Below are 72,089 nucleotides of genomic sequence, written 5' to 3'. Positions count from 1 at the left end.
AGCCAAAATTCTCATCACCCTTGAATATAAGTGAGATTGCTTTGCAAAAGTGCACTGAGAGTATGATGAATATAATAATGCTAATAATAATGGAAATTACACCATAATGTTATTGCATTAAAATGATTTTAAATATCTCACATAAACCCTGCCAATTGGAAAAATGAGGCATGGAAAAACATGAGAACAGCCAGAGGAGAACCTTGTATATCTTTTCATGGAAAATGGTGCGAAATGTAGGAAAACTGTCAAGGTACTTAGGATGAGGAATGTTTTTAATTTGTATAGAAGCAAAAGAGAGATAGTTCAATTGTTTATGTGTACAGCCTAGTTTGAGCGCAACAGTTTAAACAAGCCTTACACATACTTTTAGGTATGCATTTGTCTTAATATTGGCTGCTCCCATAGTTGGACAAGCTCTCAAGTAAAACTATTTTTCTCACATGAACCAAGTTTGAGCAACTGGATGGACACCTGCACACTGAAAAATTATAGGAGGTTCAGACAGTAGATGCTGACTTGTAACAAACGCTTCTACATAAAACATTTCCAAATAAAACCACGAGACACCAGGGGAAACATTTTTGTAGGAGTTTTAAGTCAGAAAGGGAGGTGTTAGTAAGAAGAATACATTCCTTTCTTCATTGCTTGCTTTGGCATTAGATTTTATAATCACTTCATGCAAAAGAGTTCTGTCCAAAATTCCAGTAATCATATCCCACTGCTCTTTACGTTTAAGTTCTCTCTCTCTCTCTGCACTCTGTCCACACCAGTCAGTATTTTCCAGATAAATAGTTCTTGTTTTTAAAAGCCAGCCTTTTTCCATGAACTTTTTCCAACTTTTTTTCCAACATACACAGCACAGGGGTTTGCCAGTCCATCCTAAAGGGACAAAGGTCTTCTTTTTATTTCAAAGTCAACCTTTCCAACATAATGATTGAATGTATAGGGATGCAAGGGTCTCTGACAAGTTGCATAAAAACAATAATAAGGCAAAGAAATTACTTGCATTTTACACTCTTGATATACATGTTAATCTTTTCATCACTTTCTAGTCCATAAACATCCATAACAATTGGCGTAATGAATACACCTGAGCTTACAATGGCAGCCTTACCCTCTGTAACATACAGACGCCTCAATCAACTGGGTTGTGTTCAGTGGGCACTAAACAGGAGGAATGAATGTCCAATAAGAACATGCATTTTTCCCATTTCCGTGCCTACTGAACACAACCATGATCCTGCCCAACACGAGTCCATTGTTGATAGAGAAACCATAACATCAAGGTTTGTTACAAGAAAAATAAATAAAGATATGTTTGGCTTAAAACCGTTAAGAGTTTAATGTTTTATTTTCAAATGTTATGAACCGGTGTGGTTTAACCTGAAATGACATGCATCCAAGGCCTACTGTCAGATTTCACAATTTTCTAAAACATGCCAATTTCCAAACTGATGAGATGAGAAGGCTACTTTGACAGCAAATATTGGGTTAAGGTTTGTTTCCTAGTCTTACTTAATACTCCACCAGCAGCTTTTCTTTAAAACTGGATGGAAAATTCTCCTGCTCACTCAGATCTCAGCCCAGTACTCACAGCCCTACCCCTCTGTCCTTAGTACGGTTCTGCTCCCATCCCAGCTGTTAGACACAATGATAGACCTGAGGACTTTGTTTTTCACCATTATTCTGGTACCGTGGATGCTCTCTTCTGCAGCAAGAAATGGATACATGGAAGCAAGGAAACCTAAGGTAATCTTTTGTAAATGTTTTTGGGCAAATTCATGATTATTTGATTTTGTTTAGAGTTTATGAGAATGCGTTTTTGAGGCAGGATCCATACCTCTAAAAATGTAGCAGAATCTATAATACAACTATAAAGCTTAAAGTTTGCATATGAGAGTTGTAAAAGTCCCACACCCTATCCCTGCCTAAATTATGACTCAACATACATTAGTCTGTGAAGACTATACATTGGTGTCTGAGATTATAAATACTTGCTTAGCAGATAATCAGACTGTTAGGAAAACTCAGTTGGTGTGAAATAAAATAGCCAGCTTATGTCTTCTCTTGTGAGGTGATCTGGAGACATTTCTTCTAAACAATTCCACAGAAAGAGGTTGTGACCATCCCAGACTATGACACCACTGGAGACTCAGATACAAGCCCAGCAGCAGCTCCGAAAGATGAGGGTGGTGAGTTTATTCTCTCGAGACACACTGGAGAAAAGGCATTCACAATCACTTATTTATTAAGGCCATGTGCTAGGTCTAAAGAGCTGTTTTCTCCTTTGTGAATGCATTAAACAAGCACACATTACAGCAGGAATGTTACATGTAGTGCCCCGGTGACTACTATGGCACACGTTTATGTTAGGTTTCTATAAAGAATGAAGAGAGATGAATACAGGGAGAGATTACTTGGCTGATCGATAGGAAAACGTGGAAGTCATTGCTGAAGGAGAATGCATTTAAAAGGACATGGCTATGGATTTCAGAGCTGCCCACGTGCCTACTGTGTGTGTGTCTGACTGGGTCAGTATACTGTGAGGAGGTCTCCCCTGAGATGACAGCAGTTCCATCCCTGCCCAAGGAAACTGCCTATCTCTACGCACGCTACAACAAAATCACAAAAATCACCAACAAAGACTTTGCAGACATTGGTTAGTGATTAGAGTAGCTTTGTAACACCGTGGACTTAAAAATAAAATAAAAATTAAACATTAAGATGTTATTCACTTATCACTCAAACTTTTTTAGTGAACATCTCTAAAGTTTATGGTCTTTAACATTTTATAGCAACTTTGAGAAGAATCGATCTGACTGGGAACCTCATCTCTGAGATAGAAGACGGAGCTTTCTCAAAGCTTGCCCTCCTTGAAGAGCTCAATCTCTCAGAGAACAAGCTGGCCAAACTACCCATGTTACCTGCCAAACTCATATCCTTCAATGCCAATTACAACCAGCTTAAAACCAAGGGTATAAAGTCAACTGCTTTTAAGGTAAGCCAGAAAGTCAGTCCAAGATTCTGGAGCAAACACTATATATATTTTTTTTACATACAGTAACATTTTACAGTCTGAGTAATGGTTGCATTGAATGTCAATAGAATTTCAACAACAATTTCTATGCCAAACATGAATCTTACCTGAAATACCCTGTAGTATGTCAACAAAACATCAAATCTCTTTTCTCAGAAACTCACCAAGATGGCGTACCTCTACCTTGGCAATAACGAGCTGGAGGCAATCCCACAACTTCCAGAGAGTCTCCACATTGTGCACCTATATGTCTGTTTACAACTTTGGCTCACACAGCAATAATGTTTAGACAAATATGTATCTTTCACCTAACAACACATTTTAGAGTATAAATGCAGGTGCAGGCAAATGCATATTGTAAAAAACGAAACAAAAAAAGTTTTTACCAACCAACATCTGTCTTCTAATCTACTCCCCCTGCAGAACAATAAGATCACCACGCTATCGGATGAGACCTTCTGCCAAGGCAACAACACTCAGTACATCAGAGCCAACATGGAGGAGGTGAGACTGGATGGCAACCCTCTGATGCTGGCCAAGCATCCCAACAGCTTTGTTTGCCTCAGGGCCCTGCCCATTGGACTGTACCACTGAACCAGTGGGATACAGTCTAGTGAGGACCACAATACTAGTGAGGGGTTCCCTTGTGAAAAGGGCCAACTAATGTAATACACAAGTCAATAGACCATAGCGCAGCAGTGGCATGTAATATGAGAAGTGTGTACTGGTATGTTACGATATATAGAGCAGCGCTATGTAATATGAGAAGTGTGTACTGGTATGTTACGATATATAGAGCAGCGCTATGTAATATGAGAAGTGTGTACTGGTATGTTACGATATATAGAGCAGCGCTATGTAATATGAGAAGTGTGTACTGGTATGTTACGATATATAGAGCAGCGCTATGTAATATGAGAAGTGTGTACTGGTATGTTACGATATATAGAGCAGCGCTATGTAATATGAGAAATGTGTTTGTTTTGTAAGTTACAATTGAATGTCTCTTAGGTCATCTTACCAGCCATGATTGGTTAAATTGGTTTCCTCTTAAGTAGGACAGGAGTTCTTACACAACATAACTATATGCACAATACTCTTTTGACCATTTTTTATCAATGTTTTATATTTCCAATAACACATCTGGAAATTGCATCCGTTGCATTCATCTACTTTAAATAATAATGGCTAATAAATGTACATAAAGTAACTACAATTTGCCAACATTTGAAACTGTTTACCTATATTTTAAATGGGTATAACATGTCATTTGACGTAAATGTTTTTAATATAAAATGATTAAAACGACACTGCGATGCCTCCACTGAGTAATGTAACCTTTATTAGACAAATATCACGTTGTCACATTTGGCTCTAAAAAATGTTTCATCCAAGCTCAGAATCATAAAGAGTACATACATAAACATGTTTTCATTAATAAATATATTAAATATCAGTCTTTTCAACCATCCAGAAATGTTTGCCTCAAGTCCATTGCAATGCAAACACCAGTGTTTGTGTCCTGATCACATCTCAAGTGTTCTACTTCCATTATAGTGGCTACTGGTTCAGTAATTCACTTGGCTACTGGTTTAGTAAGTACAATCAATCCATCCTCGATCTTCTGCTGGTATTCCCTCTCTGACTTCTTTCTTCTGTAGACATCATCTGAGGGAGAAATGGAGATGAATGAAACAGAAGAATGGTTAACTGATTCTATAATTAAAAATATATTAAACTCTTTACAGTAGCTCAACCATTGACTTAATTGCACAATCTTAGCTTTTTGAAGAGGACCAACAGACTTGTATTGACTGTAACCTCAGCAGTAGCCCAAGTTGTCTGAATCCAATTTATACTACAGTGTCGATTTCAGAGGAACAACTGGAGCAGGGTTTGAATTAGTGACCCTTTGGTTTCAGGACAAGCACCATACAAGCCTGGGCTCTTGTGGCAGAGGCAGTACTCACATTGGGAGGCCACAGGCACACTCCCTTCTATGCATCCACACACAATGTATCTCCATTAAAAGGCCTGAGATATCAAGGACTATCCCACTGTTGACACCACTGTAGTGAACAACCTGAATGTGGGTTAAAACAGAAACGTACAGGGCCAGTGCACTAACGTTAACCACCACCCCATGTTACAACAGTAGAAGTCTGGGCTCTTGGCAAAGCAGCAGTTCTACTGTACGTACATCCACATACAGTGATGGTTCAATCGTGTGCGCTAGTTTGACAGTGCAGATAAAATCAGCCAGAGGTTTGAATACTTACAGAATGTCTCCCTTCCTATCCTCACGTTGATCATGACCCATTCCATCACACCTCCAATACAGAAGAAGACGGGCAGAAATCTGTACACTCCAAAGCGACGTTTCCCTGGCACAAGACTCAGGAAGTACTTGATATTTTGACTCTTCCTCTGAAACATTATCTCTTCTGTTCCTCGTGTTTTAACACTCACAGTATTTTCAATTACCTAAGTAGCAAGCAAGGTAGCATACAGACTAAGTCAAATGCAGTTAATGATCTCTTATGTTACTTACTTTATTGCATACCATGCATGGCGACTTTGTCCTTTACCACTGTCGTTTTCACGATGCTGCATAAGAGAAGATGGCGTTGCAGACGTCAAATATTTAAGCGTTTTCATTGGTTCACGTGACGTCACGCTCTTACCAAAGATATTCAACTACCAACAAGATATCCAACTTCCTACTCCCCGTACCAAAGATTATCAACCACCATCAAGATGGCTTGATGTATGAGATGAGGGGTTATACATGCTTATGACAAGTCTTACAATGTATTATAACCACATCATAATACAATTATGGATGAATATCCTATATATAGTTTTTTAAATGTTCAAATAGTTTTCCTTCATCCTGAGTGTAATAGGTATTTATGTCATAAGGTGTTCACAGGGGGACACCAGGTGCAGGCAGGGTATAATTTCCTCTTTAATTCAGCAATTATTGAGCATATCTGATACCACCTGTTCAGGTGGGTTGGTTTGCCAATGGAGACTGTGCATCCCTCAGAGGATGCAAATTACTGGCCTTTGTGTGCAGTGTACCTCAAAGAGCATATTTGGTTAAAGCAGTTGTCAACCAGACCAACAAATGTATTTTTGTCTGAGAAAAATAAATCCTTGCAAGCTTTCAAAAATGTATGAATTATAATAACACTGAAAACACAGGTCAGTGCACAAGTTAAAAAGAAGCTTGTAGTGCAATACAAAGGCAATAAATCTGCGCTGATATCAAGCTTCTGCACTACCTTCATATTATTAAAGCATCCAGGTTAAAATGTGGAACAAATAATGCACACCTGGTGACTTGGCTCATTGTCTCTAATTAGATGGCACTACTAAAACAGTATTTAGCCAAATGTCAGAATATTTAATATTCTCAAAATACCTTGTTACTCATCTTTGTGTTATATATCAAATTAATATATTTGATGTAGCTTTAGAACCTCTGATAAACCCAGAATATTTTTGAAGCATAATGAGCCTCTGTCTCTCTGGGGTACACTGGCACAGACAGGTTTATCTTCCTCATATCCCCAATCTGTACCTCAGGGGTATGCTGACACAAGCAGGTTGTCTTCCTCAGATCCCTAATCTGTATTTTAGGGGTATGCTGAAATAGAAAGGTTGCCTTCCTCATTTCCCAGAGGAAGATCTATAATCACCAACCTCAACACCTTAGAGAGGGATGTGCAAAAAATGTGAAAGGGTTGATATAGCCTCCTAGTGTCATAACTCCTTCGTGACAACTGCCCACCATGCGAAAATTAACAGCCTGGTCTCGTAGACTAGACGTAACATAGTAAATGTAAATATAGGACACTCAAAATAATATGCTATTTTACGTTTGATATGGTTACATATGACAGATGGTTACTTAAAAAACACTAAAGCAGGGTGGCTGGTCGGTGTGGATGAGTAGGGGTTGTCGTGTCTTTGTCTATGCCGGATTAAGTGATATGACATGCTATTCTATAAAATCATTTCTCTGTAATTAATATTACTTGATTAAGCTAATCAGATAAAAAATTAACTAGAAAGTCAGGGCACCACGAAATAATGTTTATAGAGCTGTTATCTTCCGAATAAACTCTTAAAGACCTGGTAATCTTTTACCTCAATAGCAGTCAATATTTAAGCGTCACTTTATTTAGTCTCATCTGAAAGTTGTAAATTCTTGGTTATCTTCACGAACCCTGGCTAATAAGTCAAATCAGCAATACAACATTAGGTTTAATTATTTATTTACTAAATACCTAAATAATCCCACAGAATTACATCACACAGAATGGATCATACATTGATTACAAATGTCATAAAGGAAAACATCCCTAGCGGACGGAACATATATGACGGCTGGTTACACAAAGAAAGGGGGTTGGGTTTGAATGAAAGAGCAGGAAGACTGAAGAACAAAAAGGGTTTTGTGTCTATCAAGCCGTAGGCAGCTATGCTATCGTAAATACAGTATTTTATGCATTCTAAATAACTGCCTATTTGGAAAAAGAAAACAATAAATATTTACTCTGAGCTGCACTTCGATCGGTTGGTCGTAGATGGAAGACCGGGTTGTCCTTTGAAGAATAGAACGGCTACTTGGTAGTACCGTCATCGTGTGGTAGAATGGATACTCTGTCCGTCCTCTCCTAGCCCACGTTTAGAGGGCGGAGTGGGTATCACTCCTGGAGTGAATAAGAGTTCAAAGTTCATACCAGGTTGCCATACTTTCAAGCTCGTGCAATATTCTGGCTGGTATAGTCGAAATTCGTCCTTTCGGCGTGTCGATCGTCACCTTCACATTGAAATTCAATACTAATTTCATTAGGTTCTTGCTGAGGTTGGCTTAGTTCTGTAGGTGGTCTTTGTCCTTTCAACACGGTACAGAAAGTCCTCACGTCCTTGGAACAGGAAGTTGAATTTTCATCAAAGGGTTTATACAGTGGTGAAAGAAGGGCGTGTTTCATAGTTTACAACCAAAATCTGTTCACTTGGGCGGGGCCTCTGACTGAGCAGAGTTTACTCTATGACAACCAACTCTCTCCTTTATAAGCTAAAATTACATTTAGTCTTTTCACAAATAGTTTCATATTTAAATATTTAAACTGCACAACAATTCCATGTGAATCTGATAACTAGAATGTGTAGAATTTACAAGATACAGTTTATGTCGTCCTATCATCAGTAATAATGTCTCGGACGCCAACTGATCTGACATCATATTCATTAAGTACCAATGCATATTTTCAACTGGTTGGATTACCGAAATATGGTTTAGTTTCCCACCTTTTGATATTACCAGACTCTCCATGTTAACAAAGGGATTTTCAATAGTCACATCGGTAGAGTAGAGAGAGGAAAAAGGGGAAAGGTATTTATGGGGGTCATAAACCTCCCGAACAGGCTAACGTCATGGCAGGGTATAACAAGAAGATCTAGCAACCCAAAGGTTGCTACTACTTAGCATGTTTGCTAACCCTTAACCTTAACTCTTTTAGCTAATCTCTCTCTCTAACCCTTTAACCTAACTCCTAAACTTAACCCTAACTTAGCTTGCAACAGTATGCCTACACAGCTGAGCAAGTGACAATAGGCAGAAGCGTCCAAGTATCTTAAAGGAAAACTCCACAGAAAAATATATTTTTCTATTCGTTTCATTAGCCTAGACCATTGTTGATACAGTACCAATATATTTTGCAAGTCAGCAATAAACATTAAGATAGAACTTTCAAAATACATAAATACAGCCAGTATGATGCATTTTGGCATCATAAAATGACTGACCATCTATGATATCAAAATGATAATTTCAACCATGTTAAGGCTATATAGTGTTTGTTTACATTTACTTTGTTTACAAACATTGGAGTAAAACAAGCTTATATATTGGTTTCTGATGGGGTAAGCCAGTTGAAAAAACAAGTTATGTTCTTCAAGAATCAATGGGTAGATATGAATTTATATGTCCAAAAATGGATGAAGCAACTGCTGATTGCCCGGTTTCAACTGTTCTGCCTTATTATTATTCGACCATGCTGGTCATTTATGAACATTTGAACATCTTGGCCATGTTCTGTTATAATCTCCACCCGGCACAGCGAGAAGAGGACTGGCCACCCCACATAGCCTGGTTCCTCTAGGTTTCTTCCTAGGTTTTGGCCTTTCTAGGGAGTTTTTCCTAGCCACCGTGCTTCTACACCTGCATTGCTTGCTGTTTGGGGTTTTAGGCTGGGTTTCTGTACAGCACTTTGAGATATCAGCTGATGTACGAAGGGCTATATAAATACATTTGATTTGCCCCTTTAAAACTTCTTAAGGCTAGGGGGCACTATTTTCACGTCCGGATGAAAAGTGTGCCCAAAGTAATCTACCTGCTACTCAGGCCCAGAAGCTAGGATATGCATATTATTAGTAGATTTGGATAGAAAACACTGACGTTTCTAAACCTGTTTGAATGATGTCTGCGAGTATAACAGAACTTATTTGGCAGGTGAAACCCCGAGGACAAACCATCCAGGAATTCTTTTTTTAGGTCACTTTTCAATGGGTTTTCATGGGGAATCTAGAATTCTAAGGCAGTTGCTTGCCCTTCCTATCACTTCCATGGGACGTCAACAGTCTTTAGAAATTGGTTGAGGTTTTTCCTTTAAGAAATGAAGAAGTAGCCCTGTTAAGAACGAGGTTTGAGTGAAGTGTACTGTTGTGGTTGAGGCGCATGACCTGAAAGCTCCCTCCACTTTGTTTTCCTATGGTATTTAACACAGTTTATTCCGTCTTAAATTGTATCAATTATTTACATTTAAAATACCTAAAGTTGGATTAGGAAAGTTGTTTGAAATGTTTGGATCAAGTTTGCAGGTAACTAATTAGATAATGTGTAGTCATGTTGCGTGAGTTGGAACCGGTGTATTTTTCTGAATCATACGCGCCAAATAAATTGACATTTTGCATATATAACGACAGAATTTATCGAACAAAAGGACTATTTGTGATGTTTAATGGACATATTGGAGTGCCAACAGAAGATCTTCAAAGGTAAAGCATGCATTATATGTTATATCTGACTTTTGTGTTGTGCCTGGCAGGTTGAATTATGATTTTCATGTGTATGTTTGCTGGGGTGCTGTCCTCAGATAATAGCATGGTTTGCTTTCGCCATAAAGTATTTTTTAAATCTGACACTGTGGCTGGATTAAGAAGTTCAACTTTAAACCCATGTTTAACACTTGTATTATTTCTGAATTATTATTATGAGTATTTCTGTTTTTGAATTTGGCGCGCTGCTATTTCACTGGGTGTTAAATCAATCCCGTCAACGGGATTGGCGCGCGAAGGGATCACTAAGTTAACAGTCACAATATATATCCTTATAGTGACAGCTCTTGAACGACACTAGGTAAATCATTGTTAGTTATTGCTGCTGTCGTGGAAATTACCACCAGGGACACCTGCAGTCAATCTTAAATGAATCATTATTAACAGCAAGCTGGAGAGGTTCCAACAAACTCAATGCACCATAGTACACCTCAGTCAGGAGCTCCATCAGGGCAGTCCTGTGAGTTCTTATATACTGCTTACACAGACAAGTTATATTTGCATGAATGACATTATTCCAGGTTTCCTCCAGACGTGACGCTTCGCATTTAGACTAGAGAGTTTATTATTGGTTTCACCAGGCCAGAGAATCTTTTTTCTCATTGTCTGAGTCTTGAGGTGCCTTTTGGCAAACTCCAAGCAGGCTGTCATGTGCCTTTTACTGAGGAGTGGTCTTCTGTCTGGCCACTCTACCAAAGGCCTGATTGGTAGAGTGCTGCAGAGATGGTTCTCCTTCTGGAAGGTTCTCCCAACTCCACAGAGGAACTCTGGAGCTCCGTCAGAGTGACCATCAGGTTCTCGTTCACCTGCCTGACCAAGGCCCTTCTCCTCCGATTGCTCAGGTTGGCCGAGCAGCCAGCTCTGGGAAGAATCTTTTGGGCTCAAAACGTGAAAAGGCCACTGTGATCTTGGGGACCTTCAATTCTGCAGAATACTTTTGGTACCCTTCTCCAGATCTGTGCCTCGACCCAATCCGGTCTTGGAGCTCATCGGACAATTCCTTCGACCTCATGTCTTGACAGTGCATGTCAGAGCAAAAACCAACTGTGGGACCTTATATAGACAGGTGTGTGCCTTTCCAAATCATGTCCAATCAATTTAATTTACCACAGGTGGACTCCAATCAAGCTGTAGAAACATTTCAAGGATGATCAATGGAAACAATGCACCTGAGCAATATTCTGAGTCTCATAACAAGGGGTTTGAATAGTTATTTAAATAAGGTATCTTTTTTATATAAATTTGCAAAAATGTCTATAAACCTGTTTTTGCTTTGTCATTATGTTGTATTGTGTGTAGATTGATGAGGATTTAAAAAAACATATATATTTTTTTAGAATAAGGCTGTAATGTAACAAAATGGGGAAAAGTGAAGGTGTCGGATTACTTTCCGAATGCACTTTATGCTTCATTACACTATTTAATTTATGGATTTTGGCAATGACATTACAGCTGGAGCTTTTGACACGAGTTGTATGTTAATGACAGATCGGTATCTCAATGCATTTTTTGTCTAAATTACTATGCAGTTTGCAGACCTCCACAATTGACCTGATACTCCAAATGAACAATTTTGGACAAGCCTAAATCAATTACAAGCATGGTTAACCCCTCCCCCAGCACTCATTCTTCTGGCGTTTCTTCATTTTCTTCTTTAGATATTATTTCAGTTTGTCCTCCCAATGGCACATGTTCAAATTGGATAGCCCTTGATAATGATCTGATTTTCCCAAGCAGACAAATCACCCACCTGAGCCGCCACTGTCCTTTATGGTCCATTATGTCTTGTACATTTTTCTACCAAGTAGACAAGCAGCATGAGAGAAGTTTGGACAGGTTCTCTCTCCATGCTCACTCCACGTGGACTCATGTCACACTCCTGAGAGAAAAGGCATGAGAGAAAAGGCATGAGAGAAATGGCATGAGAGAAAGGCCAGTTGATAGCTTCAACTGAATGCTGTGTACAGGTTGCTAGCTTGGACTCAGGAAGAAGAGGTGAACGCCATTGTTGCTATTGCTTCAGATGGTTAGAGGTGGTGAGGCTCACTTTCTTGGTTGAATTATCCCTTCCGTGCATCGAGATACCATCTGTGGTCATCTTCTCCATAACCTTGAGAGAGGACAGACCAGAACAGTTTAGTTTAGGACATTTCTGATTCAGGAAATCCAGACAAACTATTTACTGTATGACAAATTATTACTGCTAGCAATATTCTTAATACAAATGTCTAAGACAAATGTTAACCTTTGTAGCGCACTCGACAACATTTCGCTGAAAAGGCAGCGCGCAAAATTCTAAAATATTTTTTAGAAATATGTAACTTTCACAAATTACCATGTCCAATACAGCAAATGAAATATAAACATCTTGTTAATCTACCCATCGTGTCCGATTTCAAAAATTATTTACAGCTAAAGCACAACATATGATTATGCTAGATCACCGCCAAGTCAAAAAAACACAGCCTTTTTTCCAGCCAAAGATAGGTGTCACAAAAAGCAGAAATATAGATCAAATTTATCACTAAGCTTTGATGATCTTCATCAGATGACACTCATAGGACATCATGTTACACAATACATGTATGTTTTGTTCGATGAGCATATTTATATCCAAAAATCTCAGTTTTACATTGGCGCCTTATGCGCAGTAATGTTTTGATTCCAAAACATCCGGTGATTTTGAAGAAATAGTCATAATAAACATTAATAAAAGATACTAGTGTTATTCACAAAATTAAAGCTATACTTCTCCTTAATGAAACCGCTGTGACAGATTTTTTTTAAACTTCACGGAAAAAGCATAATCTGAGAACAGCGCTCAGAACCCAAAACAGCCAGAGGAATATCCGCCATTTTGGAATCAACAAACTTAGGAACAACCCCATAAATATTCACTTACCTTTGATGATCATCAGAAGATTCCTAGGCACTCCTAGGAATCCCAGTTCGACAATAAATGACTGATTTGTTCCATAAAGTTCCATCATTTATGTCCAAATAGACACTTGTTGTTAGCGTCTTCAGCCCAGTAATCCATCTTCATGAGGCGCAGGCACTTCCTTTAGAAACATGTCAAACGATGTATGGAATCAATCGTTCGGATGTTTTTAACATAAAACATCAATAATGTTCCAACCAGAGAATTCCTTGGTCTTCAGAAAAGCAATGGAACGAGAAGTAACTCTGTCGGGAGCGCGCGTCATGAGACCAAGGCTCTCTGCCTTTACAGTAGAATCCTCAAACCAGTTTCTAAAGATGGTTGACATCTAGTGGAAGCCCTAGGAAGTGCAACATCATCCATATCTCAATGTGTATTCGGTAGGCCAAGCTTGGAAAAACTACAAACCTCAGATGTCCCACTTCCTGGTTGGATTTTTCTCAGGTTTTCGCCTGCCATATGAGTTCTGTTATACTCAAAGACATCATTCAAACCGTTTTAGAAACTTCAGAGTGTTTTCTATCCAATACTAATATGCATTTATTAGCATCTGGGACAGTTTTAAAAATCTCCCCAGTCAACCCACTCTTCCAAAACTCCCATATCTTCCACATCTCCCCTGTCTCACAAATTTCCCCAGTCTTCCAAATCTCAGTTTCTCCAAATCTCCCCAGTATTCCCAAATAACAGTCTTTCCAAATCTCCCCAGTCTCCCAGGCTTCCAAATCTTCCCAGTCTCCCCAGTATTTCAAATCTGCCCAGTCTCCCAAATCTCCCCAGTCTACCCAGTCATCCAGTGACACCAGTCTTCCAAATCTCCCCAGTGTACAAAAATCTAAAATATTCTCCTGTTTTCCAAAATCTAGCCAATCGTCCCCATTCTTCCCAATATCCCCAGTCTCCACAAATATCCCCAGCATTCCAAATTCTTCCCAATTCTCTATTATTCCAAAATCTCTCCAAATCTCCCAGGTCTTCCAGTTTCCCCAGTCTTCGAAATCTCCAAAGTCTTTCCAAATCTCCCCAGTCCAGTCTTTCCAAATCTCCCCAGTCTTTCCAAATCTCCCCAGTCTTTCCAAATCTCCCCAGTCTTTCCAAATCTCCATAACATCCCAAGTCTCACCAGTCTTCCCAAATCTCCCAAATCTCCAGTCTCCCAAATCTCACCAAATCTCACCAGTCTCCCAAATCTGCCCAGTCTTCCCAGTCTTCCAAATCTTCCCAGTCCCCCAAATCTCCCAAGTCTCCCAAGTCCAAATCTCAGCAGTCTTCAGAATCTCACAGTCTCCCCAAATCTCCCCAGTCATGCCAAATAACCACAGTCCTCCCAAATCTCCCTAGTCAATCCACTCATCCAAATCTCCCCAGTCTTCCAAATCAGCCAGTCTCCCCAGTCTCCCAAATCAGCCAGTCTCCCCAGTCTCCCAAATCAGCCAGTCTCCCCAGTCTTCCAAATCAGCCAGTCTCCCAAATCAGCCAGTCTTCCCAGTCTTCCAAATCAGCCAGTCTCCCAAATCAGCCGATCTCCCCAGTCTCCCAAATCAGTCAGTCTCCCCAGTCTTCCAAATCAGCCAGTCTCCCCAGTCTTCCAAATCAGCCAGTCTTCCAAATTAGCCAGTCTCCCAAATTAGCCAGTCTCCCAAATCAGCCAGTCTCCCAAATCTCCCAGTTAGCCTACCAAACCGGTCCAGTCTTCCCCGTCTTCCAAATCTCCCTGTCTTCCCAAATCTCCCAGTAGTCCCAAATCTCCCAGTAGTCCCAAATCTCCCAAACCTCTCCAGTGCCAGTTAGTCTCCAAAAACGTTCCAGTCTTCCTAATCTCCCAGTTTCACCAGTCATAGAAATCTCCCAAACCTCCCCAGTCTCCCAAATCTCCCCACTCCTTCCAATTTTCCCAAGATTTCCAAATAATTCCCACACCTCCCGTTTTCCAAAATCTCCCCAGTCTTTAAAATGTCCCCAGTCTAACCATTCCTCCAGTCTCCCAATTTCCCCAGTCTCAGTTTCCCCAGTCTCTCCAAACCTCTCCCAAACCTCTCCAAACCTCTCCAAACGTCTCCCAAACCTCTCCAAACGTCTCTCCCAAACCTCTCCAAACGTCTCCCAAACCTCCCCAGTCTCCCAAACCTCCCCAGTCTCCCAAACCTCCCCAGTCTTCCAAACCTCCCTAGTCATCCAAATCTGCCCGTCTCCCCAGACTTCAAAATTTGCCAGACTCCCCAGACTTCAAAATCTCCCAGTCTCCTAAATCTCCCCACACCCCCCAAATTTCCCAAGATTTCCAAATACTTCCCAGGGTAGCCTAGTGGTTAGAGCGTTGGACTAGTAACCGGAAGGTTGCAAGTTCAAACCCCTGAGCTGACAAGGTACAAATCTGTCGTTCTGCCCCTGAACAGGTAAGTTAACCCACTGTTCCTTGACAGTCATTGAAAATAAGAATTTGTTCATAACTGACCTGCCTAGTTAAATAAAGATAAAATAAAATCTCCCATTTTCCAAATTCTCCCCAGTCTTTAAAATCTCCCCAGTCTAACCATGCATCCAGTCTCCCAGTTACCCCAAATCTCCCAAACCTCTCCCAGTCTCCCAAACCTCTCCCAGTCATCCAAATATCCCAGATACAGTCTCCCAAATATCTCCAGTCTCGCAATTCTCCCCAGTCTCCCAAAGCTCTGTTACACATCGTCCCAAATACAGTCGCAGTTTCACTGTCCCAACTATGTGTACTTAGACTTCCATGGCTTGGTCTTTGAGACAAGCATATGCTACTGGCAGGATCAACCAGGTAGCCACTGACAACAGAGGTTGTACCTGGGCACACTAAACTGAGAAAGGCCAGGGCACATCTCCCCAATCTCATAAATCTCCAGAATTCTCCCGTCTTCCATAATCTCCCCCGTCTTCCCAGTCTCCCCAGTCTTCCAAATCTCCCAGTTTCCCAAGTCTTCCCATACCTCCCATTCTTCTGTCTCCACAAATCTCTCCAGTCACCTAAATCTTCCTAGTGTTCCAAAATCTCCCCGATTCTCTCCAGTCTTCCCAAATATCCCAGTTACAGTTTCCCAAGCCTCCCCAGTCTTCCCAAACCTCCAGTCTTCGTCTCCCAAATAACCCCAGTCGTCCCAATTCTCCGTCTCCCCAGTCTTCCAAATCTTCCAGTTATAGTCTTCCAAATCTCCCAAGTCTTCAAATTTCCCCAGTCTCTCAAATCTGCCAGTCTCCCAAAACTCTCCAGTCTTCCAGGCCTCCCCAAATATCCTAGTTAGTCTTCCCAAATCTCACAGCCTCCCCAGTCGTCCAAATCTCACAGCCTCCCCAGTCGTCCAAATCTCACAGCCTCCCCAGTCGTCCAAATCTCACAGCCTCCCCAGTCGTCCAAATCTCACAGCCTCCCCAGTCGTCCAAATCTCACAGCCTCCCCAGTCGTCCAAATCTCACAGCCTCCCCAGTCTTCCAAATCTCACAGCCTCCCCAGTCTTCCAAATCTCACAGCCTCCCCAGTCTTCCAAATCTCACAGCCTCTCCAGTCTTCCAAATCTCACAGCCTCTCCAGTCTTCCAAATCTCACAGCCTCCCCAGTCTTCCAAATCTCACAGCCTCCCCAGTCTTCCAAGTCTCTCAGTCCCCCCAGTCTTCCAAATCTGTCAGTCTCCCCAGTCTTCCAAATCTTTCAGTCTCCCATATCTCAGTCTCCCAAATCTCAGTCTCCCAAGTCTCAGTCTCCCAAGTCTCAGTCTCCCAAGTCTCAGTCTCCCAAGTCTCCCAAGTCTCCAGTCTCCCAAGTCTCCAGTCTCCCAAGTCTCCCCAGTCTCCCAAATCTCAGTCTCCCAAATCTGCCCAGTCGTCCAAATCTCCCAAGTCGTCCAAATCTCAGCAGTCTTCAGAATCTCAGTCATAGAAATCTCCCAAACCTCCCCAGTCATCCAAATCTCCCAGATACAGTCTCCCAAATATCTCCAGTCTCGCAATTCTCCCCAGTCTCCCAAAGCTCTGTTACACATCGTCCCAAATCCAGTCGCAGTTTCACTGTCCCAACTATGTGTATTTATACTTGCATGGCTTGGTCTTTGAGACAAGCATATGCTACTGGCAGGACCAACCAGGTAGCCACTGACAACAGAGGTTGTACCTGGGCACACTAAACTGAGAAAGGCCAGGGCACATCTCCCCAATCTCATAAATCTCCAGAATTCTCCTGTCTTCCCAGTCTATCCAGTGTTCCAAATTCGTCCCAATTATCCTGTTGTCCAAAATCTCCCATATTTCCCAGTCTCCCAAATCTCCCAGTTTCCCAAGTCTTCCCATACCTCCCATTCTTCTGTCTCCACAAATCTCTCCAGTCACCTAAATCTCCCTAGTGTTCCAAAATCTCCCCGATTCTCTCCAGTCTTCCCAAATATCCCAGTTACAGTTTCCCAAGCCTCCCCAGTCTTCCCAAACCTCCAGTCTTCGTCTCCCAAATAACCCCAGTCGTCCCAATTCTCCGTCTCCCCAGTCTTCCAAATCTTCCAGTTATAGTCTTCCAAATCTCCCCAGTCTTCCCAAATCTTCTCCCCAGTCTTCCCAAATCTTCTCCCCAGTCTTCCCAAATCTTCTCCCCAGTCTTCCCAAATCTTCTCCCCAGTCTTCCCAAATCTTCCCCCAGTCTTCCCAAATCTCCCCCAGTCTTCCCAAATCTCCCCCAGTCTTCCCAAATCTCCCCCAGTCTTCCCAAATCTCCCCCAGTCTTTCCCAAATCTCTCCAGTCTTCCCAAATCTCTCCAGTCTTCCCAAATCTCCCGGTCATCCCAATCTGCAAGTCTCCCCATTCTCCCAAATCTCCCAGTTACAGTCTCCCAAATATCTCCATTCTCCCCATTCTCCTACATCTCTCCAGTGTTCCAAAACCTCCCCAATTCTTCCGTATTCAAAATCTCCCCAGTCTTCCCAGTCTCCCCAAATATCCCAGTTTTACAGTCGCCCAAACCTCTCAAGTCATCCCAGTCTCCCCAGTCTTCCAAATCTCCCAGTCTCCCAACTCTCCCAGTCTCATAAATATCCCAGTTACAGTCTCTCAAATATCTCCATTCTCCTACATCGCTCCAGTGTTCCAAAATCTCCCCATTTCTTCCTTTTTCCAATTCTCCCCAAACCTCCCCAGTCAGTCGTCCCAAACCTCCCCAGTCAGTCGTCCCAAACCTCCCCAGTCAGTCGTCCCAAACCTCCCCAGTCAGTCGTCCCAAACCTCCCCAGTCAGTCGTCCCAAACCTCCCCAGTCAGTCGTCCCAAACCTCCCCAGTCAGTCGTCCCAAACCTCCCCAGTCAGTCTTCCCAAACCTCCCCAGTCAGTCTTCCCATAGCTCCCCAGTCTTCACATATCTAGATTCGGCTTTCTATTTCGCAACAAAGCATCCTTCACTCACACCACCAAACTTACCCTAGTAAAACTGACTATCCTACCGATCCTAGACTTCGACGATGTCATCTACAAAATAGCTTCCAATACTCTACTCAGCAAATTGGATGCAGTCTATCACAGTGCCACCCGTTTTGTTACCAAAGCGCCTTATACCACCTACCACTGCGACCTGTATGTTCTAGTCGGCTGGCCCTCGCTACATATTTGTCGCCAGACCCACTGGCTCCAGGTCATCACAAGTCTATGCTAGGTAAAGCTCTGCCTTATCTCAGCTCCCTGGTCACGATAACACCCACCCGTAGAACGCGCTCCAGCAGGTATATCTCACTGGTCATCCCCAAAGCCAACACCTCTTTTGGCCGCCTTTCCTTACAGTTCTCTGCTGCCAGTGACTGGAATGAATTGCAAAAATGGCTGAAGCTGGGGACTTACATTTCCCTCACTATCTTTAAACATCAGCTATCTGAGTAGCTAACCGATCACTGCAGCTGTACATAGTCCATCTGTAAATAGCCCACCCAATCTACCTACCTCATCCCCATATTGTTTTTATTTACTTTACTGCTCTTTTGCACACCAGTATCACTAGTTACACACCATCATCTATTCATCATTTGCTCATCTATCACTCCAGTGTTAATCTGCTAAATTGTAATTACTTTGCTACTATGGCCTATTTATTGCCATACCTCATGCAATTTGCACACACTGTATATAGACTTTCTTTTTTTCTACTGTGTTGACTGTATGCTTGTATATTCCATGTAACTCTGTGTTGTTGTTTCGGTAGCACTGCTTTGCTTTATTGTGGCCAGGTCGCAGTTGTAAATGAGAACTTGTTCTCAACTAGCTTACCTGGTTAAATAAAGGTGAAATAAAAAATATCACCCCAGTCTCCCCATATCACCCCAGTCCTTCACAAATCTCCCCAGCCTTCACAAATCTCCAAAATGTCCAGTCTCCCCAGTCTTCCAAACTCCAGTCTCCCAAATCTCCCCAGTCACCCAAACCTCTCCAGTCATCCAAATCATCCCAGTCCTCCAAAAACTCCCAGTCTCCCCAGTTGTTATCTCCCAGTATCCCCAGTCTCCCAGTTAGTCTCCCAAATACTTCTTCTCGCAATTCTCCCAAATCTCCCCCACTCTTTCCAAATCTACCAGTTAGAAAGTCTCCCAAATATCTCCAGTCTTCCAAATCTCCAAACTCTCCCCAGTCTACTAAATCTCCCCAGTGTTCCTAAATCTCCCCAACTCTCCCGTATTCCAAATCTCCCCAAATCTCTCCAGACTTCCAAGTCTCCCCAAATATCCCAGTAACAGTCTCACAAACAAGTCCAATCATCCCAGATCTCCTGTCACCCAAGTATACAAAATCTCCCCAGTCGCTCAAATCTCCCCAGTCGCTCAAATCTCCCCAGTCGCTCAAATCTCCCCAGTCGCTCAAATCTCCCCAGTCGCTCAAATCTCCCCAGTCGCTCAAATCTCCCCAGTCGCACAAATCTCCCCAGTCGCACAAATCTCCCCAGTCGCACAAATCTCCCCGTCTCCAGTTGCAAACCCCCTCAATTCTCCTGTCTTTCAAAATCTCCCCAAATGTCCCCAGTGTTACAAATTCTTCACAATACTCCCGTTTTCCAAAAACTCCCAAAATCTCCCGTCGCACAAATCTCACCAGTCAACCAAATCTCCCCAGTCTCCCGAATCTGTTACACAGCCTCCCAAATTGCCCCATCTCCCCAGTGTTCCAAAATCTCCCCAATTCTACTATCTTCCAAAATCTCCCCAGTATCCCGTCTCACCAAATATCCTCAGTGTTCCAAGTCTCCCATTTTCCAAAAACTCCCAAAATCTCCCCAGTCTTCCCATTCTCCCTGTTACCGTCTCCCAAATATCTCCAGTCTCCCCATTATCCTAAATCTCTACAGTCTCCTAAATCTCCCAAGTGTTACAAACCTCCCCAATTCTACCGCATTCCAAATTTCCCACACCTCTCTAGTCTTCCCAGTCTCCCTAAATATCCCAGTTTTACAGTCTTAAAAACCTCTGTAGTATTCCAAATCTCCCCCAGTCTTCCAAATCTGAAAGTCCCCCCACTGTTCCAAATCTTCAGTCTCTTAAATCACCCCAGACATCCCAAATCACCCCAGACATCCCAAATCACCCCCGACTTCCCAAATCTCCCCAGTCTTCCCAAATCTCCCCAGTCTTCCCAAATCTCCCCAGTCTTCCCAAATCTCTGTTACACAGCCTCCCAAATCTCCAGTCTCACAAGTCTCTCAAATCTGCCAAGCCTCTCAAATCTGCCAAGTATCTCAAATCTGCCAAGTATCTCAAATCTGCCAAGTATCTCAAATCTGCCAAGTATCTCAAATCTGCCAAGTCTCCCAAGTCTGCCAAGTCTGCCAGTCTCCCAAGTCTGCCAGTCTCCCAAAACTCCGTCTCTCCAGTCTTCCAAAACTCTCCAATCTTCCCACTCTCCCCAAATATCCTAGTTAGTCTCCCAAATCTCCCAAGTTTTCCAAATCTGACAGTATCTCCAGTCTTCCCAGCCTACCCAAATATCCTAGTTAGTCTTCCCAAACCACTCCATTCTTCCCAAATCTCCCAGTTTTCCCAAACCACTCCTTCCTTCCCAAATCTCCCAGTCTTCCAAATCTTTCAGTATTTCCAGTCACCAAAATCTCCCAGTTAGTCTCCCAAATCTCCCCAGTATCCCAAATCTCCCCGTCTCCCCAGTGTTCCAAATTCTTCTGTTGTCCAAAAACTCCCCAAATCTCCCCAGTATCCCAAATCTCCTGTTACACAGCCTCCCAAATCTCCCCGTCTCCCCAGTGTTCCAAATTCTTCTGTTGTCCAAAAACTCCCCAAATCTCCCAGTCTCTCAAATCTCCCCAGTCTCTCAAATCTCCCCAGTCTCTTTAATCTCCCGTCTCTCAAATCTCCCGTCTCTCAAATCTCCCCAGTCTCCCAAAACTCTCCAGTCTTCCAGGCCTCCCCAAATATCATAGTTAGTCTTCCCAAATCTCACAGCCTCCCCAGTCGTCCAAATCTCACAGCCTCCCCAGTCGTCCAAATCTCACAGCCTCCCCAGTCGTCCAAATCTCACAGCCGCCCCAGTCGTCCAAATCTCACAGCCTCCCCAGTCGTCCAAATCTCACAGCCTCCCCAGTCTTCCAAATCTCACAGCCTCTCCAGTCTTCCAAATCTCACAGCCTCCCCAGTCTTCCAAATCTCACAGCCTCCCCAGTCTTCCAAATCTGTCAGTCTCCCCAGTCTCCCAAGTCTCAGTCTCCCAAGTCTCCAGTCTCCCAAGTCTCCAGTCTCCCAAGTCTCCAGTCTCCCAAGTCTCCAGTCTCCCAAGTCTCCAGTCCCCCAAGTCTCCAGTCCCCCAAGTCTCCAGTCTCCCAAGTCTCCAGTCTTCCAAATCTGCCCAGTCTTCCAAGTCCCCCAAATCTCCCAAGTCGTCCAAATCTCAGCAGTCTTCAGAATCTCACAGTCATAGTGTCACGAACCGGCTCAAAGCCCGTAACAAAGGGAGACAACGTGGAGATAAGGAGTAGCAAAATATATATTTATTAAATAAGTAACTAAGTATAATATACAATGGTGTGTGTAATCAGTAATCAGTAGTGTAAGTGAGTGTTTTGCATGCATGAATGTGAGAATGCAGGGTGTTGAAAGGTGACAACGCAAACAAACAAAAGGCCACCAAGAACCACAACACAATCTACAAAGGTGTCTGCATGGAGAGAGTCTCCTCCATGAATGTGGAAGAGGTCTATTTATCCTGGGAGACACCGGGCCCAGGTGTTTCCCATGTAGCTGACGACCCTCCCAACTCCACCCACCGGCATCCTAATAAGGAAACAAGAACAAAGAGAGAATACGGCAGACAGAGTGGGAGGGTCGTCACATTCCCCCCCATAAAACCGGGGACCAACAAGGGCCCCGGAACAACGACACAGGCCTCTGCGTCCCAAATTGACACAGGCCTCTGCGTCCCAAATTGACACAGGCCTCTGCGTCCCAAATTGACACAGGCCTCTGCGTCCCAAATTGACACAGGCCTCTGCGTCCCAAATTGACACAGGCCTCTGCGTCCCAAATTGACACAGGCCTCTGCGTCCCAAATTGGTGAGGGGTTATGTGTTCACACCTCCACCTGCCCCAACCAACCTCCTCCTCCTCAGACCTCAGCAACCTTTGCGCATAGGAAGCAATATTTAAGAGGAAAGAAGAACACAAGACCAGGAGGGAACAGACAGGAAAGATAGAACATGACAACCCGAAACAATGGTCAGTCATGTAAACATTCAGGAACATGGCACAAAAGACCAACAGCTACAAACTCCAACGAAAAGAACATCAGGGTCCTTCTTAATTTTTACAACTCCCAACGATTCATAGTCACTTCCAACGATTCATAGTCACTTCCAACGATTCATAGTCACTTCCAACGATTCATAGTCACTTCCAACGAAACAGAATTTCACTAATTTCAATCATTTAAGCTTGTAGTGTTCAGCGATCTTCAACAGCTGTTCTTAAGTACATAATTCTAACAGGTCCTCTGATGGAAAGCGAATGAACTTGTATACATGAGACACCATAGTCATAAGTAAGTAATCTTGCTCAACCCCTCTGCTGAGCACATCAGACCACAACCAGAGAAATGACAATCACCCTGAGCACCACAGTAGAGAGATGAGATACGGAGCTTCCCCAAAACCTACAATAACTCAACCCTAGTCTTCGTGCAGATTTGCGGTGGGTATTTACGCACTGTAGCCCGCTGGCAAGGAAATAGAACTCCCCAGCATGCTGGCAAATTCCACCAAGCCACTGACGTGCCCCCGAGACAACTGCTCAGTCCACAGACACCACACAAAAATAACAAACATTTAACCATGCCCAACATGTCCAAAATTGAAACACGTCGCTAAGCCTATCAGGGGAAAAAGGCTATAGCGCCGGGTAGCAAGTTCCACTACCCTACACAAATCTCCTACCGAGGTACACAGCCGATTTACTCACCTCCTCAGACTGACTTCCCAACAGAAAGTAGAACAAGTTTCCAGGCTAGGCAAGGCCTGGAAACTAACCATTATACTCTCTCCAACGCAGCACACAAACCAAACAACAAAGGCAACCAATACTGGGCCTATCACACTCAAACACCATATTCAAACCAAACACGTACCTCCACAGTCTCCCAAACCAATAGTTCAAAGATCCCGGATGAGCCCCCAATTGTCACGAACCGACTCAAAGCCCGTAACAAAGGGAGACAAGGTGGAGATAAGGAGTAGCAAAATATATATTTATTAAATAAGTAACTAAGTATAATATACAATGGTGTGTGTAATCAGTAATCAGTAGTGTAAGTGAGTGTTTTGCATGCATGAATGTGAGAATGCAGGGTGTTGAAAGGTGACAACGCAAACAAACAAAAGGCCACCAAGAACCACAACACAATCTACAAAGGTGTCTGCATGGAGAGAGTCTCCTCCATGAATGTGGAAGAGGTCTATTTATCCTGGGAGACACCGGGCCCAGGTGTTTCCCATGTAGCTGACGACCCTCCCAACTCCGCCCACCGGCATCCTAATAAGGAAACAAGAACAAAGAGAGAATACGGCAGAGTGGGAGGGTCGTCACAATAGAAATCTCCCAAACCTCCTCAGTCATCCAAATCTCCCAGATACAGTCTCCCAAATATCTCCAGTCTCGCAATTCTCCCCAGTCTCGCAATTCTCCCCAGTCTCCCAAAGCTCTGTTACACATCGTCCCAAATACAGTCGCAGTTTCACTGTCCCAACTATGTGTATTTAGACTTGCATGGCTTGGTCTTTGAGACAAGCATATGCTACTGGCAGGATCAACCAGGTAGCCACTGACAACAGAGGTTGTACCTGGGCACACTAAACTGAGAAAGGCCAGGGCACATCTCCCCAATCTCATAAATCTCCAGAATTCTCCTGTCTTCCCAGTCTATCCAGTGTTCCAAATTCGTCCCAATTATCCTGTTGTCCAAAATCTCCCATATTTCCCAGTCTCCCCAGTCTTCCAAATCTCCCAGTTTCCCAAGTCCTCCCATACCTCCCATTCTTCTGTCTCCAGTCACCTAAATCTTCCTAGTGTTCCAAAATCTCCCCAATTCTCTCCAGTCTTCCCAAATATCCCAGTTACAGTTTCCCAAGCCTCCCCAGTCTTCCCAAACCTCCAGTCTTCGTCTCCCAAATAACCCCAGTCGTCCCAATTCTCCGTCTCCCCAGTCTTCCAAATCTTCCAGTTATAGTCTTCCAAATCTCCCAGGTCTTCCCAAATCTCCCCAGTCTTCCCAAATCTTCTCCCCAGTCTTCCCAACTCTCCCCAGTCTTCCCAAATCTCCCCAGTTTCCCAAATCTCCCCAGTCTTCCCAAAACTCTCCAGTCTTCCCAAATCTCTCCAGTCTTCCCAAATCTCTCCAGTCTTCCCAAATCTCTCCAGTCTTCCCAAATCTCTCCAGTGTTCCAAAACCTCCCCAATTCTTCCGTATTCAAAATCTCCCCAGTCTTCCCAGTCTCCCCAAATATCCCAGTTTTACAGTCGCCCAAACCTCTCAAGTCATCCCAGTCTCCCCAGTCTTCCAAATCTCCCAGTCTCCCAACTCTCCCAGTCTCATAAATATCCCAGTTACAGTCTCTCAAATATCTCCATTCTCCTACATCTCTCCAGTGTTCCAAAATCTCCCCATTTCTCCCTTATTCCAATTCTCCCCAAACCTCCCCAGTCAGTCGTCCCAAACCTCCCCAGTCAGTCGTCCCAAACCTCCCCAGTCAGTCGTCCCAAACCTCCCCAGTCAGTCGTCCCAAACCTCCCCAGTCAGTCGTCCCAAACCTCCCCAGTCAGTCGTCCCAAACCTCCCCAGTCAGTCGTCCCAAACCTCCCCAGTCAGTCGTCCCAAACCTCCCCAGTCAGTCGTCCCAAACCTCCCCAGTCAGTCGTCCCAAACCTCCCCAGTCAGTCTTCCCAAACCTCCCCAGTCAGTCTTCCCAAACCTCCCCAGTCAGTCTTCCCATACCTCCCCAGTCAGTCTTCCCATAGCTCCCCAGTCAGTCTTCCCATAGCTCCCCAGTCAGTCTTCCCATAGCTCCCCAGTCAGTCGTCCCAAACCTCCCCAGTCAGTCGTCCCAAACCTCCCAGTCAGTCGTCCCAAACCTCCCCAGTCAGTCGTCCCAAACCTCCCCAGTCAGTCGTCCCAAACCTCCCCAGTCAGTCGTCCCAAACCTCCCCAGTCAGTCGTCCCAAACCTCCCCAGTCAGTCGTCCCAAACCTCCCCAGTCAGTCTTCCCAAACCTCCCCAGTCAGTCTTCCCAAACCTCCCCAGTCAGTCTTCCCAAACCTCCCCAGTCAGTCTTCCCATAGCTCCCCAGTCAGTCTTCCCATAGCTCCCCAGTCAGTCTTCCCATAGCTCCCCAGTCAGTCGTCCCATAGCTCCCCAGTCAGTCGTCCCAAACCTCCCCAGTCAGTCGTCCCAAACCTCCCCAGTCAGTCGTCCCAAACCTCCCCAGTCAGTCGTCCCAAACCTCCCCAGTCAGTCGTCCCAAACCTCCCCAGTCAGTCGTCCCAAACCTCCCCAGTCAGTCGTCCCAAACCTCCCCAGTCAGTCTTCCCAAACCTCCCCAGTCAGTCTTCCCAAACCTCCCCAGTCAGTCTTCCCAAACCTCCCCAGTCAGTCTTCCCATAGCTCCCCAGTCAGTCTTCCCATAGCTCCCCAGTCAGTCTTCCCATAGCTCCCCAGTCAGTCTTCCCATAGCTCCCCAGTCAGTCGTCCCAAACCTCCCCAGTCAGTCTTCCCAAACCTCCCCAGTCAGTCTTCCCATAGCTCCCCAGTCTTCACATATCTAGATTCGGCTTTCTATTTCGCAACAAAGCATCCTTCACTCACACCACCAAACTTACCCTAGTAAAACTGACTATCCTACCGATCCTAGACTTCGACGATGTCATCTACAAAATAGCTTCCAATACTCTACTCAGCAAATTGGATGCAGTCTATCACAGTGCCACCCGTTTTGTTACCAAAGCGCCTTATACCACCTACCACTGCGACCTGTATGTTCTAGTCGGCTGGCCCTCGCTACATATTTGTCGCCAGACCCACTGGCTCCAGGTCATCACAAGTCTATGCTAGGTAAAGCTCTGCCTTATCTCAGCTCCCTGGTCACGATAACACCCACCCGTAGAACGCGCTCCAGCAGGTATATCTCACTGGTCATCCCCAAAGCCAACACCTCTTTTGGCCGCCTTTCCTTACAGTTCTCTGCTGCCAGTGACTGGAATGAATTGCAAAAATGGCTGAAGCTGGGGACTTACATTTCCCTCACTATCTTTAAACATCAGCTATCTGAGTAGCTAACCGATCACTGCAGCTGTACATAGTCCATCTGTAAATAGCCCACCCAATCTACCTACCTCATCCCCATATTGTTTTTATTTACTTTACTGCTCTTTTGCACACCAGTATCACTAGTTACACACCATCATCTATTCATCATTTGCTCATCTATCACTCCAGTGTTAATCTGCTAAATTGTAATTACTTTGCTACTATGGCCTATTTATTGCCATACCTCATGCAATTTGCACACACTGTATATAGACTTTCTTTTTTTCTACTGTGTTGACTGTATGCTTGTATATTCCATGTAACTCTGTGTTGTTGTTTCGGTAGCACTGCTTTGCTTTATTGTGGCCAGGTCGCAGTTGTAAATGAGAACTTGTTCTCAACTAGCTTACCTGGTTAAATAAAGGTGAAATAAAAAATATCACCCCAGTCTCCCCATATCACCCCAGTCCTTCACAAATCTCCCCAGCCTTCACAAATCTCCCCAGCCTTCACAAATCTCCCCAGCCTTCACAAATCTCCAAAATGTCCAGTCTCCCTAGTCTTCCAAACTCCAGTCTCCCAAATCTCCCCAGTCACCCAAACCTCTCCAGTCATCCAAATCTCCTAGTCATCCAAATCATCCCAGTCCTCCAAAAACTCCCAGTCTCCCCAGTTGTTATCTCCCAGTATCCCCAGTCTCCCAAATACTTCTTCTCGCAATTCTCCCAAATCTCCCCAGTCTCTGTTATACTGTACCAACCGTGTATACTTAGACTTCCATGGCTTGATCTTTGAGACAAGCATATGCTACTGGCAGGATCAACCAGGTAGCCACTCACAACATAGAGGATGTACCTGGGCACACTAAGCGGAGAACGGCTAGGGCACGGTCTAACAAACCTCCCAAATCTCCCCACTCTTTCCAAATCTCCCCCACTCTTTCCAAATCTACCAGTTAGAAAGTCTCCCAAATATCTCCAGTCTTCCAAATCTCCCCAAATATCCCAGTAACAGTCTCACAAACAAGTCCAATCATCCCAGATCTCCTGTCACCCAAGTATACAAAATCTCCCCAGTCGCTCAAATCTCCCCAGTCGCTCAAATCTCCCCAGTCGCTCAAATCTCCCCAGTCTCACAAATCTCCCCAGTCTCACAAATCTCCCCAGTCTCACAAATCTCCCCGTCTCCAGTTGCAAAACCCCCCCAATTCTCCCGTCTTTCAAAATCTCCCCAAATGTCCCCAGTGTTACAAATTCTTCACAATACTCCCGTTTTCCAAAAACTCCCAAAATCTCCCGTCGCCCAAATCTCACCAGTCAACCAAATCTCACCAGTCAACCAAATCTCCCCATCTTTCAGTCTCCCCAGTCTTCCAAATCTCCCAGTCTCCCCAGTTACCAAAATCTCCCAGTTAGTCCACAAAATATATCCAATCTCGCAAATCGCCCAAATCTCCCGAATCTCTGTTACACAGCCTCCCAAATTGCCCCATCTCCCCAGTGTTCCAAAATCTCCCCAATTCTACCATCTTCCAAAATCTCCCCAGTATCCCCAGTTTCACCAAATATCCTCAGTGTTCCAAGTCTCCCATTTTCCAAAAACTCCCAAAATCTCCCCAGTCTCCTAAATCTCCCCAGTCTTCCCATTCTCCCAGTTACAGTCTTCCCAAATATCTCCAGTCTTCCCAAATCTCCCAGTATCCCCAGTCACCAAAATCTCCCCAGTATCCCAAATCTTCCAGTATCCCCAGTCACCAACATCTCCCCAGTCACCAAAATCTCCCCAGTATCCCAAATCTGCTACACAGCCACCCAAATCTCCAGTCTCTCCAGTCTTCCAAAACTCCGTCTCTCCAGTCTTCCAAAACTCCGTCTCTCCAGTCTTCCAAAACTCCGTCTCTCCAGTCTTCCAAAACTCCGTCTCTCCAGTCTTCCAAAACTCCGTCTCTCCAGTCTTCCAAAACTCTCCAGTCTTCCCACTCTCCCCAAATATCCTAGTTAGTCTTCCCAAACCACTCCATTCTTCCCAAATCTCCCAGTTTTCCCAAACCACTCCTTTCATCCCAAATCTCCCAGTCTTCCAAATCTGACAGTATCTCCAGTCTTCCCAGCCTCCCCAAATATCCTAGTTAGTCTTCCCAAACCACTCCATTCTTCCCAAATCTCCCAGTCTTCCAAATCTTTCAGTATTCCCAGTCACCAAAATCTCCCAGTTAGTCTCCCAAATCTCCACAGTATCCCAAATCTCGTGTTACACAGCCTCCCAAATCTCCCCGTCTCCCCAGTGTTCCAAATTCTTCCCAAATCTCCTGTTGTCCAAAAACTCACCAGTCTCTCAAATCTCCCCAGTCTCTCAAATCTCCCCAGTCTCTCAAATCTCCCCAGTCTCTCAAATCTCCCCAGTCTCTCAAGTCTCTCAAATCTCCCCAGTCTCTCAAATCTGCCAGTCCCCCAAAATATCCTAGTTAGTCGTCCAAATCTCACAGCCTCCCCAGTCGCCCAAATCTCACAGCCTCCCCAGTCACCCAAATCTCACAGCCTCCCCAAAATATCCTAGTTAGTCGTCCAAATCTCACAGCCTCCCCAGTCGCCCAAATCTCACAGCCTCCCCAGTCGCCCAAATCTCACAGCCTCCCCAGTCGTCCAAATCTCACAGCCTCCCCAGTCGTCCAAATCTCATAGCCTCCCCAGTCGTCCAAATCTCACAGCCTCCCCAGTCGTCCTAATCTCACAGCCTCCCCAGTCGTCCAAATCTCACAGCCTCCCCAGTCGTCCAAATCTCACAGCCTCCCCAGTCGTCCAAATCTCACAGCCTCCCCAGTCGTCCAAATCCCAGTCTCCCCACTCTCCCAAATCCCAGTCTCCCCACTCTCCCAAATCCCAGTCTCCCTAGTCTTCCAAATCTCAGTCTCCCCAGTCTTCCAAATCTCAGTCTCCCCAGTCTCCCAAATCTCAGTCTCCCCAGTCATCCCAAATCTCCCCAGTCATCCCAAATCTCACCAGTAATCCCGAATCTCCCCAGAATTGCCGAATCTCCCAAGTCTCCCCATCGCCCCAGTCTCCCCATCGCCCAAATGGATTCTTAGTCTTGCTGCTTCTATACTTAGGTATTCACATCCACACCACCAGCAATGGTCACAGTGCAGCCAGCCTGAGAGGTACATATGTTTGAGGAAAGCTGTGTCCGGCGTAATCAATAAACAGCACTCACCCATCTCAGCTGTTAGACTAGGCTTCTCCTGTCAGTGCTCACTACCTGTAGATCAACGGGCGGTGGTGGACAAAACCCCTAGATAATGTTAAAGATTGAAAAACTCAGCTAACACAGAACTGGGAAAACCTCAGCTCACACAGAACTGATTAGGGTTTTCATTCAGAGACAACTCTTTCACACCAGAGTTAGTCCCGACAGCTCTCATTCACTCAGTACTTAACAGTAATATCTCATCTAAATTTCAATCCTGTTATTATTCCAAATGTAATTTGTTGAACTCAGCTTCCCACTTACCTAAATTACAAATATCTTAGAACTAATAATATAAAATAAAATGTGCTCAAAAACACCTTGTGCAATTACCAGTGGCTACAGACCACAGACACTTATAAATGCCTAGACATCTGTCAGCGGGGCTTTTCCATGGTAGCGTTACTTGCCCTCACTCTAGTCTGGTCTATGAGACAAGCTCTAGCCTTCTTAAGACTAATAGTACCTTCATTTTTGTTTAGTTTTACAAAACATTTGTATTTTTAAATATTTTAAATTGACTTACTGAAATTCAGTTGCAGTGTCCCTCAATTGTCCACGGATGATGCGTCCCCTCCTGGGCAGCTCGCAGTAAGGGTGCTTGTCTGTTGGTCAGACAGGAATTTCCCCTCACGCTTTATAAAGTGCACCAACGGTTTTCCCTCGCAGGCCCTCACTGAAAAACTCCGCAGGCAGAACCAATAATTTAGTTTGTGATGCCAAATTGTCAGGGAAATCACCAGGGACACCTGAAGTCAATCTTAAATTAATCATTCTTTATTAACAGCAAGCTGGAGCGGTTTCAACAAACTCAATGCACCATAGTACACTCCACGTCAGTCAAGAGCTCCAACAGGGCAGTCCAGTTAGTTCTTATATACTGCTTAAACAGACAAATTATATTCGCATGAGTTACATTATTCATAAAATCACCATTAACTTTTGGTGCAAACATGTGAGCGACCAATACCTCATGAGGCTTCCCTCCAAGCTAAGACCTTGAAACTGAGATATCCGTCCTCAAAACAATGTTCTGGGCTTACAAAATTGCCAATAATGATGAGGATTCTCCCAGGCACGGTCAGTCACTTGCATGAACTCAGTCAAATTGGTTATTAGAAAAGCAAACATTTCCCTTCACACTGCTATTGACCAACTGGGTTCAAACCCACGTCTCCTGTGTGTCACAAGACTATGTAGGCTTAAGTCTGTCTAGGATTTAGCTTGAACGAACGTAACTATTCAGTTTTCAGGCAAAAGTACCAGTCATTGGGCGTCCCGAGTAGCGCACCAGTCTAAAGCACTGCAGTGCTTGAGGCATCACTACAGACCCGGGTTTGATTCCGGGCTGTGTGGCAGCCGACCGCGACCGGGAGACAAGAGGCAACGCACAATTGGGCCAGCGTCGCCCGGGTTAGGGGAGGGTATGGCCGGCTGGGATGTCCTTGTCCCATTTCGCTCTAGCAACTCCTGTGTTGGGCCGGGCACATGCACACTGACACGGTTGCCAGTTGTACGTTGTTTCCTCCGACACATTGGTGCGGCTGGCTTCTCGGTTAAGCAAGCAGTGTGTCAAGAAGCAATACGGCTTGGCAGGGTAGTGTTTCGGAGGACGCATGGCTCTCGACCTTCGTACGGGAGTTGCAGCGACGGGACAAGACTAACTACCAATTGGATATCACGAAATTGGGGGTGGGGAAGGGGGTAAAAGTAAAGAAATAAAAAGGTACTAGTCATCACACAAACATGGTTATGAGTATAATGACCCATTATTAAAATGTAAATGCCAGGTAATCCAGAGAAAGAAGTGGTCAAAATGCTTTATTTTACAGTTCAACAGTAATTCCCAACACACAATGACCATAACATGTTAACAGATGTCTTTGTTAAGAGTATCATTGTGGTTCATACAAAAAGTTTTTAAAAAAGTTGTTTTTTTAAATAGATATAAATTAAGCTACATTGAACATGAAATGTATCTCTACCTCTTCACAAACCTAAAAGTGCCTCAGACATTTTGTTCAAAGCATGTGTGATTTAGAATATGTAGCTAACAGAAACAACATTCTCAGTTGGGGGAGAAGGAGAAAAAAAAGAAAAGAAAGTGCAATTGAGAAGCACCAAAAATATACATTTGGCACATGAAAATCAAAGCAAGCAAAATATAACCCAACGCAAAAAAAGCTTTAGTCTGCCTTCAATTGAGAATGGAAAGGTCAAGGACGGATAAATCAAATCAGTTGAACCTAATGGAGAGTTGGATACTTGAATAAAAGAAACCAACTGGCATACTTCCTCCAATTACAGAAAAAAACAAGGTCCAAATATCAAATTTCAAAGCTAGAAAATGCTTTAGGAATAGTTCTAAATGTCAGATAATACACAATATAGGCTAGAGCGTTTCCTCCAGAGGCTTTAAAAACACTGAAAATTCATAAGGCCATGTAAATTCTTCTACAAATTAAATGCAGATAATGGAATAAAATGCCTTAAACTTTGTACAAATGAGAATAAAAGCCATAAAATGTTAACAAATAGCTAGGATCTCTTAACTGTCATGTCCAAAAAAGAAAAAACTACCTTTATAACACATCAGGAAAACATACCATGTCAATTGCCCCTTTAATCCAACATACAGTAGAAATGACATGACTAAAAAGTGATGTATATAAAATATCTGTAATATTCTAGCAAATGAATGCTGCATAGTTATACATGACATGGCTTCATTATCAGATGTTTGTATCATTTTTAAAACAGATGAATGAAATTTCACAGTGTCCCAAAAACACACATGTAAAGAAGGATATACTGCAGGTACAACTCATATGGGGACAGCCATTGTGCCTCACACTTCACCATTCCATCACTCAACAGTCAAGGGGCAGTCTATAGTATGTGCAGTGTAAACAAAAAACTTTAAACCATATTTTGGGATGTTTAGGCAATAACCCAGCGTCCCCTTATCTAAACATATTAACAAAGAAATAGGATTTTCCAAATCTCCAAAAAGCCTCCCAAACAATCCCAATACTCCCAAGCTGAACACAGCTAAAAGACAAAGCACTGCCTTGATGAGATGCAACAAACTGATGAAATTTACATGGAGGACAAAAGGACTTTAAGGATGTGTTCACACAGACCAATTAAAAATATTTTTCCCCCGCAATTATTGGTCTTTTGGCCAATCTGATCAGATCTTTGTCAATATTTGGGTTTAAAAAACAATTTTAAAAAACAATTGGGCTGCCTGTGTAAACGCAGCCAAAGATATTATGGCCGGTCACATTGGGTAGGCAATAAGTGGTTGAATCTCTATGACCGGTGACAGGTTAACTCGCAGTATTTTCTGGGCTTTCCTCCTCACCTCCTCATCGGTGATCGAGTCATCAACCTTGATCACCTTGAACCTCAGGTTGTTCTCACTCAGTCTAAGGTCTTCAGACTGCTCTTTGACCAGCCAGACCTCATTTCTGGGCCTCTTCACACAGAGTTTGTCTTCAGCCTCGTCAGTCCTTTTCCTTTTCTGGTCCCTCCAGCAAGGCATTCCGTTGCATTCCTTCAAAACCCGGTCGTTTTGCAGTATGGCAGGCACTCCGATGATATTGACTGGGCAGGGCAAAAAGTTCACTCTCCTCAAAGTGACTGATTTTGCTAAGTTTCCGGTACCTTCCGAAGGCTGTACTTGGGTACCTGTTAGAGATAGTGGTCGATGAGAGTTGGGCACAGTCACCTCTCCTGACCATACACCTGTGTGGAACTGCAGTCTCGCTGTGTGGCCTGTAGAGGGTCCAGTGATGTTGGTCAGTCTTATGTATGACTGCATCTGAACAGGCACAACAGCCAAGGTTGGTGGTTGAGAGAGGACAGTCTGTTTGAGAGACTCCTTTGACAGATTTGTCAAAATAATTGTGGGTTGATTCTTCAGGACAACTTTTGCTGCTGCACTTAACAAAGAATAGTTGATTTCAGTCTTCTTGCCATGGGGTTTTCTACCCTTCTTTTTGCCAGGCTTTTGAACCTTTGAGACAGCAATGTCCAGTGTGCTCTGTGTCTTTATTACAGGCCTCAGTACTGCAGTACAAGACCTGTAACCATAAACATCTTTGCTTTTAAGTACAGTAGGCTTGTGACCTTCATCTTTGAGTCCCTCAATAAAAGTGGCCAGTTCTTTCTCAGTATCGAAAAGGTCTTTTGACATAGGACTGAACGCTTTCAGAGTCTCCAGTAGAGTAGTTTGGCCAGCGGAGTTGAAACGTGACCATGACTGGACAACCTTCTCTGTGGCTTCCTTACAATTCATGGCATATACCATCTGTTCTGTAATCTGTAGCATTGGTGATATTGGCGTCCGAGATCAGCCCTGTGGGCAAAAAGAGAATAAACAGTCATAAAAATGTAGACTTCATACTTAACTTCTGTAAATCATTGACATGCAAAACCCTGGATAAGGGAAATCTCAGGTTAAGGTTTCTGATCAAGTAGGCTAACCCAACATTCAACGTACCACCAAAGTGACTACAAACAAAGCTGTATTCATAATCTTGCTGGAGAGGGAGACCTACAAACTCTGAAAAATGTTTTGTTACATCAGTAAAAAAAAAAATTAAAAAAGGTTTTTAAAAGAGCTCTGTCTATTTTAACAGATTCAAAACAACCATGGGTGACTAACATTAGCTCAAATTCAGTGAGGCAATTTCCACCATAGACTTGGACAAATGATAAATTGACAATTCCAACTGGAATTAATTTTTACAGATCGAGCATTCTTATTCAAATTAGCCCTAAAAAGCACAAGACATAACAAAATTCCTGTCATATTTAATCTGAGAAAATGTCAAATTTGGAGAATGAGAGTTTGCCCCTCGATTGTTTTTGTTCAGATCTGATGGGCAGTCTCCTCTGCCACAAAAACAGGTTATGACCTTTGTCACATAAAGTAGGATAGCTTTTGATTCAACTTACGGTGGATGCGGCATTTCAAAACGGAATGCAGAAACAGGAATAACTTTGCATTGCTTTGCTGCAAGTTTGCGTCTTGTGCGGCAGCTATACCGCTGCAGTACAGACCGCTTCCATTGAAAAGGTCATTCATTAAGTAGGTTAGCAAGCCAATGCTTATTTAGCTCAGACTGGAAGTGCCCGTGATCAGCCAGCATGCTAGCTGATCCCAAAGACAACCAGTCTTTGCGTTAACTCTAGTTTACAGTGGCTCAGAACTACCTCTAAATAGGCTTCTACAAGCTGCACTCCATTGATCTACGTGTGTGCACGTGAGTGGAGTTAGTTTTTTGGGGGCAGCAGACTCTTTTCGTTGCATTCCATCCAGAGGTGAAGTCCACCTTGTGTAGTGTATATCCTATATCCACTAGGGGGCTTGGGAGCCAGAGTAACTAACCAAGCAAGAGGGACCAAGGCACTCTTTTTGACAAACCATGGAAAACGTTTGAACTTCCGGATCAAGAGTTAAAGTATATGCCCGTTTACAAAATACTAGCCACATGTCAGGCTAGACTGGTGTTCTACGCTTTACGACACTGTTTAGCCACAGAAAAAAATGTATTTTTTGGACTTGCTAGAGCTTGAACAGGAAGAACTTGAACTGCTATTACTACTCAGGAGTATGGAGAAAATGGCAAGTTCGTTACATGACAACAACGAGAGGGGATAATAAAGAACAAACGTCTCTTGTTCAACCTATGCGAAGCATTGACGAGGAACGACATGTTCAAATCAAATTTTATTGGTCACATACACATGGTTAGCATATGTTAATGCGAGTGTAGCGAACTGCTTGTGCTTCTAGTTCCGACCGTGCAGTAGAATCTAACAATTTCACAACTACCTTGTATGTATACATACATACATACATACATACATACACACACACGTGTAAAGGAATGAATACGAACATATAAATATATGGATGAGCGATGGCCGTGCGGCATAGGCAAGATGGTGTAGAGTACAGTATATACACATATGAGATGAGTAATGTAAACATAAAGTGGCATTGTTTTAAGTGACTAGTAATACATTTATTACATCCATTCTTTTAATTATTGAAGCGGCTAGAGATTTGACATACTATGTTAGTGATGGCTGTTTAACAGTCTGATGGCCTTGAGATAGCCGTTTTTCAGTCTCTCGGTCCCAGCTTTGTTGCACCTGTGCTGACCTTGCCTTCTGGATGATAGCGGGGTGAACAGGCAGTGGCTCAGGTGGTTGATGTCCTTGATGATCTCTTCGGCCTTCCTGTGACGTCGGGTGGTAGTTTTCCCCCAGTGATGCTTTGTGCAGATCTCACTACCCTCTGGAGAGCCTTACGGTTGTGGGTGAAGCAGTTGCCGTGGGTGAAGCAGTTGCCGTACCAGGCGGTGATACAGCATGACAGAGCGCTCTCGATTGTGCATCTGTAAAAGTTTGAGAGTGTTTTTGGTGACAAGCCAAATTTCTCCAGCCTCCTGGAGGTTGAAAAGGTGCCGTTGCGCTTTCTTCCCCACACTGTCTGGGTGGACCATTTCAGTTTGTCCGTGGCGTGTACACTGAGGAAGCTTTCCACCTTCTCCACTACGGTCCCGTCGATGTGGATAGGGGGGTGCTCCCTCTGCTGTGTCCTGAAGTCCACGATCATCTCCTTTGTGATGTTGACGTTGAGTGCGAGGTTGTTTTCCTAACACCACACTCCAAGGGCCCTCTCCCCCTTCCTGTAGGCCATCCCATCGTAGTTGGTAATCAAGCCTACCACTGTAGTGTCATCTACAAACTTGATGACTGAGTTGGAGGCGTGCATGGCCACGTAGTCATGGGTGAACAGGGAGTACAGGAGAGGGCTGAGAACACACCCTTGTGGGGCCACAGTGTTGAGGATTAGCGGGGTGGAGAGGTTGTTACCTAGCCTCACCACCTGGGGGCGGCCCGTCAGAAAGTCCAGTACCCAATTGCACAGGGCGGGGTCGAGACCAAAGTTCTAGAGCTTAATGACGAGTTGAGGGCACTATGGTGTTAAATGCTGAGCTGTAATCGATTAACAGCATTCTTACATAGGTATTCCTCTTCTCCAGATGGGTTAGGGCAGTGTGATTACATCTTCTGTGGACCTATTGAGGCGGTAAGCAAATTGGAGTGGGTCTAGGGTGTCACCTGCTCACCGGACGTGCTACCTGTCCCAGACCTGCTGTTTTCAACTCTGAGAAAGCAGTAGAGATACTCTGAATGATCGGCTACGAAAAGCCAACTGACATTTACTACTGAGGTGCTGCCCTGTTGCACCCTCGACAACCACTGTGATTATTGTTGGACCCTGCTGGTCATCTAAGAACATTTTGGCCATGTTCTGTTATAATCGCCACCTGGCAAAGCCAGAAGAGGACTGGCGACCCGTTTTAATACCCAATTAAAATGAATCACTCTGTCAATTCATAAGAATCTGTATGAATCTTATTTGTATAAAATGCACAGAGACCAGTCTTAAAGTCAATCAGCAGCTTTTATTCTCGAGAGTACTGCCCATTATACATTTTACCACAGGTTATAAACTGAAAATGACGTCATTAGTTTTAGTACTAGCCCGTCTCATCTCCGCTCCAGTACAATGGCTGTATGGTTCTCACAGTCTCTCCCTATTAAGATAATTTATGAATAGAACCAAGGTCTGCCTGTGTAGATACGCATTCTAGCCAGTCTGGCTATAAGTTCATTCATTTCTACCAAGGAACAGACAGTCATTGTTCTAATTCTTGATTATATTTACACACATATTCAGTACTAGGATTATAAAGAAAATTCATACATATACAGTAATATAATAGTATTCTGATTAGTCAGTCCTGATTGAAATGTATACATAGTCATTATTGATCAAAATTCCCTTAACAACCCCTCAGCCTGGTTCTTCTCTAGGTTTCTTCCTAGGTTCTGGCATTGTAGGCTGGGTTTCTGTACAGCATTTTGTGACATCTGTTGATGTAAGAAGGGCTTTATAAATCAATCTGATTGATAGGGTGGAGGTGACCAGCCAGCTGGTCTGCGCATGCTCTGAGGACGCGGCTAGGGATGCCGGCAGCCTTGCGAGGGTTAACACGTTTAAATGTTTTACTCATATTGGCTGCGGTGAAGGAGAGCAGGTTATGGTAGCGGGCCATGTCAGTGGCACTGTATTGTCCTCAAAGCGAGCAAGGAAGTTGTTTAGTTCGTCTGGTCGTCTTTTTGTAATCCGTGATTGAATGTAGACCCTGCCACATACATCTGAGCCGTTGAATACTGACGCTTAGCTTGTTTGATTGCCGCGGAGGGAATAGCTACACTGTATTTCGGTCATGTTTCCGGTCGCCTTGCCATGATTTAAAAGCAGTGGTTCGCACTTTCAGTTTAGCGCGAATGCTGCCATCAATCCAGAGTTTCTGGTTAGGGAAGGCTTTAATCGTCACCGTGGGTACAACATCACAAATGCACTTGCTTATAAACTCAATACATCAATGTTATTGTCTGAGGCTATCCAGAACATATCCACGTGATCGAAGCAATCTTGAAGGGTGGAATCAGATTGCTCAGGTCTGTTCAACGCGGGTCTGACTACGGACGTTTCCTGTTTTAGTTTCTGTATATAGACAGGGAGCAACAAAAAATGGAGTCGGTCAGATTTGCCGAAAGGAGGACGAGCTTTGTATGCGTCGCGGAAGTTAGAGTAGCAATGATCCAGAATGCTGCCAGCCCGGGTCGCACATGCTGACATCATTTAGGAAGTCTTATCATCAGATTATCTTTGTTAAAATCCCCAGCTAAAATAAATGCAGCCCCAGGATGTGGTTTCCAGTTTACATAAAGTCCATTTCTTCCAGGGCCGTCGAAGTGTTTGATTGGGGGGGATACACACGGCTGTGGTTATAGTGGAAGAGAATTCTCTTAGTAGATAATGCGGCATTTGATTGTAAGGAATTCTAGGTCAGGTGAAAAAAAAGGACTTGAGTTGCTGTATGTTATGATCACACAAAGACTAGTTAATCATAAGGCATACACCCCCGCCCTTCTTACCAGTCAGATGTTTGTTTGTTGGCGCGATGTGTGAAGAAACCAGGTGGCTGTACCGACTCTGATAACGTATCCCGAGCGAGCCATGTTTCCATGAAACAGAACGTTACAATCTCTACAACCATTGATCGGATTTCGTCTACCTTGTTGTCAAGGAGTGGTGGGCGATGTGCCCATCTACGGAGCCTGACCAGAAGACTGCTCCGCCTGCCCTTTGAGGCGTTGTTGTTTTTGGGTCGCCTGCCGGGAACTGATCCATTGTCCTGGGTGGTGGACCAAACAGAGGATCCGCTTCGGGAAAGTCGTAATGTTGGTAAGTTAACGTTGCTCTTATATCCAATAGTTCCTCCTGGCTGTATGTAATGAGACTTAAGATTTCCTGGGGTAACAGTGTAAGAAATGCATTTAAAAAACTACTGCATAGTTATCTAAGAGCGTGAAGCGAGGCGACCATCTCTGCCGGTGCCATGTTGAAAGGTGTTCACAACTTTCGGATGTCTGTTGCACGATTTTACGACTTCCTTCACTGGCTTGCCCCTCACATCTCGCAGAAGAAAAAACTCACAGCTTACCCGTAAGGGCTGCAGAAAGTCTGTCTGTGACCTTTCGGTTTTTGGCGAGCGGCAGCACACCAAGTATTGCTGCGAGTTGTAACTCATAAGCTAGGAATGTTTCTGCCATCGTCACAGAAGTGTGCCAGACTATCTGGCATGTCCCGACGGAGGAGTGTGTTGCTTATCCCTCCATGGCACACTGGGCAGATTGAGGATTGTTGGACAGAAAACATGTTCGGTTCTGGCATCCGGCAAACCTGGGCAGCGATTACTACAACGGCTTTTTGCCAATGGTCCTCATGGCAGTCTGCTATGCAAGGTACGAACCATATCCAGGTAGGATACGCTAAATACATGTCACTATACACATACAACAATTATACCAATAGATGTTGATATGCTTCACATAAAAGTGATCTGGCATCCCCATAAGAGGATGGGGGCCTATGTCCAAAGCATAGGCTACACAGTTGTTACAGTACACATATGATAGTATTGTACAGGAACATGAAGGCTATGGAAACACTTATTTTATTCAAGGTTTCATCTCATCTGGCCTTGATGCCGAGAAGATCTACAACTACCGCCACTCAAAATCCAAAAGAATTTCAGAGAACTGGTTTGGGATCCTTGCTGCAAGATGAAGGATCCTGGGACAAGCCCTCGAGGTTCCCCCGGAGAAAGCGGAGACCATTGTGAAGGCCTGCGTGGCCTTCCACAACTAATGTAGACCACAGACTGACAACACAGATTCATCAACAGGGTAGATCCAGTCCACACCCACTGTGGACTTGCTTCCAGGAGAGTGATACAAGGGGACACCAGCTTCCCAGACCTAAGAAACATGTCAGCATAGAGGGAAAACAATTGTGTGCAACAACCTCAAGGACTACATCCTCACACCAGCAGGTCAAGTGTCTTTTCAGGATGCCATCATGCGTGGCACCCTACAGTAAATGTAGTTTGGGAAAATGTGCACTCATGTCATCTAGTTGATTACTGTTTGTGTCATATGTGAGCTACACACGGGTGTTGCATTTTTTCTTATTCACAATAAAGAGTACTATAATTACAGTCACTTCATCCTTGTTTTAGTTTTTCATATTTTAACCTTGTGTTGTGTATTGGCCTTTCCTGCTATACAAAATGGGTGAGAATGGCTGTCCACCTTTAGAGGATAAGGCTAGACCCTCGGGACATTAACCTCATGTACAACCTTGTGTTATCTAGATGGTCATGTGTAGTGGCCTTTCAATGGAGACCTTCCTGCTTTGGTACATGGGTATCCAGCTGTAGACAATAAGGACAGATCATCCAAAACATTAACCTTATCTACATAGTTAACTTTTACTGCTTTGTACATGATCCGAGTAATATTTTCTGCCAAAAGTACATTTGCATACCTTTAACTGAACTACCCATCCCGGATACGGGTTTGAATTCGACAACATACGGTGTTCGCCAAAAATAATCATATTAAACATTCCTGAAAATACAAGTGTCTCACATGCTTCAAAAGCCTAGAATCTTGCTAATCCAACTGCGTTGTCATATTAAAAAAAACTATTAATTGCGAAAGAATACGCTGCGATTATCTGAGCACAGACCCCCATATCAAACTACTTGTTCAACCAGCACTTGCGTAACATAATCACAAACTGCATTGAAATAAATTGTTGACCTTTGAAGATCTTGCTCTGGTTGCAATCCCAAGGATCATTGTTACACAATGAATGGTCTTTTGTTCGGTTAAATCTATTTTTTATAGCCTAACACAAAACATTTTGTGAACGCTTATCTCGTTGAATTTCGTGTCATTCAATTTTCGACCTAACATCCAACGTAAATAGACAGACTTTCCCTGACTTTATCCAGTCATGTTTGGTTTCCTTGCTGTCAACTGTCAACTGTTTGTAACACAACCAAACCTGATGGGTCATTTTGCGGGACGTATTGACCCGGAAAAAACGATTGGAAGACAACAATTGACGAGCCCATTGTGCACCAATTATATGACCACAGTCTCGTTGATTGACTGTATTTTAACCCAATGACCACTGATCGTCTTGAAATCTAGCTGGGTAGATAGCCAATGAGCAGAGGTAAACGGCAATATCCCATGGTTCTTCGTTGTAAGACAAACCTTTCCATTGAGGACCGTTCTTTCGCCATTGCCAATTCAACCGTGAAGGAGCAGTATTTCGGTGACTTGCATCTTCAGCTGTTTATTTATCCAACATCATGGCGAATAAGTCAAAGAAAGCTAATTCTAAGACTAGATATACGAATGTAGAAACAATTTTAGAGGAAATTGATCGTGGAAGTGAGATATCTGCTTTTTGAAGACTCCATTAGCTCCCATAGCTTTGATTCTGAAACTGAGGCATATTTTTTGAACGGAGAGGACATTGTTTTGGACTAGTAAGTTGCTCTCATGCTAATGCAGTTGTTTGAAATTAATATAAAATATTACTTGTGATTGTTTTTACATTTTATTTGCAATATATAAAGATGTAATGAAATGGGTAAGGTACACATTAGCTAGTCATTGTGAGTGAGGGTCTGTTTGTATGAGAACGACCATAGCCTATGTCTGTCTATACATACACACACATATACAGTGCCTTGCGAAAGTATTCGGCCCCCTTGAACTTTGCGACCTTTTGCCACATTTCAGGCTTCAAACATAAAGATATAAAACTGTATTTTTTTGTGAAGAATCAACAACAAGTGAGACACAATCATGAAGTGGAACCACATTTATTGGATATTTCAAACTTTAACAAATCAAAAACTGAAAAATTATTCAGCCCCTTTACTTTCAGTGCAGCAAACTCTCTCCAGAAGTTCAGTGAGGATCTCTGAATGATCCAATGTTGACCTAAATGACTAATGATGATAAATACAATCCACCTGTGTGTAATCAAGTCTCCGTATAAATGCACCTGCACTGTGATAGTCTCAGAGGTCTGTTAAAATACATACACACACACACAAATGGTATGGTGTAGAATGTAAACCCATACATCTCAACACAGCCAGCATGCTTCCTCCAATCAGTCTACATTAGAGGGAGCATGGTCTACCAGCTGCTGCTCCACCCCACATGAAATAGCCTATGAGGCAGGCCCACAACAATGGCCAAAGTGAAATGGAACAGCACTTTATGTTCCCTGTACTTATATATATATATATATATATAATGTTTTTTATACCCGTTGATACAGGGCTCATATGTGAAACTATTCTAACTGAAAATTATTCCACAGTGGCACTGACTCCGACTAGAAAGCCCTTCCTCTCACAGAAAGCCTTCAGAGAGCAGCTCATCAAGGAGCTTGCTGGCTACAGCACCACTGCACCAAGCCCTGTCCCTTCTGCTCCTGCCACAAGTGTTCATCATGGATGTGCCTAAGGGCCAAAATTGGATTAGATTTGGGTATGTCTTCAGGCGGAAATTGCACAAAGTAGGGGGGTAGCTCTAAGAGTCGCAGACATACGCTTCCCCTGGCTCAGGCCATCCCCCCACAAAACACACAACCATAAGTTGATTGATTAATTGGAGGCAGCTTGTGTCAATTAAAAAACATTTCCTAGGATTTTCTACCTGAAACGCCTGTGGATAATGCTGTAAATAAAAAAGAAAAGCAAAGTGCCTCAAAAGCACGGCACCAATTAGAGATCGACACGGTTATTTGAATATGCGAACAGACGTTAGTATTCGATGACTTGAGTTACTGAGATATTTTGGGGGCCTATTTTTAACAATGAAAAAGCAGTCTACATTACATTTTCCTTTTGAGCTATATATATCGCGTCAAAAGTTGACACCTACTCAGTCAAGGTTCTTTTTTTATTCTACATTGTAGAAGACATAACATATGGAATCATGTAACTAAAAAAAAGTTAAGAATCTAAAATGAATTTTTATTTGTTAATGTAGCCACCCTTTGCACGCTCTTCAAATTGTATTTGTCACATGCGCCAAATACAACACCTTAGTGAACTGCTTTACAAGCCCTTAACCAACAACGCAGTTAAGTAAAAATAATGAAAAGAGCAGCAGTAAAATAACAGTAGCGAGGCTATATAGAAGGGTTAATGTGCAGGGGCACAGGGTAGTCAACGTAATATGTACATGTAGGTAGAGCTAAAATGACTGTGCATACAGTGCTTTGCGAAAGTATTCGCCCCCCTTGAACTTTGCGACCTTTTGCCACATTTCAGGCTTCAAACATAAAGATATAAAACTGTATTTTTTTGTGAAGAATCAACAACAAGTGGGACACAATCATGAAGTGGAACGACATGACATTTATTGGATATTTCAAACTTTTTTAACAAATCAAAAACTGAAAAATTGGGCGTGCAAAATTATTCAGCCCCTTTACTTTCAGTGCAGCAAACTCCCTCCAGAAGTTCAGTGAGGATCTCTGAATGATCCAATGTTGACCTAAATGACTAATGATGATAAATACAATCCACCTGTGTGTAATCAAGTCTCCGTATAAATGCACCTGCACTGTGATAGTCTCAGAGGTCCGTTAAAAGCGCAGAGAGCATCATGAAGAACAAGGAACACACCAGGCAGGTCCGAGATACTGTTGTGAAGAAGTTTAAAGCCGGATTTGGATACAAAAATATTTCCCAAGCTTTAAACATCCCAAGGAGCACTGTGCAAGCGATAATATTGAAATGGAAGGAGTATCAGACCACTGCAAATCTACCAAGACCTGGCCGTCCCTCTAAACTTTCAGCTCATACAAGGAGAAGACTGCTCAGAGATGCAGCCAAGAGGCCCATGATCACTCTGGATGAACTGCAGAGATCTACAGCTGAGGTGGGAGACTCTGTCCATAGGACAACAATCAGTCTTATATTGCACAAATCTGGCCTTTATGGAAGAGTGGCAAGAAGAAAGCATTTTCTTAAAGATATCCATAAAAAGTGTCGTTTAAAGTTTGCCACAAGCCACCTGGGAGACACACCAAACATGTGGAAGAAGGTGCTCTGGTCAGATGAAACCAAAATTGAACTTTTTGGCAACAATGCAAAACGTTATGTTTGGCGTAAAAGCAACACAGCTCATCACCCTGAACACACCATCCCCACTGTCAAACATGGTGGTGGCAGAATCATGGTTTGGGCCTGCTTTTCTTCAGCAGGGACAGGGAAGATGGTTAAAATGGATGGGAAGAAGGATGGAGCCAAATACAGGACCATTCTGGAAGAAAACCTGATGGAGTCTGCAAAAGACCTGAGACTGGGACGGAGATTTGTCTTCCAACAAGACAATGATCCAAAACATAAAGCAAAATCTACAATGGAATGGTTCAGAAATAAACATATCCAGGTGTTAGAATGGCCAAGTCAAAGTCCAGACCTGAATCCAATCGAGAATCTGTGGAAAGAACTGAAAACTGCTGTTCACAAATGCTCTCCATCCAACCTCACTGAGCTCGAGCTGTTTTGCAAGGAGGAATGGGAAAAAAAATTCAGTCTCTCGATGTGCAAAACTGATAGAGACATATCCCAAGCGACTTACAGCTGTAATCGCAGCAAAAGGTGGCGCTACAAAGTATTAACTTAAGGGGGCTGAATAATTTTGCACGCCCAATTTTTCAGTTTTTGATGTTAAAAAAGTTTGAAATATCCAATAAATGTCGTTCCACTTCATGATTGTGTCCCACTTGTTGTTGATTCTTCACAAAAAAATACAGTTTTATATCTTTATGTTTGAAGCCTGAAATGTGGCAAAAGGTCGCAAAGTTCAAGGGGGCCGAATACTTTCGCAAGGCACTGTACATAGTGAGTAGTAGCAGCATAAGGGGGGCGGGGGGAGGTGGCAATGCAAATAGTCTGGGTAGCCATTTGATTAGATGTTCAGGAGTCTTGTGTCTTGGGGGTAGAAGCTGTTGAGAAGACTCTTGGACTTAAACCTGGCACTCCGGTACCGTTTGCCCTGCATTAGAGAGAGTTTATGACTAGGTGGCTGATGTCTGCCTTCCTGACACCGCCTGGTATAGAGGTCCTGGATGGCAGGAAGCTTGGCCCCAGTGATGCACTGGGCCGTGCACACTACCCCTGTAGTAGCTTGCGGTCGGAGGCCGAGCAGTTGCCATACCAGGCAGTGCTGCAACCAGTCAGGATGCTCTCGATAGCGCAGCTGTAGAACCTTTTGAGGATCTCAAGACCCATGTCAAATCTTTTCAGTCTCCTATGGGGGAATAGGCGGTGTCATGTGCTCTTCACGACTGTCTTGGTGTGTTTGGAACATGATATTTTGTTGGTGATGTGGACGCCAAAGAACTTTAAGCTCTCAACCTTCACTACAGGCCAGTCGATGAGAATCAGAACGTGCTCGGGCCTCATTTTCCTGTAGTCCACGATCATCTCCTCGGTCTTGATCACATCGCGGAAGAGGTGGTCCTGGCACCACACTACCAGGTGGCTGACCTCTTCCCTATAGTCCATCGTTGTTAGTCATCAGGCCTACCACCGTTGTGTCGTCTGCAAACAAATGGTGTTAGAGTCATGCTTGCCAACACAGTCATGAGTGAACAGAGCCTTATGAGCCTTTTATCATCACATAAAATAAACAGATATGTATTGTATAGAGCAGAGGGAACAGTCACTAAGGTGAAGTGCTGTTCCATTCAACTCCGGCCATTGTTGTGGGCCTGCCCTCTCCTGAACAGCACCCAATGGCTATTTCATATGGAAATGGAGAGGAGTAGCAGGCGCAGTGGCCATGTGTGTTTACTGTTCTACTCCATTCCATTTGAATAAAAAAATGGAAAATATAATCTGAAAAAAAAATATATATATATATATATATATATATATATACACACAAACCAACACACCACACATTTCATTGCAATTTTATATATATATATATATATATACACACATACATACACATTTTATTATATTTCATAAAACGGCATTAGCACTTACCCGTCCAGAAGTACATCCTGTCCTTGCAGAAACAGCTCCTCAGTTCGTTTGAATCATAACACTCCAAGATTCCTCAAACAAAAAAAATCTGTCTCACTTTAACTTTAGACTTTGACTTCGCTTTTCTTGATTCGCCATGATATCTTCAATGAAATCGTTGAAACTACAACTTTCCGAAATACATCGGTGCGTAAAAAGCCTTACAGCAACTCCTCTGATCGTCAAGGCGAGAATGGAGTTCCTTGCGCGTGCGATTACAAACAAGGAATTGTGGTCCAACCCAAAACCATTACATATTGGCGTTTACCTCAGCTCATTGGCTATCTACCCAGCTAGATTTCAAGAAGATCAGTGGTCATTGGGCAGAAATATAGTCAATCAATGAAGCTTCGCTAAAATTGGTGCGTAAGAGTCATTGTTCGTTGTCTTCAAATCAGTTCACTTCGGTCAATACTCCCCACAAAAAAAAAATGACGTTTGGCTGTGTTGCAAACATCCAGAGGAATGCACTGAAACCAACCGTGACTAGATAAACGATTGTTTACGGTGTGTATTCACGTCGAATGCTCCGTAAAACAATTGATAGAGATGGAATTCACGGCACAAACTGGTTACAAAAAGTTTAGATTTAGGCTATAAAAATGGATTTTATCAAAGAAAACTGCACTTCATTTGATCACTGGGACCCTCAGGAAGAGAAATAAGAGCAAGATATCAGAATGCAAGTCATAATTTTACCTTCAGATGTGAATGTGTAAAAACTGTCATGGCGGAAAATGTTTGTTGATTGCTCTTCTCAAACAAAAGCATGGTATTTGTTCTCTGTAATAGCTATTTTATATTGGAAAACGTAGTTTGATTACCAAGATTCTAATCTTTTGAAGGGTGTAAGACACTTGTATTTTCAAGAATGTTTAATGTTACGAAGTTGTATTTTTAGTTGTCACTCTGAAATTTCCCCTGATGTTGATCCCTGTACAGCCATAACAGGTTAAAGTCCCCAGACACTAGGAGCACCGCCTCTGGATGAGCATGTTCTCGTTTGCTTTATACAGCTCATTGAGTGCAGTCTTCGCACCATCGGTTTGTCGTGGTAAATGGATAGCCATGAAAAATATAGATGAACTCTTTTGGGATAGGGGGCAGCATTTTCACTTTTGGATGAATAGCGTGCCCAGAGTTAACTGCCTCCTCTGTCCCAGATGCTAATATATGCATATTATTAGTAGTATTTGATAGAAAACACTGAAGTTTCTAAAACTGTTTGAATGATGTCTGCGAGTATAACAGAACTCATATGGCAGGCGAAAACCTGAGAAAAATCCAACCAGGAAGTGGGACGTCTGAGGTTTGTAGTTTTTCAAAGCTTGGCCTACCGGATACAGTTGGATATGGATAATGTTGCACTTCCTACGGCTTCCACTAGATGTCAAGTCTTCAGAACCGGGTTTGAGGATTCTACTATAAAGGAGGGGCTCATGAGACCTCTGAGTCAGTGGTCTGGCAGAGAGCCTTGGGTCTCATGACGCTCCCGACAGATGTACTTCTCGTTCCAGTGCTTTCTTCAGACAAAGGAATTCTCCGGTTGGAACATTGATGTTTTATGTTAAAAACATCCTAACGATTGATTCCATACATCGTTTGACATGTTTCTAAAGGACTGTAACGGAACTTTGAGTTTGTCTGGATGAAGTGCCTGCGCCTCATGAAGATGGATTACTGGGCTGAAGACGCTAAGAACATGTGGCTATTTGGACATAAATGATGGATTTTATTTATTGTCGAACTGGGATTCCTGGGAGTGCTTTCTGATGATCAAAGGTAAGTGAATATTTAGTGTTATTTCTAATGGAATGACTGAGCTAGATACCCTGACCCAACCCCCGGATTGAGCAGAGCCCTGTCTTATGAAAACCCAAATCTCACATGACATTTCATCCCATCACGAATTATTTCATATTCAAACATTTAAATTGAACAACAATTCCATGTGAATCCGATAACTCTGATGTGTAGACTTCCCACTGTAGAGTTTGTCATCTTATCATTGATGAGAATGTCTCAGATGACAACCGAACTGACATCATATTCATTAACCTCTTAAGTCGACACGCATGCGTCCCATCTAGCCATCTGGAAATGCACTACGCTAAATGCTAATAGCACTCGTTAAAACTCAAACGTTCATTAAAACACACATGCAGGGTACTGAATTAAAGCTACACTCGTTGTGAATCCAGCCAACAAGTCAGATTTTTAAAATGCTTTTCGGCGAAAGCATGAGAAGCTATTATCTGATAGCATGCAACACCCCGAAATACCTGAAGGGGACGTAAACAAAATAATTAGCATAGCCGGCGCTACACAAAACGCAGAAATAAAATATAAAACATTCATTACCTTTGACGATTTTCTTTGTTGGCACTCCTAGATGTCCCATAAACATCACTATTGGGTATTTTTTTTTATTAAATCGGTCCATATATACCCTAAATATCGATCTATGAAGAGTGTGTGATCCAGGAAAAAAAAGTTTTAAAACGCAACGTCATTTTTTAAAATTAAAGTCGCCGATAAACTTTCACAAAACACTTCGAAATACTTTTGTAATCCAACTTTAGGTATTAGTAAAAGTTAATAATCAAAATAATCAAATTGATCACGGGGCGATGTGTATTCAATAGCTCCACGTCTTGAAATCATGTTCGGAAATTTCTCATCCAAAACATCCTGTCGGAGACCGGAAGGAATGGGCTCTCTCACTCGTTTGACCAAGAAACAAAGCCCAGGCAATTGACAAGACTGGCGACATCGTGTGGAAGCTGTAGGACTTGCAATCTCAGCCCCATGTAATTTGCTTTCCAATAGACAATACATGCAAGTGGCGCATTGATATATTTTCCAGATTTGTGATCAGTTTCTTGCGCTTTTCGATGAAACACACGTTATGTTAGTCACAGCCGTGATTTAACCAGTTTTAGAAACGTCAGAGTGTTTTCTATCCACACATACTAATCATATGCATATACTATATTCCTGGCATGAGTAGCAGGACGCTGAAATGTTGCGCGATTTGTTACAGAATGTTCGAAAAAGTAGGGGGTAGACTTAACAGGTTAAGTACCACCGCATATGTTCAATTGGTCGGATTACCAGATTATCGTTTGTTTCCCCCCACCTTCTGAAGTTCCCAGAATCTCTGTTAACCAAGGGTTTGCAAATGTAACATCAGTAGGGTAGAGGAAAGGGGGGGGGGGTATTTATGACTGTCATAAACCTACCCCCAGGCCAACGTTATGACAGAGCCAACAAATAAATAAAAACTATCCTGCTAGTAGAAAAAACCCGGATAAAAATAAAATAGCCAATGTGATATGTATGGCCGGTCTGCAACGAACTTGAAACATTGTATAAAATCTTCTGGACCCCTCAAGTTACCTGCACCAGTGAGCTGGGGACAGACACAGCTGTTGGCTATTTGCGCAAAGGATAAGAAATCCGTGTTCGACTTGGGCAGGAGCTCACCGGAGTAGAGCACTGACAGATCAATGTTCTACTGCTTTTGCTCCTGTTCCTCCTATAGAATATTAGCTCAAACATATTGTGGAGCGTCTGCACTTAAATATAAAACCGCACCAGCACCCAAAATGAGTAAAGAAACCCATTTCAGTCCTGCAAAGAAAGTAAATCAGGCGGGCCTATTTTATGACATTTCCATTGGATCAGAGCATGACATTTTTCCCTTTCACACCGAGTGGTTATCAAAAAGGGAGAGCTAGAAATATTTTTCATATCATGGAGAATGACAGTTCTTCAATGTGATGTAAAAAACAGACTTAAATGTGCTTGCTGTTTGAGGTGAAGAAAACATTATTTTGAGAAGCTTCAAAGGCGTTTTAAGCCAAATCAGAAATACTATATCAGATCCAAATGGGAACATTTATATGCCTACATTTGAACACATGCCAGGAAGCCTACAGGCCTACTTCAAAATGTAAATCAGGTGGGTCCTTACAACATTGACAATAGCACCTCCAAACAAAAGACAAGAACTAAACTGAATTGACAAAACTCAAATGGATTGAAATAAACTAAAACTTGTTTCTCACAAGTTTTGCATAAGTTGTGCACTCTGCAAACAATGTGTCCATTCCAACAACGGTAAAAGGAATAATATTGAATGCATTAACAGAAATTCCCATAACCAAACATTGTAGATTAGAAATAACGGTAAATGTACTGATAATATACAATGCATTTCGGAAAATATTCAGACCACTTAACCTCTTCCACCTTTTATTTAATATTTTAGAATAAGACTATCAACACACAAAAACCCATAATGGATAAAGTGAAAACAAGTTTCACAAATTTATTACAAATAAAACAAACACTTTATTTACATAAGTATTCAGACACTTTGCTATGAGACTCGAAATTGAGCTCCAGTGCATCTAGTTTCCATTAATCATCCTTGATGTTTCTACAACTTCGTTGGAGTCCACCTGTCGTAAATTCAATTGATTGGACTTGATTTGAAAAAAGGCACACACACCTGTCTATATAAGAAGGACCCACAGTTGACAGTGCATGTCAGAGAAACAAATATCATGCCATGAGGTCGAAGGAACAGTCTGTAGAGCTCCGAGACAGGATTGTGTTGAGGCACAGATCTGTGGAAGGGTACTAAAAAACATTTGCAGCATTTAAGTTCCAAGAACACAATTGCCTCCATCTTTCTTAAATGGAAGACATTTTGAACCACCATGACTCTTCCTAGAGCTGGCCCGCCCGGTCAAACGGGGGGGGGGGGGGGAATGGCCTTGATCAGGGAAGTGACCAAGGACCCGATGGGCCTGAATGCCAAGCATCACATCTGGAGGAAACCTGGCACCATCACTATGGTGAAGCATGGTGGTGGCAGCATCACACTGTGGGGATGTTTTACATCAGCAGGGACTAGGAGACTAGTCAGGTTTAAGGGTAAGATGAACAGAGCACATTTATATGCCTATGTATATAAATGTATGTAGATCCTTGAAGAAGTCCTGAGCACTCTGGAGCAGGTTCTCAGACTGGGGCAAAGGTTCACCTTCCAACAGGACAACTACCCTAAGCACACAGTCAAGATAATGTAGGAGTGGCTTCGGGACAAGTCTCTGAATGTCCGTAGAGTGGCCCAGCCAGAGCCTGGACTTGAACCCGATTGAACATCTTGAGACCTGAAAATAACTGTGCAGCAACATTGCCCATCCAACTGGATCTGCAGAGAAGAATAGGACAAACTCCTCAAATACATGTGTGCCAAGCTTGTAGCATCACACCCAAGACTGGGAGGCTCCTATCACTGCCAAAGGCGCTTCAACAAAGTACTGCGTAAAGGGTCTGAATACATATGTAAATGTGATTTTTTTAAATCAAAATAAACTTGCAACTATTTCTAAACACCTGTTTTTAGTTTGAGGAAAATAAACAATTAACTCAATTTTAGAAATAAGCTGTAACATAACATTGTGAAAAAGGTTATGGGGTCTGAATACACTATGTAATGGTGAGATGATACACTAACAATTCACGTTGCGAAACAATAAATGCACACATTGGCAGGAGAGCGCGCATTCTGGAGCAATTAGTGCATTGTGCATCTGGGCGCAGCATGGTCAATCTGTCTGCATTGTCTATACAGAAGTTACGGTGATACGGCCTCTGCAGAAGTCAGGGAAATCATACTTCTTGCACATTGCGGAGCAGTTGTCAAGGAAGTGAGTTTATGTATCGCACCCACCTACCAATGATAATGTGGATCTATACAAAGCCCTCTGCATGGTTACAACATTTGGGAGCCGCATGGCGATGCTTTACAGAGCTGAATTTGGCATCTGCATGCCTCCGGAGGCACCGCAATTGCGTCACACCCTTCATATGTTGCCACCAACTAGATTTTCAGAGCTAGACTAAAAGACAATGTATGCTTGGCCTCCACAATGGATTAGTTCCATCCCGGACAAAAAATATATATATATATTACATCACACACACAGGGGCAGAAAAGTATTTAGTCAGCCACCAATTGTGCAAGTTCTCCCACTTAAAATGATGAGGCCTATAATTTTTTATCATAGGTACACTTCAACTATGACAGACAAAATGAGAAGAAAAAAAATCCAGAAAAATCACATTGTAGGATTTTTAATTAATTTATTTGCAGATTATGGTAGAAAATAAGTATTTGGCCAATAAAAGTTTGTCAATACTTTTATATACCCTTTGTTGGCAATGACAGAGGTCAAACGTTTTCTGTAAGTCTTCACACACTGTTGCTGGTATTTTGGCCCATTCCTCCATGCAGATCTCCTCTAGAGCAGTGATGTTTTGGGGCCGTTGCTGGGCTACACTGACTTTCAACTCCCTCCAAAGATTTTCTATGGGGTTGAGATCTGGAGACTGGCTAGGCCACTCCAGAACCTTGAAATGCTTCTTACAAAGCCACTCCTTCGTTGCCCGGGCGGTGTGTTTGGGATCATTGTCATGCTGAAAGACCCATCAGCAAGGGCATTGAAGATGAAACGTGGCTGGAAGGAGGTTTTCAATCAAAATCTCACGATACATGGCCCCATTCATTCATTCCTTTACACGGATCAGTCATCCTGGTCCCTTTGCAGAAAAACAGCCCCAAAGCATGAGGTTTCCACCCCCATGCTTCACAGTAGGTATGGTGTTCTTTGGATGCAACTCAGCCTTCTTTGTCCTCCAAACACGACGAGTTGAGTTTTTACCAAAAAGTTATATTTTGGTTTCATCGGACCATATGACATTCTCCCAATCTTCTTCTGGAGCATCCAAATGCTCTCTAGCAAACTTCAGACGGGCCTGGACATGTACTGGCTTAAGCAGGGGGACACGTCTGGCACTGCAGGATTTGAGTCCCTGGTGGCTTAGTGTGTTATTGATGGTAGGCTTTGTTCATTTGGTCCCAGCTCTCTGCAGGTCATTCACTAAGTCCTCCCGTGTGGTTCTGGGATTTTTGCTCACCGTTCTTGTGATCATTTTGACCCCACGGAGTGAGATCTTGCGTGGAGCCCCAGATCGAGGGAGATTATCAGTAGTCTTGTATGTCTTCCATTTCCTAATAATTACTCCCACAGTTGATTTCTTCAAACCAAGCTGCTTACCTATTGCAGATTTTGTCTTCCCAGCCTGGTGCAGGTCTACAATTTTGTTTCTGGTGTCCTTGGACAGGTCTTTGATCTTGGACATAGTAGAGTTGAGTGTGACTGTTTGAGGTTGGGGACAGGTGTCTTTTATACTGATAACAAGTTCAAACAGGTGCCATTAACAAAGGTAACGAGTGGAGGACAGAGGAGCCTCTTAAAGAAGAAGTTACAGGTCTGTGAGAGCCAGAAATCTTGCTTGTAGGTGACCAAATACTTATTTTCCACCATAATTTGCAAATTATTTCATTAAAAATCCTACAGTGATTCTGTCATAGTTGAAGTGTACCTATGAAAATAACAGGCCTCATCTTTTTAAGTGGGAGAACAAATTGGTGGCTGACTAAATACTTTTTTGCCCCACTGTGTACACACACTGCTCAAAAAAATAAAGGGAACACTAAAATAACACATCCTAGATCTGAATGAATGTTATATTCTTATTAAATACGTTTTTCTTTACATAGTTGAATGTGCTGACAACAAAATCACAAAGATGATCAATGGAAATCAAATTTATCAACCCATGGAGGTCTGGATTTGGAGTCACACTTAAAATTAAAGTGGAAAACCACACTACAGGCTGATCCAACTTTGATGTAATGTCCTTAAAACAAGTCAAAATGAGGCTCAGTAGTGTGTGTGGCCTCCACGTGCCTGTATGACCTCCCTACAATGCCTGGGCATGCTCCTGATGAGGTGGTGGATGGTCTCCTGAGGGATCTCCTCCCAGACCTGGACTAAAGCATCCGCCAACTCCTGGAGAGTCTGTGGTGCAACGTGGCGTTGGTGGATGGAGCGAGACATGATGTCCCAGATGTGCTCAATTGGATTCAGGTCAGGGGAACGGGCGGGCCAGTCGATAGCATCAATGCCTTCCTCTTGCAGGAACTGCTGACACTCCAGCCACATGAAGTCTAGCATTGACTTGCATTAGGAGGAACCCAGGGCCAACCGCACCAGCATATGGTCTCACAAGGAGTCTGAGGAGCTCATCTCGGTACCTAATGGCAGTCAGGCTACCTCTGGCGAGCACATGGAGGGCTGTGCGGCCCCCCAAAGAAATGCCACCCCACACCATGACTGACCCACCGCCAAACCGGTCATGCTGGAGGATGTTGCAGGCAGCAGAACGTTCTCCACAGCATCTCCAGACTGTCACGTGTGCTCAGTGTGAACCTGCTTTTGCCAATCTTGGTGTTCTCTGGCAAATGCCAAACGTCCTAAGCCCAACCCCCACCTGTGGACGTCTGGCCCTCATACCACCCTCATGGAGTCTGTTTCTGACCGTTTGAGCAGACACATGCACATTTGTGGCCTGCTGGAGGTCATTTTGTAGGGCTCTGGCAGTGCTCCTCCTTGCACAAAGGCGGAGGTAGCGGTCCTGCTGCTGGGTTGTTGGCCTCCTCCACGTCTCCTGATGTACTGGCCTGTCTCCTGGTAGCGCCTCCATGCTCTGGACACTACGCTGACAGACACAGCAAACCTTCTTGCCACAGCTCACATTGATGTCCCATCCTGGATGAGCTGCACTACCTGAGCCACTTGTGTGGGTTGTAGACTCAGTCTCATGCTACCACTAGAGTGAAAGCACCGCCAGCATTCAAGTGACCAAAACGTCAGCCAGGAAGCATAGGAACTGAGAAGTGGTCTGTGGTCACCACCTGCAGAACCACTCCTTTATTGGGGGTGTCTTGCTAATTGCCTATAATTTCCACCTGTTGCCTATTCCATTTGCACAACAGCATGTGAAATGTATTGTCAATCAGTGTTGCTTCCTAAGTGGACAGTTTGATTTCACAGAAGTGTGATTGACTTGGAGTTACATTGTGTTGTTTAAGTGGTCCCTTTATTTTTTTGAGCAGTGTATATACACACATACGCAGTGGGGAGAACAAGTATTTGATAACCTGCTAAATCGGCTGTGTTTCCTACACACAAAGCATGTAGAGGTCTGTCATTTTTATCATAGGTACACTTCAACTGTGAGAGACGAAATCTAAAACAAAAATCCAGAAAATCACATGATTTTTAAGTAATTAATTTGCATTTTATTGCATGACATAAGTATTTGATCACCTACCAACCAGTAAGAATTCCGGCTCTCACAGACCTGTTAATTTTTCTTTTAGAAGCCCTCCTGTTCTCCACTCATTACCTGTATTAACTGCACCTGTTCACACTCACTCAAACCTCTCCACAATGGCCAAGACCAGGGAGCTGTGTAAGGACATCAGGGATAAAATTGTAGACCTGCGCTACAGGGCAATAGGCAAGCAGCTTGGTGAGAAGGCAACAACTGTTGGCGCAATTATTTAAAAAATGGAAGAAGTTCAAGATGACGGTCAGCCTCAGTCTGGGGCTCCATGCAAGATCTCACCTCGTGGGGCATCAATGATCATGAGGAAGGTGAGGGATCAGCCCAGAACTACACGGCAGGACCTGGTCAATGACCTGAAGAGAGCTGGGACCACAGTCTCAAAGAAAACCATTAGTAACACACTACGCCGTCATGGATTAAAATCCTGCAGTGCACGCAAGGTCCCCCTGGTTAAACCAGCGTATGTCCAGGCCCATCTGAAGTTTGCCAATGACCATCTGGATGATCCAGAGGAGGAATGGGAGAAGGTCATGTGGTCTGATGAGACAAAACTAGAGCTTTTTGGTCTAAACTCCACTCGCCGTGTTTGGGGGAAGAAGGACGAGTACAACCCCAAGAACACCATCCCAACTGTGAAGCATGGAGGTGGAAACATCATTCTTTGGGGATGCTTTTCTGCAAAGGGGACAGGACGACTGCACCGTATTGAGGGAAGGATGGATGGGGCCATGTATCTCGAGATCTTGACCTTCCCTCGGTAAGAGCATTTAACCTGTTAAGACTCTAGGGGCAGTATTTCATTTTTGGATAAAAAGACGTGCCCGTTTTAAGCTCAATATTTTGTCACGAAAAGATGCTCGAATATGCTTGGAATTGATAGTTTTGGAAAGAAGACAGTTTTACGTTTCCAGAAATGCAAAGATTTTCACTGTGAGTCCCTTAGAACAAATGCTTCGGGCAAAACCAAGATGTATGACCGACCAGGAAATGCACAGGATTTCTGAGGCTACGTTTTCCATGATCGCCTTATATGGCTGTGAATGCGACAGGAATGAACGGACTCTTTCTCTTGTTTCCCCAAGGTCTTTGCAGCATTGTGACGTATTTGTAGGGATATCATTGGAAGATTGACCATAAGGGACTACATTTACCAGGTGTCCCGCTTGGTGTCTGCGTGGCAATCGGTGCGCAAAAGTCAGGTCCCGGTATTTTTCCATTCAAATCTCAGAACAAACCAGGCTACAAGGACGGTGCTTTCAATGGAGAGAAATATGACAAACCACCTTCAGGATTGATTCAAACAACGTTTTCCATGTTTCAGTCGATATTATGGAGTTAATTCAGAAAAAAGTTCGACATGTAGGTGACTGAATTTTCGGTTAGTTTCGGTAGCCATATGCATAGTAACAAAAGGGAACGATGTGTCGTACACAAGAATCTTTCAGGAAAAACTGGACATCTGCTATGTAACTGAGAGTCTCCTCATTGAAACATCTGAAGTTCTTCAAAGGTAAATTATTTTATTTGATTCCTTGGCTGGTTTCTGTGAATATGTTGCGTGCTAAATGCTAACGCTAAGCTAGCTATCACCACTCTTACACAAATTAGTGATTTTCTCTGGTTCTAAAGCATATTTTGAAAATCTGAGACGACAGGATTGTTAAGAAAAGGATAAGCTTGAGAACAGGCATATTTATTTCATTTCATTTGCGATTTTTAGAAATCGCTAACGTTGCGTTATGCTAATGAGCTTCAGGCTGTAGTTACGCTACCGCATACGGGTTTGGTCGGACTATGAGGTTAAGATGGGTCGTAGCTGGGTCTTCCAGCATGACAACGACCCTAAACACACAGCCAGGGAAACTAAGGAGTGGCATCTTAAGGTCCTGGAGTGGCCTAGCCAGTCTCCAGACCTGAACCCAATAGAAAATCTTTGGAGGGAGCTGAAAGCCCGTATTGCCCAGCGACAGCCCCGAAACCTGAAGGATCTGGAGAAGGTCTGTATGGAGGAGTAGGCCAAAATCTCTGCTGGAGTGTGTGCAAACCTGGTCAAGAACTACAGGAAACGTATGATCGCTGTAATTGCAAACAAAGGTTTCTGTACCAAATATTAAGTTCTTTTCTGATGTATCAAATACTTATGTCATGCAATAAAATGCTAATGAATTACTTAAAAATCATACAATGTGATTATCTGGATTTTTGTTTTAGATTCAGTCTCTCACAGTTGAAGTGTACCCATGATAAAAAATTAGACCTCTACATGGTTTGTAAGTAGGAAAACCTGCCAATATCAGCAGTGTATCAAATACTTGTTCTTCCCACTGTGTGTGTGTGTGTGTATACATGCATATATATATAAGCACTGCATTGCACTGTGTAAGAAGCCTGAAAGTATATGACAATTTAATTTGTCCTTGTGATCTTAAATTTTGCGCACAATAATTTATAGTACTTTTCCAACCTTTAACAAATGGCAAATGTATCTTGAATAAATTTAAAAAATATATACAAAGTGGCCACAGGGAGTAGGCAAAATAAAATAAAAAGTAAAAGAGTTGTCTTCGACTGGCAGCTGTAGTGTTACTGGCGTCGGGAGAAGGGCGGGTGGGCTGTGTGAGGTTAAACAGCATGTGAATTTCACGAGCAGGACTGCCGCTTGACAAAGCGGTCTATTGCGGCAGTCCAGTGAATGAGGGACGTCGGTCTCCTCAGTGCTAACTGGGTACTAAATAAAATGAACTCTGAACAGCGTGCAAACAATATGATCTTAGAAAAAAAATTAAAATGTTATTTGACACATGCCACCCTTGAGTGTTCCATGATAATCTACCTGCTGAATTACCGTTAAAGTGATATCAGCCGAAGAAATCCTCACTAAGTTTGTAAGTACAGTCTCCAGTAGTAAAGGTCTGTGTCTGAAAGAAACTTGGCATTAAAGAAAGCACCGGCGCAAGCGAAATCAATGGGATCTCGAGTTTGCTACACACTTTGAAAAAGCACACGATCAAACAAAGCTTTGGATGTCCATGGTGACGTGGGTGACATTTGATACAAACGTTGGTACTTTTGTATCGGGTCACTTTGAAAATATGAAGAAAACCTTGAAGCATAACATCCCTAAAGCACCCAGCGCTTCACACCGTTTGAGTGACGAAAGATCTGTGCTGGCAGTTGAATCCCACCCCCAGATCAAATCAAATGTTATTTGTCACATGTGCCAAAAACAACAGGAGTAGACCTTACCGTGCAAGGCTTACTTACAAGCCCTTGGTTATTGTTGGTTAAGAAAATATTTACTAAGTAAAGAGAAAGTAACAAAACAATAATGAGGCTGTATACAGGGGGTACCGGTACCGAGTCAATGTCCGTGGGTACAGGTTTGTCAAGGGGGGGGGGGGCAATGCAAATAATCCAGGTAGCCATTTGAGTAACTGTTCAGCAGTCTTACAGCTGGGGGCAAGCTATTAAAGAGCCTTCCGGACCTAGACTTGGCACTCCGGTACCGCTTGCCGTGCAGTAGCTGTTCTCTCCGTCTATGACTAGGGTGGCTGGAGTCTGACAATTTTCAGGGCCTGCCTGGTATAGAGGTCCTGGATGGCAGAACACTTGGCCCCAGCGATGTACTGGGCTGTATGCACTACCCTCTATTGCGGCGGGATGCCGACCAGTTGCCATACCAGGCGGAGATGCAACCAGTCAGGATAATCTTAATGGTCCAGCTATAGAACTTTGGAGCCTGAATAAATGTGTCATGCTCAGAGGGGGAAAAGTTGGTGTCATGCACTCTTCACAACAGTCTTGCTGTGTTTGGACCATGATAGTTTGTTGGTGATGTGTACATCAAGGAACTTGAAGCGCTCAACCTGCTCCACTACAGCCCTGTCAATGAGAATTGGGGCGTGCTCGGCCCTCCTTGTCCTGTAGTCCACGATTATCACCTTTGTCTTGATCACGTTGAGAGGTTGTCGTCCTGGTAACACACTGCCAGGTTTCTGACATCCTCCCTATAGGCTGTCTCATTGTTGTTCATGATCAGGCCTACCACCGTTGTCGTCAGCAAGGATCCAGTTGGTGGTGTTTAGTCCCAGGGTCCTTAGTTTAGTGATGAGCTAGGAGGGTACTATGGTGTTGAACGGTGTAAAAAGGCAGTGTGGAGTGCAATAGAGAATGCGTCATTTGTTGGCTTTGTATGCAAATTGGAGTGGGTGTCAGGTTTCTGGGATGAGGGTGTTGATGTGACCCATGACCAGCCTTTCAAAGCACTTCATGGCTACAGGCGTGAATGCTAAGGGTCGTTAATCACTTAGGTAGGTTGCCTTGGCGTTCTTGGGTACAGGGAGTATGGTGGTCAGCTTGAAACATGTAGGTATTAACCTCTTACCTCTACCTGGGACGCTTGCGTCCCAACTAGAGCTCTGGAAATGCAAATGCGCTACGCTAAATGCTAATAGTATTAGTTAAAACTCAAAAGTTCATTAAAATACACATGCAGGGTATCAAATTAAAGCTACACTCGTTGTGAATCCAGGCAACAAGTCAGATTTTTAAAATGCTTTTCGGCGACAGCATGAGAAGCTATTATCTGATAGCATGCACCAATACACTACAACAGAAAAGCACAGCAGGGGACGTAAACAAAATAATTAGCATTTCGGCGTTACACAAACCGCACAATAAAATAGAAAACAGTCATTACCTTTCACCATCTTCTTTGTTGGCACTCCTAGATGTCCCATAAACACTATTGGGTCTTTATTTCGATTAAATCGGGCCATATAAAGCCAAGATATCGTTATATGTAGACTGTGTGATAAACGAAAAAAACAGCGATTTCACAACGTAACGTCATTTTTAAAATTCAAAAGTAGACGATAAACTTTCACAAAACACTTCGAAATACGTTTGTAATGCTACTTTAGGTATTAGTAAACGTTAATAAGCGATAAAAATCATCCGTAGGCGATGTATATATCATTAGCTGTCGTCTTGGAAAAAATTTCCGGAGAGAGCTCTTCCGGAATGATCTGGGCGGAGACCGGAGGTAAGCGGTGCCCCTCTTTCGGTTCAACCAAGAATCAAAGATGATTAAATTCACAAGATACTCGACTACATGGGGATGCTGTGGGAGTTGAATGCTCGGTCTTATCTAATTCGGCTCACTGTTAACAATTGCTGGAAGTGGCGCAAGGATATTTATTTCCATTTTCTGTGATCAGGTTTTCCTGCGCTTTCCGATGTAACGCACGTTATGTAATAGCCACAGTCGTGATTTAACCAGTTTTAAAAACATCCGAGGGTTTCCTATACACACATTCTAACCATATGAACGTACTATATTCCTGGCATGAGTAGCAGGGCGCTGAAATGTTGCGCGATATTTAACAAAATGTTGAAAAAAGTAGAGGGTAGGAGCAACTAGTTAAGAGACTGTCAGGGACAGGTTGAAAATGTAAGTGAAGACCCATGCTCGGAGTACACGTCTTGGTAATCTGTCTACTCCCTGTGAATGTTAATGTGTTTAAAGATCTTACTCACGTCGGCTATGGCGAGCGTCCGCAACAGCTGGTGCTCTCATGCATGCTTCAGTGTTGCTTGCCTCAAAGTGCGCATAGAAGTAATTTAGCTCATAAGGTAGGCTCGTGTCACTGGACAACTTGCGGCTTGGCTTGTCTGCCCTTTGTAGTCCATAATAAACTTGTCCCGTTTTCAGGACCCCGTCTTTCAAAGATTATTTGGATTTTTACGAATTACTTCACAGATCTATGTAAATGGTTTAAACACTGTTTCCTATGCATGTTCAACGAACCATAAACCCGTGGTACAATCGTTATGAAACTAACCGCTTAGACTGTAGGAAAATAAAGTCACAGTTATGAAAACATAGGACACTGAAGAGGCCTTTCTACTGACTCTGAAAAACACCAAAATAAAGATGCCCAGGGTCCCTGCTCATCTGAGTGAAAGTACCTTAGGCATGCTGCAAGGAGGAATGAGGACTGCAGATGTGGCCAGGGCAATAAATTGCAATGTCCGTACTGTGAGACGCCTAAGACAGCGCTACAGGGAGAAAGGACGGACAAGCTGATCGTCCTCGCAGTGGGAGACCACGTGTAACACCTGCACAGGATCGGTACATCCGAAAATCACACCTGCGGGACAGGTACAGGATGGCATAAACTGCCCGAGTTACACTAGGAACGCACAATCCCTCCATCAGTGCTCAGACTGTCCGCAATAGGCTGAGAGAGGCTGGACTGAGGGCTTGTAAGGCCTGTTGTAAAGGCAGGTCCTCACCAGACGTCACCGGCAACAACGTTGCCTATTGGCACAAACCAAACATCGCTGGACCAGACAGGACTGGCAAAAAGCGCTCTTCAATGACGAGTTGTGGTTTTGGCTCACCGAATTTGTGTTTTTCGCAGAAGAAATTAGCATTACACCATGGCCTGTACTATGGAGCGGGATCAATTTGTAGGTGGAGGGTCCATCATGGTCTGGGGCAGTGTGTCACAGAATCATCGGACTGAGCTTGTTATTGCAGGCAATCTCAACACTGAGTTACAAGGAAGACATTCTCCTCCCTCATGTGGTACCCTTCCTGCAGGCTCATCCTGACATGACCCTCCAGCATGGCAATGCCACCAGCCATACTGCTCGTTCTGTACGTGATTTCCTGCAAGACAGGAATGTCAGTGATCTGCCATGGCCAACGAAGAGCCCGGATCTCAATCCCATTGAGCACTTCTGGGACCTTTTGGATCGGAGGGTGAGGGCTAGGGCCATTCCCCCCAGAAATGTCTGGGAACTTGCAGGTGCCATGGTGGAAGAGTGGGGTAACATCTCGCAGCAAGGACTGGCAAATCTGGTGCAGTCCATGAGGAGATGCACTGCAGTACTTTATGCAGCTGGTACGGACTTACTTTTGATTTTGTTCAGGGAGACATTATTCCATTTCTGTTAGTCACATTTCTGTGGAACTTGTTCAGTTTATGTCTCAGTTGTTGAATCTTGTTAGGTTCATACAAATATTTACACAAGTTGCTGAAAATAAAACGCAGTTGACAGTGAGGACGATTATTTTTTGGGTGAGTTTACTTTGCAAGTCCTGCCACGTCCGACGAGCGTAGTCCTGTATTTACGCTTTGCCTGTGATGGTTTGTCTGAGGGCAAAACAGCATTTCTTATAAGTTCCGCTCCTTGAACGCTCTACCCTTTAGCTCAGTGTGGATGTTGACTGTAATCCATTGCTTCTGGTTGGGGTATGTACGTACGGTCTTTGTGGGCTCGACGTCATCAATGCACATATTGATGAAGCCGTTGACTGATGTGGTATATTCCTAAATCGCATGAATCCCGGAACATATTCCAGTCGGTGCAAGCAAAACAATCATGTAACTTAGCATCTGCGGCATCTGGCCACTTCCGTATTTAAAGAGTCACTGGTACTTCCTGATTTGGTGTTAGTTCTGGCTAATTACAACAACTCTTTTTTCTCTCTCAACAAAAAAGACTTTTGTCCATATCCATTACGATACTCAATTTGTCCGAGTCCTCAGCACAGCCCTAGGAAGCTAACCCAGTCTGTATTTTTCCCTCAAGGTGCCCACCGGTTGTTATGGTAAACACCCCACCCGTCTGTAGCAAACAATACTCATGCGTTCATAGAGTTAAGTGTTCTGGTCTTTCTTATTAGTCAGTGAAATTAGTATTTTAGTGCTGTGAAAACACTATTATAGTGTACATTGACAGTCAGTGCCTTTTAAGATGAGGGAGGACCTTTTTGTTTTTGAGTATGGCGTGATTTCTATTACAGCATATTGGATGACTGTCATTCATATTACATTCACCTAACCTTTGTAACATTGATATGTTTGGTCTATTACATGATACAAAAAAAAAGAAAAAGTTCCCTATAACCAATATGAGGTTGCTACAACCTAGCCTACGAATGAAAGTTTACAAAGTAGGTGCCCAGTTGAGAGAATTTCATCAAGGAGACCGACAGTGACACACTCAATACCGACTTGCACACTCTTGCCTGTATCTAACTTATTAAGGGTGTAATCATTAGCCCAACAGTTTTAAACCAGTGTTTGTATTGGACAAATTAAAGTATGTTACTCCCTGTTCCGATACGTTTTTCAACAAAGTCGCTGAGACGAATGAACCTTGATCTCTGCAAACTCAGTTTACTTTCATAGCAGCCACATACAAACAGCATGATCATTTGCTCATGTATAATTCCTTCTCGCATCTAGGCGCCCTCTTCCTCTCACCTTTTCCCTTTGCTTGTGGACCTTAGTGCACAATACAACAGCTGTCTGACCAGGTGAAAAACCTTTCCAAGTCAAACCTTCACACATGCTACATCGTTGTCACCATATTAGCTAATGTCATAGTCAACATAGCTAGCTTCTAGAACTAATGTGTTAACCAGTTGGATATAGGGGGCGCTATTTTAATTTTTGGATGAAATAAGTTCCCGTTTTAAACAAAATATTTTGTCACAAAAAAAGATGCTCGACTATGCATATAATTGACAGCTTTGGATAGAAAACTCTGACGTTTCCAAAACTGCAAAGATATTGTCTGTGAGTGCCACAGCACTGATGTTACAGAAATCACCCAGATAAAAATCCAATCAGGAAGTGCCGCATTTTTTGAAACCGCCTCATGGCAATGACTCCTTATATGGCTGTGGAGGAGCTAGTAGTCAGCTTACGTTTTCCCCAAGGTGTCTGCAGCATTGTGACGTATTTGTAGGCATATCATTGGAAGATTGACCATAAGAAACTACATTTACCAGGTGGTCGCTTGGTGTCCTCCGTTGCAATTATTGCGTAATCTCCAGCTGCAGTACTTCTCAGTTTGCTACGGAGGAGAAACCCAACTGCCACGAATGATTTATCATCGAATAGATATGTGAAAAACACCTAGAGGATGATTATAAACAACGTTTGCCATGTTTCTGTCGATATTATGGAGTTAATTTGGAAAAAAGTTTGGCGTTGAATGAATTTTCGTTTTTTTTCTTCTTAGCCAAACGTGATGAACAAAACGGAGCGATTTCTCCTAAACAAATAATATTTTGGGGAAAAAAAATGAACATTTGCTATCTAACAGTCTCATTGAAAACATCCGAAGTTCTTCAAAGGTAAATGATTTTATTTGAACGCTCTTGTTTTTGTGAAAATGTTGCCTGCTGAATGCTAGGCTTAATGTTATGCTAGGCTATCAATACTCATACACAAATGCTTGTGTAGCTTTGGTTGAAAAGCATATTTTGAAAATCTGAGATGACAGTGTTGTTAACAAAAGGCTAAGCTTGTGTTTCAATATATTTATTTCATTTGCGATTTTCATGAATAGAAAAAGTTGCGTTATGCTAATGCATTATAGTGTAAGTATTTTTCTGTCGATTTCTCAGCCAAGCAGGATGAACAAACATGACGTTTTTCGCCTACAAAAATATTATTTTTGGAAAAAAGGAACATTTGCTATCTAACTGGGAGTCTCCTGAGTGAATGCATCTGAAGTTCTTCAAAGGTAAATGATTTAATTTGGTTGCTTTTCTTATTTTTGTGAAAATGTTGCCTGCTGCCAGCACAGCCTAGCATAGCATTATGCCATGCTAAACTTACACAAATGCTTGTCTAGCGTTGGCTGTAATGCATATTTTGAAAATCTGAGATGACAGTGTTGTTAACAAAAGGCTAAGCTTGTGTTTGAAAATATTTATTTCATTTCATTTGCGATTGAATAGGAAACATTGCGTTATGGTAATGCACTTGAGGCTATGATTACGCTCCCGGACACGGGATTGCTCGTCGCTAGAGGTTAATAAGCGCAATACAATCATGCAGTACAGTGAACAGCAAGCAGTTTAGCAGTTACACCGGCAGGCCCCTCACCACATGTTATGCACTGCAGTGCTAGTTAGCTGTAATTTATGATTTCAGTACTAGATTAATTCTCGGATCCTTTCAGCTCTGATCGGTTGGAAGACGTCCTACGGAGCTTGTCATAATTACTGTCTAAGTCTATGGAAGGGGGTGAGAACCACGAGCCTCCTAGGTTTTGTATTGTACTCAATGAACACAGAAGAGGACGGAACACTAGCTGTCCTCCAGCTACACCATGGTGATGCCTCAACAGCAGTCTGTAGGGTTACTGTCATTTATTGCAAAAGTGTGTTTTAATCAATTTGGTGACTTGAATATATTTCGTAACATTTTATCTTTAAAGTATCACTTTGTTTTACTATTTTTATGAAATTCCCTGAGAAAGATGGTCCTACCCTTCTCTGGTACCTTCCTGAGGAGCCTCCACTGACAGATCATAATTAAACTTTACCATTATGACTAGAGGTCGGCCGATTAATTAGGGACGATTTCAAGTTTTCATAACATTTGGAAATTAGTATTTTTGGGCACCGTTTATTTTTTTTTCTAGTGACACCCCATCCCGTGAACTGGACCGTTGTCATCATCTGACACTAATTAGCATAACGCAACGGACATAAATCTTCCTAGAAAATATTCCTATTTATTCCTATTCACAAGTGAAATATATTGGAACACAGCTTAGCCTTTTGTTAATCACCCTGTCATCTCAGATTTAAAAAATATGCTTTACAGCCAAAGCTAGACAAGCATTTGTGTAAGTTTATCATAGCCTAGCATAGCATTATGCCTTGCTAGCAGCAGGCAACCTTGTCACAAAAATCAGAAAAGCAATCAAATTAAATCGTTTACCTTTGATGAACTTCGGATGTTTTCACTCACGAGACTCCCAGGTAGACAGCCAAAGTTCATTTTTTCCCAAAATATTATTTTTGTAGGTGAAATAGCTCTGTTTGTTCTTCACATTTGGCTGAGAAATCAACCGGAAATTGCAGTCACCACAACACCGAAAAATATTCCAAATTAGCTCCATAATATCGACAGAAACATGGCAAACGTTAATAATCAATCCTCAAGGTGTTTTTCAAATATCTATTCGATAATATATCAACCGGGACAATTGGTTTCTCAGTAGAATCGATTAGAATAATGGCTACCTCTGTATTTTACACAAGAATTTCTCTGGGAGCATCAGGTGACCACTTGCGCAATGGAGCCGCCTACGGGTATTCTTCAACATAAATGAGTAAACTACATCACAATGCTGTAGACACCTTGGAATACGTAGAAAGCGTAATCTGTTTGTTAGGGCATTCACAGCTCAATAGGGACGCATCGGAACGCAGGGCTTTCAAAAGATGAGTCACTTCCGGATTGGATTTTTCTCAGGCTTTCGCCTGTAACATCAGTTCTGTTATACTCACAGACAATATTTGTACAGTTTTTGGAAACTTGAGTGTTTTCTATCCTAAGATGTCAATTATATGCATATTCTAGCATCTTGTCCTGACAAAATATCCTGTTTAATTTGGGAACGTTATTTTTCCAAAAATGAAAATACTGCCCCCTAGTACTAACAGGTTAAGAACACATTATTTTCAATGACGGCCTGGGAACGAGGCAGAACGATGGATTTTTACCTTGTCAGCCCGGCGGATCCAGTCTTGCAACCTTACAGCTAACTAGTCCAACGCTCTAACCACCTGCCTCACGAGGAGCCTGCCTGTTACGCGAATGCAGTAATCCAAGGTAAGTTGCTAGCTAGCATTAAACTTATCTTATAAAACACAATCAACGACTGTCCTTGCTCCAATGTGTACACACCATAAACATCAATGCCTTTCTTAAAATCAATACACAAGTATATATTTTTAAACCTGCATATTTAGCTGAAATAAATCCAGATTAGCAGGCAATATTAACCAGGTGAAATTGCACGCAGAGTCAGGGTATACGCAACAGTTTGAGCCGCCTGGCTCTTTGCAAACTAATTTCCCAGAATTTTACATAATTATGACATAACATTGAAGGTTGTGCAATGTAACAGGAATATTTAGACTCATGGATGCCACCCGTTAGATAAAATACGTAACGGAATAAACGTTTTGTTTCCGAGGTGGTAGTTTCCAGATTTGACCGAAGTCTCGTATTTCTGTGTGTTTATTATAGTTACGTCTATGATTTGATATTTGATTGAGCAGTCTGACTGAGGGCTGGTAGGCAGCAGCAGGCTCGTAAGAGTCAAAGGGAGATGGTTTATAGAGAAATAGTCGACACGTTATAATTCCTGTAATAACTTGCGGCTGAACTTGAAAGGGGTTCGTTATTTTACCATCCATGTCCTCCGTAGAGAATGTCTTGATCTACTTCAAATAAGGTCTGTGTTTCGTGCAGGCCTAAAGCGCCTCGGCATTTTGATACCCGTGTAAATCTCACCAGGATAAGGTAACGCTTGTCAAAATATTTTCATAAATCCACTCTACAAAAAAAAAAAAAGATCTTCGCTTATATTTAGCCAATATTGATCAGAGTTACCTTGTACTATGGATATCTACACAGTTATAAAATTGGCAAGGTGGTGTAAGCCTACACGAAACGGACCTTATTTTAAGTGAATCTAAAAATATCCTATGGAATAAATGAATGAAGGAACCGCTTTTCAGATTTTGCTAGGTGTCACGGGAATTATGACTCGCACTTTGGTAGTCAATTCTTACCATGTCGATTATTAAAATAGGATTTCCTACATATAGAAATTAAAGTTTTTGTTTTCAACATGCATCACAGGGAACAGTTGAGAGTATTTGTCTCCTAAGCAGACTCTTAAGTATCATTGTCACTTCAGTGTGTGTGCGCGTTTTACAGATGGCAGAGAAGAGCAGAGCACCAGTGTGGGACAACTACATGGAATTGGCACCAGGGAAAGCAAGGTGTCTTATTTGTGATAAAGATGTAAGCATGGGGTCAGCAAAGGCTAAATCAAAAAATACCACCAACCTGTGGAATCACCTTAAGAACACCCATCCGAAAGCCCATATATAGTTAGTGGTCATTGTTCATTCAGTATTGTTGCAATTGTCATTATTACAAAAATGTGTGTGTATATATATAAAATTGGCTGATTAATAATCGGTATCGGCCTTTTTTTTTGTCCTCCAATAATCGGTATCAGTGCTGAAAAATCCTAATCGGTAAACCTCTAATTATGACTGTTTCTAATATAAGGCACCATTTCACTCAAAACAAAAGTAGTGCTGGTTGATCACACTGAGACATTAAAAAATAATAATAATAATCACCTTTCTGCCTTTTCGTCTATGGAAATGTAATGGCATAACGTGCTTGATGTCATTCCGAATAATCGAAAAGGGTCGGACAGAAGAAAAATCGAACAGTAAAAACATTACTATGATAGAGTAAACACGACTCTAATTCAATCAGAGAGCTAAGTCCCTGCCCTCGTTCGATTATTTGAGTAGCTAGTAGACACTCTAAAAGTGAGAAAAGTAGTCAACATTCAAACAAGCCAAGTAGATAACGTTAGCCGGCTAGCAGCATTGTTCGGCTGGCCAGAACATTCGAAACAAGAGCCTATGTAACGTTAGCTAGCTGGCTACGTTTCTTGAGGCCAGACAGACATTCCTGAGTCGAGGAACAGGAGATAACACAATACTGTACTGACAAACCGGCGAGTAACTAACGTTACCTAGTTGTAAAGTCAGCCATTTAAACACCATGCCACCATGGCTTGCTATCATTTCCCCTACAGCATAGGTCCTGAATGTGTGTAGCTACCTTTTTGTTGTGCGAACCGCTGCCCCCTTGCACCACTCAGCAGCGCCGATAACTTCAATCAAATGCGAGCAGAGACACACTTTCTTCATACAGCAATTAACGGGAAGTGCACTCTTTTGAATATTGCTTTGACAGCTACAATTGCAGTCAAGCGTTGGCCAAAGTAAAATGGCAACCGTTGGGGGTGTTTCCGTTTTGAAGAACTGAAAGAGAAGAGGGGCGGAGTTTAGAATGCAATAGGGACGGCACCTCAAGCTAAGCACGCCCATTAGACCTTATCAGTGTCCGATCCGTGCCCAGAAAAAAGGGAAAGAAGGCGTGATTTAGGCGTGGTCAGGAACAGGAAAGGGGTTGGGCAAATTTAAGGGAGGCAAACTTCCATGCCTTTTGTGAAAAAAAAAGGTAAGCAGTGAGCTAGCTAGCAATCTTTGTGAGATAATGGAGGGGTTGAAAGGACCATTTAAATTATTGCATTTTCAGTGTTAATTTAGCCATTAGATTAATATGTATTTATGTTTCTAAATTCATGAATGGGATAACGATTAAACATGTTTTTTTTATGTATGTTAATTTTGACATACAACTAAATGGAATGTTAGCTAGCTTATTCTAAGGGTTGAAGAATTGTTTCTGACCAAAATGCACCTGAATGATGCCGCGTTCAGGTTCAGATGCTAGTCAGAACTAGAAAACTCTGACAGTTCCAACTTGCTAACTGGTTAAATGCGACACGTGTATAACTACATCCAGTTAGCAAGTCGTGGTTTCCCGACGAGCACCTGAATGTGACATTAAAGGATGCAGTCTTTGAGGGGCCAATAATAAAGCCTTGTATTCGTTTGTCAGCCATTTACAGAAAAATTAAACTAGGTGATAGCAATAGAAAGAGGACCTCTGCATTAATAAGCAGCTCAATTTCACAATTTTATAATGCAACCATTCAGTGTAAAATAAAATTAAAAAACGGACAATTGGACTTCGATTAAGAAATTCTGGTTTAATGTAGTCAATGTTATCACCTTATCATTTGTCTAAAGGTTATAGGAATGACTGTTACGACACTGAAAAGTTTAGAGTTATTGTGAAGCCAGGCTTTTATAAACCTCCCCTCCCCCATTTCTCGTCTCTCCACTGTGATGACAGATGTGAGCAGTATGGCACAAAATGGCTGCCAAGAATAATCAAAATGGCTGCTACAGACTGTGAATATGAGGTGTAATTACTGCATAGTACTTAAATAGTTTTGAAAAAAATTGTATGTATTTACATAAATGTCTACATATGCTACCCTGGAAAATAATATCTTAAATGAAACCAAGGAATGAGGAGAACCTTGATCCTACCACAGGCAACTAAGTGCTTGCTGCCTGGGAGGTTGTTAGAAATTAATACAAAATGAAGGTTTCTGAAATCTAATGTTGATGTCCCCCAATAAAAACATAGTCTCTCTATACATCCGGGTTGCTACCACAATTTTCAATTGACTTAAGGTTGCTTTCAAAACAACTCGGTAAATCGGAAAACTCGGAGCTCATTTGTCTACGAGTTTCCAAGTCGGGCATTTCAGAGTTTCAGAGTTCCGAGTTGTCTTGAAAGCGGCACCGTCTGTATGTAATATAACATCAGTTTGGCATATAAACTATGTCACTACTTTATACGCTTGAATAAAATGCAAAATAGTAGCTAGCAAAATGGAGATCACGGAGGTTATTTTTAATGACTGCGTTTCACAAGTAAATAGTTTGAGTCAAGGTCCTCACCAAAACCACTTAACGTTTTGCCTGCAAACTTTGGTTTCGAATCGCAACGTTCTCGTATGTCTGCCTCGTTATTTATTGGGAGAATTCCATACAACCTTTTAAAGCCAGAAGAGTAGAAATCAGATTTTTACCAATTAAAGACGGGCCTGATGGACACAGAAAATGTTTAGGTAGACTTTCCAAATGTCGGCAAAACACACTAGACAAGGTGGGATAATTTTGTTTCGGTCAAATTAAATATTCAAGAAATGTCGGTGACAATATTGATAGCCTAATAACCATCATATAAAAGTAAACTTGGAGTCACGCGATGACGTGTGGTGCTCCCTTTACAACTCAGAAAATCATGCAGTTTATTAGGCTACAGATTAAACCAATTATGAACTTTACAGGGTGGTGAAAATTCAAGGAGATAGATGAGATGGATGCTGCTTTCCAATACATATCGAGGGTCTTATTTTGGTGACATGATCATCAATGCTTGGCTTTGACACAAATATAATCTCATATAGGCTGTACACGCACTCTAAACAGCAGCGCGAAAATAACAGTACCAATACCAGAGTGGGCACACTGGCTACAAACCGCTTTATTTTTTTACCCGAGAAACCATCAGTATAATTGAAAATGCGATGGAAACCCATTTAACT

The 72,089-nt window shown here is 42.9% G+C and overlaps 3 protein-coding genes across 4 annotated transcripts; 1 reads left to right on the top strand and 2 right to left on the bottom strand.

Moving 5' to 3' along the window:
• Positions 1-1,545: 1,545 nt before the first annotated feature.
• On the top strand, positions 1,546-4,360 carry ognb (osteoglycin, paralog b). The gene is made up of 6 exons (XM_029621555.2): positions 1,546-1,752; positions 2,114-2,195; positions 2,498-2,662; positions 2,799-3,001; positions 3,197-3,289; positions 3,464-4,360. The coding sequence occupies exons 1-6, from the start codon at positions 1,654-1,656 to the stop codon at positions 3,632-3,634; spliced, it is 813 nt and encodes a 270-aa protein (XP_029477415.1). The 5' UTR covers positions 1,546-1,653; the 3' UTR covers positions 3,635-4,360.
• A 2-nt stretch (positions 4,361-4,362) lies between these two features.
• Positions 4,363-5,660, bottom strand: LOC115102042 (ubiquinol-cytochrome c reductase complex assembly factor 5). Its single transcript, XM_029621557.2, has 2 exons — positions 5,320-5,660; positions 4,363-4,708 (listed from the first exon to the last, which is right to left on the bottom strand). The coding sequence occupies exons 1-2, from the start codon at positions 5,474-5,476 to the stop codon at positions 4,617-4,619; spliced, it is 249 nt and encodes an 82-aa protein (XP_029477417.1). The 5' UTR covers positions 5,477-5,660; the 3' UTR covers positions 4,363-4,616.
• A 26,267-nt stretch (positions 5,661-31,927) lies between these two features.
• LOC115102039 (coiled-coil domain-containing protein 71-like) lies at positions 31,928-69,867 on the bottom strand. Of its 2 annotated transcripts, none has more exons than XM_029621554.2 (2): positions 69,680-69,867; positions 31,928-34,486 (listed from the first exon to the last, which is right to left on the bottom strand). In XM_029621554.2, the coding sequence occupies exon 2, from the start codon at positions 34,457-34,459 to the stop codon at positions 33,407-33,409; it is 1,053 nt and encodes a 350-aa protein (XP_029477414.1). In that variant the 5' UTR covers positions 34,460-34,486; positions 69,680-69,867; the 3' UTR covers positions 31,928-33,406. The 2 variants fall into 2 exon arrangements, with proteins under 2 accessions (XP_029477414.1, XP_064861370.1); XM_065005298.1 differs by lacking the exon at positions 69,680-69,867 and adding an exon at positions 60,679-60,805.
• Positions 69,868-72,089: the final 2,222 nt, after the last annotated feature.

The sequence above is a fragment of the Oncorhynchus nerka genome, linkage group LG20 (genome assembly GCF_034236695.1).
Source record: "Oncorhynchus nerka isolate Pitt River linkage group LG20, Oner_Uvic_2.0, whole genome shotgun sequence".
NCBI classification, from domain to species: Eukaryota; Metazoa; Chordata; class Actinopteri; order Salmoniformes; family Salmonidae; genus Oncorhynchus; species Oncorhynchus nerka.
Note: the sequence above shows the minus strand (reverse complement) of the source record. Positions and strands in the feature narration are given on the sequence as shown.

Coding starts and splice junctions, on each gene's coding strand:
- LOC115102042 (XM_029621557.2), bottom strand. CDS start 5,476: ATGTTTCAGAGGAAGAGTCAAAATATCAAGTACTTCCTGAGTCTTGTG. Junction 4,709..5,319: donor GATAGGAAGGGAGACATTCT/GTAAGTATTCAA, acceptor TTTCTCCCTCAG/ATGATGTCTACAGAAGAAAG.
- ognb (XM_029621555.2), top strand. CDS start 1,654: ATGATAGACCTGAGGACTTTGTTTTTCACCATTATTCTGGTACCGTGG. Junction 1,753..2,113: donor TGGAAGCAAGGAAACCTAAG/GTAATCTTTTGT, acceptor ACAATTCCACAG/AAAGAGGTTGTGACCATCCC. Junction 2,663..2,798: donor CAAAGACTTTGCAGACATTG/GTTAGTGATTAG, acceptor AACATTTTATAG/CAACTTTGAGAAGAATCGAT.
- LOC115102039 (XM_029621554.2), bottom strand. CDS start 34,459: ATGCTACAGATTACAGAACAGATGGTATATGCCATGAATTGTAAGGAA.